At 41.5% G+C, this 65,358-nt stretch overlaps 1 protein-coding gene across 2 annotated transcripts; it reads right to left on the bottom strand.

The window, feature by feature from the left end:
* Window positions 1-7,537: 7,537 nt before the first annotated feature.
* On the bottom strand, window positions 7,538-59,728 carry LOC133404977 (neprilysin-like). Of its 2 annotated transcripts, XM_061681542.1 has the most exons (23): window positions 59,621-59,728; window positions 48,888-49,064; window positions 45,941-45,976; window positions 43,365-43,526; window positions 29,369-29,449; window positions 27,832-27,927; window positions 27,648-27,766; window positions 27,455-27,523; window positions 26,576-26,710; window positions 23,514-23,615; window positions 23,272-23,408; window positions 23,090-23,183; window positions 22,836-22,964; window positions 21,200-21,298; window positions 21,060-21,137; window positions 20,816-20,919; window positions 19,969-20,027; window positions 18,359-18,478; window positions 16,714-16,847; window positions 16,349-16,414; window positions 9,896-9,991; window positions 7,988-8,064; window positions 7,538-7,881 (listed from the first exon to the last, which is right to left on the bottom strand). In XM_061681542.1, the coding sequence occupies exons 1-23, from the start codon at window positions 59,661-59,663 to the stop codon at window positions 7,782-7,784; spliced, it is 2,313 nt and encodes a 770-aa protein (XP_061537526.1). In that variant the 5' UTR covers window positions 59,664-59,728; the 3' UTR covers window positions 7,538-7,781. The 2 variants fall into 2 exon arrangements, with proteins under 2 accessions (XP_061537526.1, XP_061537525.1); XM_061681541.1 differs by having other exon boundaries at window positions 23,272-23,615.
* Window positions 59,729-65,358: the final 5,630 nt, after the last annotated feature.

The raw sequence follows: 65,358 nt of genomic DNA, 5'->3' as shown, positions 1-65,358 counted from the left end.
ATGAGTTGCACTGTTGCACTGATGGTTTTTAGCATTTATTTTAAGTCTTCAAACCAATGTAAGAGCCGATAACAGGCACAAAAATAAAATATAAATTACTTTACCAGACTCTAAAGAAAGTAGAAACAGTCCCATTACAAGGTTAACATTGCGCATGAACTACACCCCGAACTGGTTGCCAGCCAATCGCAGGGCACATATAAACAACAACCATTCGCACTCCCATTCACACTTACAGGCAATTTAGAGTCTCCAATTCATGCATGTTTTTGGGATGTGGGTGGAAACCGGAGTGCCCGGAAAAAACCCACGCAGGCACGGGGAGAACATGCAAACTCCACAAAGGCGGGGCCGGGGATTGAACCAGATGCTCTAACCAGTCGCCCACTGTGCCACTAGAAATATATTTAGTGAGAATAATGGCGATGTGTTATGTGTGTGCATGTATGTGTGTGTGTATATATATGTGTGTGTATATATATGTGTGTGTATATATATATATATATATATACACACACACACACACACACCGCTACCGCTAAGAGAGCATTATTTCAACATAAAGGCAGAATTGGTAGTTGTAGGCAGCCTTTAGCGGTGAGAGCCCTCCACTGTGGATCAAGAGTGCATCAGTGTAGTTTTCATCTCACTGAGAATTAGAACCCCGCATGTATTATTAGCTGTGTGTGTGTGTGTGTGTGTGTGTGTGTGTGCATGTGCGTGGGTGATAAATGCATATAATCGAGCGACTATTGAACCACTCAGTGACTCCCCCCGCCCCCACATGGTTGTACGCACACGCACGTATACACAATTAGTGTCACAAATAATGAGTGGTTTACAGGCTGAGGTGCGGTAATGTTATAGCTTGCGTGTCTTTGTGCGGGCGTGTGTGTGTGCAATGACAGCAAGATTGTGTGGGTAGTGTGAAACTTCAGTGGGTGTCAGTGTTTCTACAGACACACGAGAGAGAGGTCACAATCAGCTGATAAACATGTTTTTGACGTTGACTTGCGTAATGTATGTGTGTAGTAATGTAATTGACACTTTGCACTGTGTACAACACAGTGGTACTTTTTCAATACTCGCACCCCTGGGAGGTGCAACGAAAAGTGTGGGTGTTGAAACCGTTCACTGGAAAAAGTGTGGGTGCCCTGTGTATGTGTGACAAAACGTTTGGCGGTTGAAACCCTTCACCTAAAAAAGTGTTCGAACAACCACATCTGTTATGGGTGTGATGAAAAGTGAGGATGTTGAAACATTCACCTAGAAAAAATTGTGGGTGACAAAAACACCCACATCCCTTATGGGTGCAACAAAAAGTGTGGGTGCTCAAAACATTTCACCGGGCAAAGCGCTGGTGTTGAAACCATTTACTGGGAAAAATGTGAGTGTTCTGTGTAAATCCAACAAAGAAAGTGTGAGTGTTGAACCCTTTTACCGGACAAAGTATGGGTGTTGGAACACCGGAATCCCCTGCGGATGCAACAAAAAAATGTGAGTGAAACCTTTCAGCAAAAAAAAATAAAATAAAATAAACTGCACAGCCTGAGAATGTGATGAAAAATGTGGGAGCTGAAACATTTCTCTGGAAAAAACTGAGTGTTTAAACACCCGCATCCACTGTGGGTGTGACGAAAAGTGTGAGTGTTGAAAACATAAAACACTTGCATCCCCCTGCAGTTGGCTTGCAACCAGTTCAGGGTGTATCCCGCCTCCTGCTGCCGATGATAGCTGGGATAGGCTCCAGCACTCCCGCGACCCTTGTGGGGAGAAGCGGCTCAGAAAATGGATGGATGCATGGACTTGCATCCCCACCTGTGTGATGAAAACTGTGGCTATTGAAACCATTCACAGGGAAAAGTGTGGGTGTTGAAACCTTTCACCAGAAAGTCTTGGGATAACTACATCTGCCATAGGTGTGCAGATGTTGAAAACTTTACTAAGATGTGTAACAAAGGTCTGGGTGTTGAGCCTTTTTAACAGGAACAGTGGAGGTGTTAAAAACTTTCACCAGAGAAAGTGATGGGATAGACACATCCTGCGCGAGTGTGATGAAAAGTATGATTGTACTCGTGATGCCTTTCAAAGAGAAAAGTATGGGTCTTTCAACAACCGCAACCTTTGCGGGTGCAATGAAAAGTGTGGGTATTGAAACCTTTCACTGGGAAAAATTAGGGTATTAAATGCAACAAAAAATGCTGGTGTCACACTTATAACTAGGTATCGCAGGTGTGCCCATTAAAGTTAGCTGTGTGTGTATATTCAGCTTCTCTTTAGGCAGTGACCAAAATGAAACATCTGCTGCATATCACTCTAAGCAGTTGCAGTTACTGCAGTTGAAGAATATTCGTCATTTTCATGCCCTTTGAGTTATTTCCTTGTGAAAGGAGGCCAACTTCAGATGTTTGCACACCCACTCACACTATACACACAGTAGTAATAGCACTCGCCTTCACTCATTGAAATATTTTATTTTGAAAGGGGACAAAATTGCTCTTCAAGATGATTATTATATTACTAAAAAAAAAGAAAAATACAGGCAACTGAGGTATATTTGTCTTTTTACAGGTGAAATGAAGCTGAGAGAAAGAAAGCCTGAGTGAATGATTGACACAACTATGTGCACGGATAACAGAAAAACATTGAAATGTTTGGAATGATCTCTTTGAAAAATGCAAAGGACTTTTTTATTGCAGCCTGCAGTTCCATTTGAATAAGAGAAGTCCCAAAAGAGCACAACATTTCACAAATAGACATGCACCTAAACAGTCTCTTTAAATGCCAACAGACACACAGATTCCATTAGGAAAGCCATCACATATGGGATTAGATTCCCCCCCCCCCCCCCCCCCCAATGTATAAAATAATGTTTTATTCTTATGTGCCTTTAAACCTTAAATTGGTATCAGTGTGGCAATATTTCCATGACTACTACGGAGGTTCGTAGGTACCCCTGCACAGACACAATACAAGAGTTGGAGCAAATATTTTCCCTTAACAAAGATTATAATGCTCTATTTCGACGGTCAGCTTGTATAGGATCCTCTTATGATAATGTGCAGGTGTACCTAATGTTGTGACCAGCGAGAGAAAAACTTCCTCAAATGAAGTCTTTTAAACCCAAGTGCTCCCGAGGCAACAACACCCTCAAAACAAGCACAAAGTTCATGAAAGAACATTATATCAGTCGTTTTTTTTCAACTTGAAAAATAGCACGTGTTACAACACTGTTAAAGACCTCTTCTTTGCTCACAGCTTAATAATAATAATAATATTATACCATGTCCATATGATGAAAGAGGTATTGAGCCTCTGGGATATGAATTTCCTCGCACTGTTCTGCACTCACAAATCCACTCTCTCAGTTGCAGCAAACATCAAAACCTGAATTTTTTTTTATGACGCCACTAATTTAATAACCCTAACCACTAATCCCTATCCTAACTATCTAACTCAAACCCTAATTCACCCACTAACCACTGTTGCGAATGCCTAACACTGAACCACCTAACTTCAACCACCAACTCTAACTGCCGAACCACAATCCCAAACCCTAGCCCTAAACGCAAACCCTAACCACAAATGTCCTGAACCATAACCTGTCCCCTAACCACTCACCCGAAACCCCTAAGTCTTAATGACTAGCATGCCCCTTAACAAATAACCCTTAACCTTATACCAACCTAACCTAAATCCAGGAACCATATCTTACACCCTGACCTCTAACACTAACTCTACCCAACTTTAAGCCCTAGCCTCTAACCCAGTGCTTCCCAAACTTCTATTGAGTCAAGGCACCCATTTTGCATGAGAATCTCACAGCAGACCACTAAATGTAAATATCACAAAACGTATGAATACTGAAATAATGATGTTCTCGTCTCGAGTTACATAAAATGTATGTACTTCGTGTGAAATTTGGGCCTGTTTAATTGAACACAAAGCTGATATACACGCAGGAAGCCATGACTTATTCATTTGTATGAATGGTAAGACGCGTTTATTGTACCTTTCTTTGCATTTCATTGTTCTGCCTGTCACTAGATGTTGCTGGCATAGATAGATGAACAAATATATGTTAGTAATTAATAAGTAATAATAATAATAGTTTCATAATACTTTTTGGACCCCTATCCATCCATTTTCTTTACCGCTTATCCTCACTAGGGTCGCGGGTTGCTGGAGCCTATCCCAGCTATCTTCGGGCGGGAGGCGGGGTACACCCTGAACCGGTCGCCAGCCAATTGCAGGGCACATAGAAACAAACAACCATTGGCACTCACATTCACAGCTGTGGAGAATTTAGAGTCTCCAATCAACCTACCACGCATGTTTTTGGGATGTGGGAGGAAACCGGAGGGCCCGGAGAAAACCGTCCACCGTGCCGGCCTTTTCGGACACATTAAGTAAAATTGGATAATTTCCCACGGCACTTATGATATTCTCTCGCCTCATACCACGCATTCTGGTTGGGAATCACTGCTCTAACCAACTAACCCAAGGCCCTTAACTACCCTCTAACGTCAAACCTAACTGCCCTAACCATAATCCATAACCATGACCTACACCAGGGGTGGCCAACTAGTCAGAGACTAAGAGCCACTTTTTTTTCTGTGTTACTGCAAAGAGCCACATCATACACATGGGTACACATGAACATCATCTTTTAATCATGTATGCACGCATACACAGACCTCTGCTCAGCCAGATGTAATGAAAATAACCACACCAACATGATAATATCAGTAATTTTCAACAGTTAACATTGTGTGCACTGTCTCACACACACAAACTCTCAGTTCATTTTTGACGCATGTCATGTGACAGCTCCCGAAGAGCCGCATGAAACTAGTTAAAGAGCCGCATGAGGCTCGCGAGCCGCGGGTTGGCCACCCCTGACCTACACCATAACCACTAAACCGAAAGTGTCGCCCTAACCCACCCCCTAACCATTAACCCTAATCTCAAACTATGCTCAAAACGTAACCACCACAAACGTAACCACTAACTGCTAACCTACTGTAAGGAATTCCAAACGACGCCCAGGAGTTGCCCAGTCGGCCTCGTAAGGAAGAAATGCTTGAATTCCTTCGTCCCGGTTCTTTTAATGTTTGGTGGTGAATTTGTTTCCAAATAAGAATCCTTATACACTAAACTTGTCTTTTGAGTATTTAATACAACAGAATCAAGTGTACAGGTTTTCAAAGCTATGATCGAGTTTGAAGCATTCAGCGAGCGCTGATCTCTCTATCTTCTCTCGTGGGATCCGGAAGCCGAGTGGCTCCCCTTTTCAGATAACAGTCCATTGCTTTAGTGGCGCCTTATCAAACCAGTTCTCGCCTGCCCTCAGTCTGAATGTTATCAGTATGTCTGTGGTGCATGTGTGTGCGTGTGTGTGTGTGTGTGTGTGTATTCATAACATAGTGTGGTCAGTTTTAACAAACAAAAGCTAGTGTGTGTGTTCTAGAGTCCTGCAAGCAGCAGCATAGAAATATATTTAACAACTCCCCCTGTGGAGGTGGCCTTAAGGTCAACAACTAACAACTAACGCTATCTGCCTAAATCCAAATGGTAACCCTAACCTATCCATTAACCTTAATTGCAACTCTAACCCCTAAACCTAACCCATAACTCATGAACCATACCTTAACTCAGCTGAGAATATTTCCATTAATCCAGGTCATTGCGTTCTCAGGGTATTGAATCGATTATAATAACCAGAGTATGTATCCTCTAAATTAGAGGTCACGCTCCAACCAAGAATGGTTACAACGATATACACTGAACAAAAATATAAACTCTACACTTGTTTTTGCTCCCATTTTTCGTGAGCTGGACTCAAAGATCTAAAACTTTTTTTCTGGTCATTTCCCTCCAATATTGTTCAGAAATCTGTCTAAATCTGTGTTAGTGAGCATTTCTCCTTTGTCAAAATAATCCATCACACTTTACAGGTGTGGCATATCAAGATACTGATTAGACAGCAGGATTATTGCACAGTTCTGCCTTAGGCTGGCCACAATAAAAGGCCACTCTGAAATGTACAGTTTTGCTTTATTGTGGGGGTCTGTGGGGTCTGAAAACCAGTCAGTGTCTGGTGTGACCACCATTTGCCTTACCTGTGAGGTGGGATGGATTATCTCGACAAAGGAGAAATGCTTACTAACACAGATTTAGACAGATTTGTAAACAATATTTGAGGGAAGTGGCCTTTTGTGTATGCAGAAAAAGTTTTAGATCTTGGAGTCCAGCTCACGAAAAATGGGAGCAAAAACAAGTGTTCCGTTTATATTGCGGCTCGGTGAGCGACTGGTTAGCACATCTGCCTCGCAGTTCTGGGGACCCGGGTTCAAATCCTGGCCCCGCCTGTGTGGAGTTTGCTTGTTCTCCCCCTGCCTAGGTGGGTTTTCTCTGGCCACTCCGGTTTCCTCCCACAGCCTAAAAACATGCGTAGTAGGTTGATTGAAGACTCTAAATTGCCCTGAATGTGAGTGTGAATGGTCGTCTGTTTCTATGTGCCCTGCTATTGGCTGGCGACTGGTTCAGGGTGTACCCCGCCTCCTGCCCGAAGATAGCTGGGATAGGCTCCAGCAGCTCTAGTGAGGATAAGCGGTAAAGATAATGGATTGATGGATATATCGTTCAGTTACAACAAGGGTGGTTGAGGCACCTGAAAGCTCTAACCTGAGTGTTGATGTGGAAACCCAAATATCCAATGTATTTTATCAATAGTGGCTTTGTATCCCAAAAGATTAAAATCACTTGGCTGGGCCATGCCTCTAATTTTATTAGTATAAATACTTGGTTTTTCTGCACAACACTCAGGCTCGAGCTCTTCTATCAAGCCTTGGTACATGAACTGATGAAGCCTGCTTGGACGAGAAACGAAACCAGAACAGTCCAGTTGAGCATACCTCAACTCAACCCTAACTTAACCCCATTCCTAAACCCCTTAGCCAAACCTAACCAAAGTCTAACCCTAACATTTCGGAGAAACATTCTCGGTATGTTTGGTACATAACTGCAGAATTGACAGTAAAGCCTGTTGACTCTTGACTATAATCTACCTTAACCCCTGATCATACCCTAACTGTGGCACCACAGGTTATGTAAGGCATTGCGATTTGCGTGACATAGAGCAGGCAGCCATTGACGTGAAAAAGCCACCAATGGAACGGCCTAAACAAAGTGTGTCGATTATTTCAGTGACCGTCGACGTACTGTACGTGTTTGACATACAGTAAAGTACTGTACTGGTATTAAATGTCGGACACCTACTCACTGATCAAACAATGAGAGCACTGTAAAAAGTGTAATTGTAGGTTATGTATTTACTGCTCTATTCGGCAAAATATAATCATATTTTCTGTAATAATTGATCTAACCTACAGTATGTATTAACAGAGAGAGTACATGAGATGAAAGCTGATGACAGTCCTACATAACAGCAAAGTGGTTCAGCCCTCTTTTATGAGTGTGAGTGGGCGTTGGGTGTATTTATAAGACAGTGAGTTGGAGTACATTAACCCCTGTGCAGTACAGAAAACAAACAAAAGAAAAAAAAAACAATAAGACAAAGACTGATTGTTGGTTGTAAGTAGTAGTAAGGGCAGGAGTGATGCTCACATCCGTCTATTTGTGGAGCTTTATAGCCAGCGCTGTTCATCGCCGAGGAACTCATGGCAGGCCTACTCCGTCAGGATGGGTGGGCTCCCACTTCCTATATGAGGTCCTAGGACCGATGAGGATGTCCACACAGGCCCACAGAGCTTTGCGGATCACCACACGCGGCACACATTGTCCGAGACCATGTAGCTGCTTCTATTGCAGCCATACACTTTGGCAAACTCTGGGAAGTTCTGAAGGGAGCCCAGCACCCTGAGACACACACACACACACACACACACAAATAAATGTTTATGGGTTGTGTTGTTGGTTGTGTGACTTAACCTTCTACTCTGCCCAATGACATGATTGAAAGTACCTGAATTTTCCTGGACTGTGTTGATCGACTTGGATGGAATTCAAAGCATCTTCTGGTCGTCGTGTTCCACACCACACCTGATACAGACAGATACAATAAGAATACAGTGGTGCCTTGAGATATGAGTGACCTGGCTCAAGAGGTTTTCGGGATACGAGCTGTCGATCGGCTGATTTTTTTCGGTTTGACTTGCAAAGGTAAACTTGTGATACGAGCGCTGTACGGTGTATGTATTTCAAGCAACCACATAGCCAAAGCTACCTGAATTCTAACATACGAGGGGAAACGCCATAGGCACATGGGTTAACAATTAGCATCTATGTGGCGGTGTTGTTACTGTTTCAGCAACAGATATCTGAAAACAAATGGTGCTGCAATATATGTAGAAAGACCACATAACTACTCACAGGCATATATTCAACCCCTGCGAAGAACGACTTATATTACTACTGTACTGAGTAACCGAGAAAGGAGTTGAGCCTCCAGTACAGTGTATCCCTATGTCTATCTTATACTGCCCCCAGGTAGCCAAGGTGCGCACAGCAGAACGGGAAGCACAATTGAAGGAGAAAGTGTGACAAAAAACTATTATTTTTAACTGAACTCAATTATCTCATTACTGTATGTTTTTATAAAGTATAATACTCTAGAGTGCTATTTTTCTCATTAAAAAACACATTTTAAAATGTTTGGTTGTTTTTTTGGGGGGAGGCTGGAACAGATTAATGGCATATCCATTCATTTGAATAGGGAAAGATGACTTGAGTTTTTGAGTTTTTTGAGTTACGAGCATGGTCAATGATCAAACTGAACTTGTATCTCAAGACACCACTGTACGTCTCTAGGATGGGCTTTTGACAGAATTTACATAAATATACTGTACAATTTTTATATTTTAAATTTTTATTTTTCATGTAATATTTCAAAGGTCCCATATTTTGGCTATTTATACCTTAATAGAGTGACTCTCCAACATGGACTTAGTGTCAATTTCATTGCAAAAACACTTTGTTTTTTGTCATACAAGTGTCCAGAAAAGGTTCCTCTGACAGCAACTTCTGTTTGACCAAGTTTTGTCCATATTTGGCTAAGACCGCCCCCTTTCCACTTATTGGTTGTCTCCATGTAGAAGACCAACTTGTGAGAGCACATGTTTGTTATGTTGAGAACTCTGGCTCGGGAGCGGTAGGGAAAGTGGAGCTCTTCGCTAGTGACATAGATATGCTTGAGAAATTTGAATGGCCTGATTTCAGGCCTCTTGGCAGAAAAACGTCTGGAACTCAGGAATGCGTGGGCAATTTTAATTCATATTTCACGTTTACTGTGGCATCATAGAGCCAATATTACATCCCAAACACTAGAAAAACTTGGTTTGGTAAAATATTGCACCTCTAAATTTACATTATATTTTATATGGAAGAGGACAGAAATGCTATGTAACAAATCTTGTTTTAATTCATATTTTTAAATTATACACTTCATTCTAGATGACAGAACATACTAAATATTACAGCAAATGTTTTTTTTTTAACGTGCAATCATCATATCTACTTGACCTGATCTGGTTAGGATGGGGATTTAACCAAATTTTGTGTTGGTGGATGAGTGGTTAGCACATCCACTTCATATTTCTGAAGTTGGGTTTCAAATCCAGGCTGCGACCTTCCTGTGTGGTATTTGCATGCTCTCACTGATTAAATTTGGGGCTCAATCTTAATTTTTTTCTTTTTTTTCCCCCATTTCATTTTCATTTTTTTCATTTGTTTTGTATTTATTTTATATTTTAAATACACAAGTTGTTGTTTTTTAGACTGCAAACTAAACAATTCCACACCATGGACAATTCTCAACATTCATGATGTTCTATTATCTATCTAATCATCCACCAAATAATCCATTGCCCACTACCTGAGCAAAGTTGAGGAAGAAGAGTTGATCGTGGTTAAGGTTGAGTCCTGGCAGCAGTGCCTCCTCACCATGTTTCTTCACATAGTTCTTATAGGCCTGCACACAACACACAAGACATGTACTGCATCTAATACTACGCTAAACAGTACACATACCGCATTCCCTCATGTCACGGACATCCCTCCAATGAGCGGCCGAAATAGTCGGCAGGTGCGTCATCCACGTAAGACAAATTCTGTAAACAACTCCTTTACATCCATCCATCAGAGAAAAAATTGAATTCGAGATAATCCCAGTTTAACGCTGGGGATACGTTTCAGACCAACCTGCAATAGTTGAAAATCTCCGATAAAGAGCCACATTTTTTAAAAGGTTTTACCCCTTCCCCACACTTTGAACACATTTAAACATATTGAAATACACAAAAAATTGCACTCATAAAATGTATAGAAAATACTGTAGGTACTGTAGTATCTGTGTGTTAGATATGGGCCTTTAAGAGGCAGGGCTGGAGAGGTTAGCTGGTTGGCTCAGCCTATGGCGATTCTGGGTGTGAGTGTCTGGGCATGAGCTATGGTCGACAGCATCTCCTGCATGAGTGTGCTCATTGTGTTTTACCATTCTATCATCATCATTCAATAAATGGCTGAAAAGTGCATCGGTGACTGTGGCTCTCCTTTCCCACATGCGAGGGCATTACAGTAACTAAGCATATAGCAAAACCTCATAAAAAACGCAATGAAGTGCAGGTTTTCGCAATGCCGCAGGGATTTTCTAGACATACAGATAGACACGTCCACAATAAAAAACTGCGATGTAGTGGTGGCGTGAACAATGAACCGCGATATAGCAAGTTTGACTAAAACCAAACCATAGTAAAACTGAAACAATATTTCAGATACGGAATATTGCAAATTCAGTTAATCTGTTCAACACACCCCAAAATATAAATTAAAAAAATCATTTGATAGAGAATAACTATGCTTTGGGGCGGCACGATGGACGACTGGTTAGAGCGTCAGCCTCACAGTTCTGAGGACCCGGGTTCAATCCCCGGCCCCGACTGTGTGGAGTTTGCATGTTCTCCCCGTGCCTGCGTGGGTTTTCTCCGGGCACTCCGGTTTCCTCCCACATCCCAAAAAACATGCACAAATTGGAGACTCTAAATTGCCCGTAGGTGTGCATGTGAGTGCGAATGGTTGTCTGTTTGTATGTGCCCTGCGATTGGCTGGCAACCAGTTCAGGGTGTACCCCGCCTCCTGCTCGATGACAGCTGGGATAGGCTCCAGCACGCCCGCGACCCTAGTGAGGAGAAGCGGCTCAGAAAATGGATGGAACTATGCTTTGACATACAGAAAACAAAGTGAAATATAAATGATATATGAATGAATACATCAATAAAACATGTTTACATTTTATTGAAGACTCCAAATGGCATATGAAAGACTGCGCCGAGGGGAGAAGGAGGAGAGTTTATTGTTTGGAAGTGTAAGCTGCCATTTTTGTACTTTCCTAAGAGTTCTTCCTAGAATTTTATGGTCTTCCTTATCAACGGGCCGCCAATGCAGGGATCTCGTTTGATGTGCGTCCCGGGTCGTAGATGCACGTCACTGATGCGAGGACGCGGAAGTGAAGCGTTTGATTGAGGAGCGGGAAGACAGCCGTTGCAAAATGCGACGCCGAATAGAGAAGAGAGAGAGCAAAAAGACAAATGGCGAAGGTGTGGTAGCATTTCAGAGTGAAATGCAAGCCGAGCACCCCGTTCATTGTAACATGGGCCTTTCTCTCCGCTGAGTATGACGCCGCGTCGCGGGACCCGAGAGACCGAGGTAATGTTAACATAGTCCAAATTGGTGATGATCTGTAAGTGGCAAAACTTTGAGTCAAGTTGGTAAAAAATGTGGCAAATGTGGCACGAGAGGAATAAGAGTAAAATGGAGGAGGGTTTTGGTGAAGGGAGATGAAGGAAATATTTTTCTCTCGAGAATTCTTCATTTGAGTTTGAACAAACTACTACAATTCCAAAATTTGTAGTAGTCCAAAGATTTGTCTTCTTCATGTTCAGTTGGTCTGGGCTCATAAATGCACAGCCAGGAACCTAATGTATTAATAAGTCACAAAATGCTAAAATGCTAGCTGTGAAGATGCACAAAGGGTGTAATGCTTTAAAAAATAAATAATGCCTTATCTTTTATGCACAATGTGAATTGAAGAAGTAAAAACTGTTTGTTATATAAAAGAGGAAATCAATTAGTCGTACGCAGTGATGTCGGTAACGCGTTACTTTGTAACCAAAATGCTGCCATTTTGAGTAACGAGCAAAGTAACGCGTTACCTTTCCCGAGAAAGTAGTCAGACTACAGTTACTTCTTCATAACAACAATAGTTATTTTTTAGTCATCTATATTTCTCGCCAAGATCGGTCTAGCAGGTCAAAAATAATACTCTGATCACGTAGGCCGCTCATTATTCAATAATCACAACAAAGTAATTGGGAAGTGGTGGTTTATAATACAATGCACACTGTTTTTGTTATTCTATTTAGTCGAAAATACATTGGATTGTTGTTACTTTTTTATTTACACATTAAGAATACAGTTTTACTGGCGTGTTAAGTGCGCAATGCATTGTGGGTTAATTATTCATACCGAAGAGCGCTGTAATAAATCGTCATACAATAAGGATTGACTCACTGAAGGACTTAGAATACTTAGCTTAAATATTATTTACAATAAAAAGTGAGCACTTTCAACTTCATTGTAGTCCAGACTGTGAGCTGGTTTAACATGCTGCATGGCTGACGTCACGTAAGTAAGTGCTCCTCTCCACGTCAATCACCTAGTTAAACTAGTTAAACAGTTGCGTAATCTTGTCAGCTTTTTTCTCTCTTCGTATCAAAATTACGATGGTGGGAGAAATGGTGTGTGTGTGTGTTGCTGAAGTGCTTCAGCGAATCATTATCGACTAAAAGTACGAGTCCTGTCTTGTTGCGAGCCAATCAGAAGAAAACTAGGGCGGGTTATCATTTCATAAATACAATGGACACGTGACTTTTTTTCCAGACTAAATGTTCATTGTTGTGGTATCACCCGGCGCGCCACTCACGACGCAGCGAGCCGCTGGCGGAACAGTTTTGACTCCGTAGATCCAAACAACTGGGACATTTAAAGGGGGAGTTAACTATTTATTACGTTCGCTAGCCGGTGAGCTAACTAGCTACTGTGCTTACGGAGCTAAACAGCTCACTCTGGCTCGCTCGATTTTTGCAACATCGTTTAAAACAGAGGCCACTAACATGCACTTCCGCGTCCGGTCCCAGAAGCAGGCCCAAATGGACCCACAACATAGCCAGAAAAGAAAGGACATGATTCAAGACATACGGGGGGGCTTCTATTATAAGCAGCCAACATATTTCAGGCTTTACGGTAGTGATGACATGTACCGACCAATCACATGCAAGTTCCGCCATTTTTCAGCCAAACAAATCTGCATCACAGGCGGTAATCACTGAAATCACTGACTGTGCACAGACCAGGCAGAGACAAGGAGAAAGAAAGAGAGTTAAGTTGAGTTAAAGACAAAGAAAGATCAGAAAACAACCGATAAAGGAAGAGAACACCTGGAACAAATGTTGCTGAAAATGGAACAGGCAGAGTCATTTTTGTTTGTGTGGGAAGTTCCCACTGGGAGCTCTTATTAAAAGTGCATATAATATTTGAAACGCCATTATGAACCAAAACAAAGGTTTTGAACAAACATAACACTGAGGACAGACACTAATTGTTGAAGCTTTGTAGGTGGAATTCTTTCCCATTCTTGCTTGATGTACAGCTTCAACTGTTCAGCAGTCCGGAGTCTCCGTTGTCGTATTTTACGCTTCATAAGGCGCCACACATTTTCAATGGGAGACATGTCTGGACCGCACGCAAGCCAGTCTCGTACCTGCACTCTTTTACTACGAAACCACGCTGTTGTAACACGTGCAGAATGTGGTTTGGCATTGTCTTGCTGAAATAAGCATCGGTGTCCATGAAAAAGACGTTGCTTGGACGGCAGCATATGTTTCTCCAAAACCTGTATGTACCTTTCAGCATTAATGGTGCCTTCACATATGTGTACGTTACCCATGCCATTGGCACTAACACACCCCATACCATCACTATGCTGGCTTTTGAACTTTGTGTCCATAACAGTCCGGATGGTTCTTTTCCTCTTTGGCCCGGAGGACACGACGTTCACAATTTCCACAAACAATTTGTAATGTGGACTCGTCGGACCACAGAACACTTTTCCACTTTGCATCAGTCCATCTAAGATGAGCTCGGGCCCAGAGAAGCCGGCGGCGTTTCTGGGTGTTGTTGATAAATGACTTTTGCTTTGCATAGTAGAGTTTCAAGTTGCACTTACGGATGTAGCGCCGAACTGTATTTACTGACATTGGTTTTCTGAAGTGTTCCTGAGCCCATGTGGTGATATCCTTTACACAATGATGTCGGTTTTTGATGCCGTGCCGCCTGAGGGATCGAAGGTCATGGGCATTCAATGTTGGTTTTCGGCCTTGCCGCTTACCGCAGTGATTTCTCCAGATTCTCTGAAACTTTCGATGATATTATTGACCGTAAATTATGAAATCCCTAAATTCGTTGCAATTGTACATTGAGGAACATTGTCCTTAAACTGTTCGACTATTTTCTCACACACTTGTTCACAAAGAGGTGAACCTCGCCCCATCTTTGCTTGTGAATGACTGAACAATTCAGGAAAGCTCCTTTTATACTCAATCCTGGCACCCACCTGTTCCCAATTAGCCTGTTCAGCTGTGGAATGTTCAAACAAGGTGTTTGATGAGCATTCCTCAACTTTTTTGCCACCTGTCCCATCTTTTTTGGAACGTGTTGCAGCCATAAAATTCAAAGTTAATGATTATTTGCTAAAAACAATAAAGTTTATCAGTTTGAACATTAAATTTCTTGTATTTGTCGTGTATTCAATTAAATATAGGTTGAACATGATTTGCAAATCATTGTATTCTGTTTATTTATGTTTAACACAACGTCCCAACTTCATTGGAATTGGGGTTGTACATTTATCTAAAAAATTTGCTATCGTGGCAGGCCTAGACACATAAACACATATCACCTCCTAATTGACTGGACACCTCCTCCGGTTATTATTTGCGAGAATATGCAAATGTGTGAATCTGACTCTGGGCTCTGGACAACATAGTAGTTCAAACTATCAATTGTCAGTCAGTAAATTGACTGACGTCTCCAGTTAATATCGGGAAGAAGACATCAGCAGTTTCGGACAATACCCAAATGTTTTCCTCATTGTTTTCAGGCTCATTACCTGATAGGCCTGCCGAACTCCTCCGTTATATTGAGAGAGAGCAATTGAGAGAGAGCAAGAGTAATGGATAACACAAAATTATTGTACAAACAGTATGAAAGATTAAACAGTAAAGAGAACTGCAATAAAAATCTCCAATATAGCGGGACCGTGAACCACGATGTAGCAGAGGATTACTGTATCTGTATTCCGTGATGATAAGTTGCAGGGACTCATTGTTCCAGGGCTGGGACTCATTGTTTCCATGACATGTGCATCCCGGGACTCGCATAGTGTCAAGTGTAAAATGATCTATGACTGGGAACTTTCTTTGGCCCCAAGGTGGCTTCCTGAACATCCATCCAACTGTTTTCTGAACCGCTTATCCTCACTAGGGTGTGCTGGGATGCTGGAGCATATCACCCTGAACTGGTCCCCAGCCAAACGTAGGGCACATATAAACAAACAACCAATCACACTCACATTCAGACCTATGGACAATTTAGAGTTCTCAATTAACCTAGCATGCATGTTTTTGGAATGTGGGAACCGGATTATCTGAAGAAAACCCATGCAGGCACGTGGAGAACATGCAAACTCCACACAGAAGTCCTGAGCCCGGTTTTGAACCCAATACCTCAGAACTAAGTGACGGATGTGGTAACCAGTCGATCACTGTACCGCCAGCGAATGAACAGACACATTCAATAAATAAGCACAAATAAACTTTGAGGTATTGAGTGGCCGGATCACGTGGGCAGGAGGATTTGCATAGGGACCATTTTCAACGTATGAAAAGTGACCAGCTGTACGAAAACTGTGAGAAATTCGGGAAAAAAATCAGCATAAACAAAATTGTACGAAAAAAGAGGTTCCACTGTATTCCAAAAAGGCATTTGAACAACTAAAGGCCTCCTAATTGACTGGACACCTCCTCCGGTTATTATTTGCGAGAATATGCAAATGTGTGAATCTGACTCTGGGCTCTGGACAACATAGTAGTTCAAACTATCAATTGTCAGTCAGTAAATTGACTGACGTCTCCAGTTATTATCGGGAAGAAGACATCAGCAGTTGTTTCGAACAATACCCAAATGTTTTCCTCATTGTTTTCACGCTCATTACCTGATAGGCCTGCCGAACTCCTCCGTTATCAGCAATGTTCTCCCCAAGGGTGTTGTTACCTTTTAGCTAGAGGAAGGACAACAGAGAGATGGCAGTGTCAAAAGAGTGGAGTCTTTCCTTATTTCGGCACACACTGTAAACAGCTTTCACTCTTTGGGATGGAAGAAATGGTTTAAAAAAAGAAAGACTGCCTGGGGAGAATAAAAAAGTACCGCGGGGGAGTGAGCAATCTGTCAACAGGAAAATATGAAAGAGTTGTGAGGCAGTTGAGGAGATGAGCTGCAGAAGTGCGGAGAAACATGAAATGTGAAATGGAATGTCTGCTGGAAGTAAAAGGGAGAAGCTAAGGCTTTGGGGTGGTTTACATTAAGTCCGTTGGCCAGGTCCCAAGAGAAGTTGGCATACTGATCGACAATGCACGCAGACAGCTCCAAGAACCTTTGAGCCGAGTCCTCCGTCCACCAGTCCTTCAGGTCGCCATTTTTATCATATTTACGACCTAGAAAAACAGAGCAAATACATCACGTTGAAAATAAATTGAAAAATGTCAAGAGCTGACTGAAATCAAAAGAGTCCGCATTAACGCATGTCAAAATGCTTGATGGTCTCTTGTCATTTTCATAATGAGAATTATATAATTTACTATGATACTACAGCGGGTCCTTGGTTTACGGCAGTCCTGACAAAAAAGGTTTGGAGATTATGAACGCAATGATCTATTGTGCGCAGCGGTGTAAGAATACATTGCCACGCACCACAAGACCGCGCCCTCAATTACCTTAGTATTTACTGTTGTTTCTTTAATTTTTTATACTTAGAGCCCAGTGTTTGTCATCCAAATATTTACTGACGTAACTACTGTGTTAGCATTTCAACTTACATCCAAATTCAGGTTCCGTCACCGGCATAGCTACGGAACTCCATCATAACAATGGATCTCTGTCATTGATCGAGGACCCCCTGAAAATTCATTTTTGTATTCATTGGATTCATTTTCCTTTAATGATTTGAATTGTGCCGGCACGGTGACCGACTGGTTAGCACATCTGCCTCACAGTTCTGGGGACCGGGATTCAAATCCCGGCCCCGCCTGTGTGGAGTTTGCATGTTCTCCCCGTACCTGCGTGGGTTTTCTCCGGGCACTCCGGTTTCCTCCCACATCCCAAAATCATGCGTGGTAGGTTGATTGAGGACTCTAAATTGCCCGTAGGTGTGAATGTGAGTGAGAATGGTTGTTTGTGCCCTGCGATTGGCTGGCGACCGGTTCAGGGTGTACCCCGCCTCCTGCCCGAAGATAACTGGGATAGGCTCCAGCAGCCGTGACCCTAGTGAGGATAAGCGGGAAAGAAAATTGATGGATGGACGGATTTGAATTTGAAAAAGTGTAAGGGCAGATGTAGTTTTACTACGACTCACATAGCCAAAACCTCTATCTAGTCATTTACTATAGGATTTGTCATCATTTGGCATTGCGGGTCTGGGTCTGACGCTGGAATTTGGTTATAACTTCTTCTTTTTTTTTTTTAAATATGTTTGCTTAGCTCCTAAAATTAAGAATAATTGGCTGTCCATTTCAGAAATTCCACCATCAATCCCGAGGGTGAATTGTTGGCCATCATGAAACAAAATCAAATCAAAATACTTTACTGGAGTGATGGAGAAATGTGTCAATAAATTGATAGCGATACGCAGGGCTATCTGTCATGATACACTACTCACACTGAGTAAGGGCTATTTAGCTTTCAGGTGAAATTTCAGGATGAACCTAAAACGCACTATAACCTTTCCAGGTGAACTTCAATTGACATTCGACTGATACATCTCCAAGGATGGCCACTTGTATGCCTTACTGACACTCTTTCAGTCACATTTGATCTCAGACTAGTAATGTATGTTATCGATGCACACCACAGATAATAACTAGCGTTTTGGTTAACGCATCAATAGCAAATTTGTCTTCCACTTCCAGCAACAGTAATAAAGCAAGGTAGAAAAAAAAAAACAATCTACCGATGTTGTCAAAGCCGTGCATGACCTCGTGGCCGATGACCATGCCGATTCCTCCGTAGTTGAGAGATTTGGCCTGGCCTTTACTGAAGAACGGCGGCTGTAGGATACCAGCGGGGAATACTAATGCCAGAGACAATCACAGAGAGACTTGAAGACCCAGTACAAACAATAACATGGACAATGTGAATCAAGGTACAGTGGAAATAAAAAGTGTACACACCCCCTGATCAAATGCCAGGTTTCTGTGATGTAAAAAAATGAAACCTCGATAGATAATTTCATTGAAAAAAATATATATTTCAAGATGGGAAGTAAAAATAAACAACTGCGATAACGTGGTTGCACAAGTGTATGTATAACTGGGGAAGTGGCTGTTTAGAATTAAGAACTCATGTTCAAACTAATGTTAAATGGGAGTCAACACCCACCTGCCACCATTTTACCCCAAATAAAGTTCAGATGTTTTATTTTGCTTTCCTGACACTTCGGGAGTCACACCTTCCCGGCGCAAGCCGTGGTCTGCAGAGATCTTCCACTGCATCGGCGGGATCGCTTTCTACAAGTGTATCAGTCAGGGGAAAGGTAGAAAATAATTTCCAAAGCATTAATTATACCATTGGACAAAGTGAAGATAGTCATCAAGTCAAGAGAAAATTTGGCGCAACAGTGACGTTACAAAGAACTGGATGTCCCTCCAAAATTGAAAAAAATTGATGGAAAGACAAGAAGAAAACTGGTCAAAGAGGCTGCCAAGATACCGACAGCAACATTGAATGAGTTGCAGGAATTTCTGGCAAGTGCTATTGTTTAGTACAACAATCTCCCATCTGTCTTCATGTGTCTGGGTGACTACATGGAAGCCTCATCTAAATCTATCTTAAAACACACACAGAAACAAACAACAAGAACAACAAGAAAAATCCAAGACTGGCTACCTTTTGCAAAAAAACATATTGGAAATCTCCCAAACACATGTGGGAAAATGTGTTATGGTCTGATGAAACCAAGGTTGAACTTTTTTTTTTTTATGTTTGGCAGAAACACAACACAACACTGCTCATCACTACAAGAACACCAAACCTACAGTGAAGCATGGTGGTGGCAGGATCATGCTTTGGGCCTGTTTTTCTTCAACTGGAACTGGGGCCTTAGTCAATGTGAAGGGAATTCTGAACATTTGCAAGTCAGTGTTAGCACAAAGCCTTTAGGTTTGTGCAAGAAAGCTTTTGCAATGTCAGGAAAGGTCTCCTAGAACGACTGAAATTCATTTGGCGTTAGCTAGAGGTACTTTAAATGGTGGTATCTTTGTGTTGACTCCCATTTGAGTTTGAACGTGATTGGTTAATTCTGAACACAAATCTCCATGACATGAGGGTGTGCAACCACATTATCTCAGTTGTTTATTTTTACATCCTCTCCCTAAAAGATTAAGAAAAAAAAGCAATTGTGTTGTACAGGTTATAGGTCACATTGATTGTGGAAAAAGATTTGTAAGTATTTATCAGTCACATTTTTTCACATTTGGTGACAAAATCTATTTTACAGGAGTATGCAGACTTTTCATAGCCACAATACTGTATGTGTCAAAGTGACATAGCACGTGAGAATACTTATGATGTTTTTTCTCCATGAGTAGAAGGCGTTAATGATTGCTGCTCCTGACACCCACCTGGAGATGAAAATAGATAAAGAACAGTCTCAAGTTTAATGACACATAGAAAAGCAGTCTGTTTTACATTTCCTTTCATTCTTTGTATGTACATAGTTACAATAAATAATAATATTCCCTCCATCCATTCTCTTAACCGCGTATTCACACTAGGGTCACGGGGTGTGCCGGCGCCTATCTCAGCCGACTTCGGACGAGAGGCGGGATACACCCTGAACTGGTCGCCACCCAATCGGAGGGCACATATAAACAAACAACCATTCGCACTCACATTCACACCTACAGACAATTTAGAGTCTTCAATCAACCTACCAGGCATGTTTTTAAAATGTGGGAGGAAACCAGAGTACCAGGAGAAAACCCGCGCAGGCACAGGGAGAACATGCAAACTTCACAGAGACCTCAGAACTGTGAGGCAGATGTGCTAAGCAGTCGTCCAACTGTGCCGCCCAATAATAATAATAATAATAATAATAATAATAATAATTCATAATAATAATAATAACAAGAAGACGACGACGACGTATGTCTTAGAACATGTCGCAGACTGTCACTAACCCACGCTAACACAGTAGCCAAGCGAGAATTACAGTACACCTTTGTATGAAAAACACATCTAGATATTGAAATTACCTTTCGGTCGTTATTTTTCACAGTCTAAATTTATCACCATTTTGAAATCCATGTCCCCCAAAAATGGTCTGTTGCAGTAGAAGTAGTAGCCGTAGTCTAGTTTTATGTGTAAGTATGGAGCACTGCATTGCATAACAGAAATAATTGAGTCTTACTCATCTTTGTTGACGTCCACTCTGAGTTTCTGCAGGATTTTCTTGTTGTTGAAGGCCGCAGTGTGCACAATATTTTCAAAGAATTCCTCTGCGGTGTAGTTCAGCTAACATGTACACACAAGCCAGAGCACAGCTATCATCAGCCACTTGTAAAAAGCCCACGCTTCACAAGATGGATGCGCAGCCACAATAAAGCCATTGTGTAACACGTTACAGCAATCTGACAAATTTGGCGGACACGCACATCTTTGTACTCGTCGTTGAGGTATTTGTCATCCATGATGTTGTCAGCGTAGCCGATTTGTTCCCGTATAGCTCTAACCTGAGGACAGGAAATAATTTTTTATAGTCATTCTTATGTTAAAAAAGAGCTCTTTCCGATACCTTTTCCTCTGCTGCTTTTTTGGTGACTGCATCCATCCATGTCAGTTCCTTGAGGTTACTGATAAAGACATCTCGGATCTCTGTAATCATCTCTTCCATCTTGGGCCACAACACACACAAATCAAATGGAAATCACTGATTTATTAACATGTTTATTTCAAAGCTACATGATAAATGTTCCCACTCGGGCCACATTTTGTAAGACGTTGAGCAACAAAGTCATAACAATCTCCCCGATTTAAGCCGCATACATAATTACACCATTGGGGCAGCAGAGTGGAGCCAAGTTTGTGATTCAAATAAAAAACATGGGAATCTGCATGAAAAGGCCATAAAATACGGTCATTTTTACAATTGGCACTGAAAGGCGACAGCTAGAGCAATGTGAAACTGACTGAAAGCGTGTCGTAGTGGTCCAGGCCATCACACAGCAAACAGCACCCACATTGTAAATCTTCATCTCACTCTGAGCTTTTTGGTTGGTGTGTGCTTGAGGCATTTGTCAAAAATGACAGTCACCATTACATCTCTATGTCATCTTGTACACCATATCCTAGTCATGCACGTGGATCTCAGGCTGTGTGTGTGCGTGCGCAATTTCTTGAATTGTACGGCCATATGTTAGTAAATTGACTGCAGTTTTGGCACACAATGGCCGACAAAGATTTATTTCCCAAGTGATTCACGGTGACGTAAAACTCACAATACAGTAGTGTTAAGTGTAATTTAAGAGCTCTGCTACTTTACGATATCAACAACACTGAAACATTCTATTATATTGTATGGGCCATAAATTCCCCTATACATATATATTTGGCTATGAATTCCCCATAAATGTTTTAACATGTTCTTTGTTTGTTGTTGTTTCAGATAACCTTGAAAGCCTAACTTGAAACCTTAGCTAAGGATTGAAACCCTAATCTTAAACCTTAACCCAGTCTTGAAACACTAGCTTGAAACGCTAATTTGAAACCCTAATACTGGTTTGAAACTGTAATTTGAAATCCTAACCTAGGTTTGAAACCCTACTTTGAAATTCTGTTCTTGGCTTGAAAAGCTCATTTAAAACCTGAACATCAGGTTGAAACCCTAATTTTTAATTCTAGCCTGACCCTAACTTGAAAACCTATCCCAGGCTTGAAACCCTAATCCTGGTTTGAAACCCCAATTTGAAGTCTTAACCTTTGCTTAAAAGTCCCATGCCATCATTTAAAAAAATATATATTTTATGTCCTATTATCATGTTTGCAAGGCAATATGGGTTAAAAAGGCTCAGGATGCCCTTTTTCAAGCTATTCTATTCAGTCTTTTACATCTGGCAGTTGAGACGGTCGGATTTGTCATTAATATTTGACGTGAATCAGCTTCGTACTGGTGGGACCACTGACCTTCTCAATTTAAATATGGAAAATAGCTTCACTCTGATTGGCCTTTGGCAATATCTCGGTGGCCAAGCATTCATAGCAACCTTGCGTCTGGATCATTCAATGTGTGGTCTTACTATTGAATTCACCAAGCGTTGGATTGGTCGCCACGAATAGGGAACGTGAGCGGAAATGACATTTGATGACACAAAGTCAAATGCCCATCCCCTGTCGAGATTACAAGTGAACTCAAACAAATTAAAAGCACAAACCATCTTTTTGCTGTTGTCGGAGAACGCCTCCTGCACATACAGTCGCCCTACGGCATTATACATGGCACCATTGACAAACCCCGCACACTGACGCCACACTGGTTCCTCCGCCGTCGCGCCATTCATCGCCTTAAGAGAAATACAACACAATACAACGCTTTGACATGCAAAACCAACCACTTAGCAGATTAAGTTACGTATGTAGATCAACCACGGATCACTTGGATATTTCTATTGACATCCTTGTGTCATACCTTTTTGAAGGCTTTGGCTGTGTCCCTGTATGCCTTGCTCAGGTGCACCACCATCTGCGAAGCAAAACGCCACATCAAGTAGTTCTGCACATCCCTGTGAGGAGAAGGATGGCATTCAAAGAACGCTACCATCAATCAGTAACCACGAATATGCGTGACAGTGTTTATTACAAATTACACACCTCTTTGTATATCTGGCCAACAGTTGGTTGAGCCTTCTGAAATAGTTGGGGTTTAGGTTTATGACCTCCTCTGTTTCCATGACAGTGATGTTGACTGTATTCATTATCTGGGCGGTGAAATAACTCCAGTTGAACAGCTTCAGGACAAATCCGCCAGTCCGAACAGGGAGAGAGGAATACATTAGCGGGAGGATGGAAAGGCGTAACAGACAATGCATTACCAGTCTGGATAAACAGTTTACCCTCGTATCAACTTCAAGGGTGAAATTAGCGTTGAGATCGGCAAGTTCCATCTTGTTGTAACGCAACTCTCGATCGCTAGAGACACTTGGGGGATCGTTAGCCTTAGAGAAGAAAAGAAAGAGGTTAAAAGTCAGCTCATTCCTCCATGTATCCCCCTTGGTCTCTTTGAACCATGAGCTTATCTGCAGTGCCAGGAACAACAAACATCTCCGGCATCCTTGAGTTCTGTAAATGTCAGCGCTGCAGAGGAGTTGTGATGGCTTTGTGAATCTCAACGGTGTAGTAGTAGAAGGCAGGTGAAGTATGTGTGACAGTGTTGATGCAAAAAAAAAAAAAAAAAAAAACTATGTGAAAGGATCAGAGGATCAGGTAAGTCAACAGCTTGCCATTCACTCTATGGACAGGGATTCAGGAAGCACCTTTGGGTCGCAATAAACAAGGTCAAGATCATTGTTGCATAGGGTTGAGAAATTATGTTAGACCATCCATCCATTTTCTGAGCCGCTTCTCCTCACTAGGGTCGCGGGCGTGCTGGAGCCTATCCCAGCTAGGCAGGAGGCGGGGTACACCCCGAACTGGTTGCCAGCCAATCGCAGGGCACATACAAACAAACAACCACCCACGCAGGCACGGGGAGAACATGCAAACTCCACACAGGCGGGACTGGGGATTGAACCCCGGTCCTCAGAACTGTGAGGCTGACGCTCTAACCAGTCGTCCACCGTGCCCCTTATGTTAGCCAAAGGTGTCAAATGTTTTAATTCTCATGCCACATTGTAGTTATACTGGTGAAACCACATAAAAGTATAATCCCTAAGGATTGTACAGGATACCAAAAATCATTGCTCAATTTGTACCTTGGTTTTATGTTCATGGTTCACTTCACATTGGTACAGTAAAGAAACAAAATGCAAAATGAAGTGCTTATCTTTTGTGTGAATACAGACAGATTTATGACAATTAAACAGGCTTATAAGGTTGTTTAAATGCTGCTAGAAATTGCATTGCTTTTTTAAAAAATACCAAAAACAAAACAAAAAAAACATGCGTAGCCATGTTTGTTTGTTTACAGACTATGAGTGTGTGTGTGAGAGTATATTAAGTCATACTATGTGTCCCAAAATTAACTAAACAGCTCCCTTTTTCTATTTCCTTTAGGGTATCATTCGGACATACTTGAGGGCATCAGCATTCAGAGGTGGGTAGAGTACCCAAATTTTGTACTAGGGTAAGATTACTGTTACATCTAAATAATATAACTCAAGTAAAAGTAAAAAGTAGTCATCCAAATATTTACTTCATTGAGTAAGAGTAAGAAAGTAGTCAATGAAAAAAACTACTCAAGTGAAGAGTAACTTATGAGTAACTTCTGATTTTTAAATTTTTTTTTTAAATCAGAGCATGAACATATAAACTAATATATAAAAAATATATATATATATATATATATATATATATATATATATGGGAGTCGACACACACCTGCCACCATTTCAATCTTTAACTGCTCAAAAACCAACAACACATACATTGGGCCCAACAGAAACATTATTTGCTTTATTCACTTAAATGACTTCATGAAGAAGCTGTTTGCTGAGCAGACTGAGTGATTGTAGTGCGTGTGTGTGCGCGACACCATAGGGATAGTGCTTATGTTGCCATATCCACTGTCAAAACAACAATAGAAACATCTGCAACTTACCACAAGCTGGTTTCTCAAGATAAAAGTGGGCTGATATATGGGCAGTCACAATTTAAGAAAGTTTGGGCAGTCACAATTTAAGAAATGCATGACAAAGCTGTTGTTTTTTGGTCTTTAAACACACTTGCGCGGCTGTTTTATTTATTTATTTATTTTCTCAAAATGATTCCTTTTGATTGGCTTGTGACTGCCTTGTGTCGTCTGATTGGTGAATTGGAGTCAAATGACATTAGTGAGGCGGCACGGCCTCACTAATCGATCCTTCTTCACATAAATACTCAAGTGAAATAAAAAGTATGGTGCATTTAAAGTACTCTGACAAGTATAGTTTGTGGAAAATGTTACTTGAGTAAATGTAACGGAGTAAATGTAGCGCGTGACTACCCACCTCTGTCAGCCTTTAAACAGCTTTGGCTTTGCAGCTTTTGTAAGCACATCATTCTCTGGCCCATTGCTCCCCAATTGACATTGGGGCAGCTTTGCAAAATTGCTGCCTGGCAATAAGTTTTTCTGTCCCCTACTGCATTTCAGTACCAGTTTGACAAGCTTTACAGCTGTCACACTGCTCCAACATGTAATATTATTTACATGGCAAGTTTCTCAAACCAGGATCTGTTCTTGACAAACCATGTAGCGGAAGGCCCACCACCACCACTCATTAAAAAAACAAACGTCTAGAGCAGGCATTTGCACAAAGCCAGGCAAAGTCTATCTGGAGGGCTGCAATAGAACGAAAAGACTTCGAAAGATTATGCTGCTCAAAAACCTGAAGGTGGTACCGGTAAAGCTTTGTCAGTCTCCAAAGCAGCCACTAAATTGAGATTTTGTTGACGCTGAGTTCTGGGTTTGTCAAGTACAGATCCTGTTTCGAGAAACTTGCCCTGGGAAGCGTAAATCGTACTACGTGTTGGAGCAGTGTGATGGCTTTGAAGCTCCTGAAACTGCCGCTGAACTGCAGTTGGTGACCCAAAAATTTCTTGGCAATGGCCATTTTTCAATGCTGCTCCAATGTCAACTTTAAAAACTGCAAAGCCTAAGCTGTCAAATGCTGATTTCCTCACATTTGTCCCAATAATACCTGAGTCAAAATTGAAAAAAGGAAGCGTATAGTGACATTTAGGGCAAGCGTCTGATGGGGCAATTGTCGCCCCTGCCTTTGATTATTATGATTTTTATGACGGATAACTGGTTTTCAAAAGAAGTAAAGGAAAAATGGTGTCACTGTTTCCCAGGCCACATAGAATGACGCGGAGGGTCCGCAGGCCTCGAGTTTCTCACCTGTTATGTATTTTGCTTGAACATTATCACAGACAGGACCCGCTGCCAGAAGCGTGAGTAACGAGCGGTGGGCGTACTTACCTCGGCAATGCCCTTCTCAAGCTCCATAATCCGAGTCACTTCCTCTCTGACCAGCGTCTCATTGAAGGAAAGACCTCGGTCTGTGCGGATCAGCTTCACCAGGTCAATCACGAACAGCTCGTAGAGCCGGCATGCCTGACGAGTGATCACATTCATGACAAGCAGGAGTGAATGAGAGCTCTTATTGATTAACCTTCAACTGGCATGGACCAGACGACTATCGCGCTGCGTGAGTTACGCGCAGCCAAAACACACGGCCAGATGCAAGCTGTGAGCGTGGCCAACTGCTTCTGTCTGAGTAGCGATCAGAAAGGTTTGAAAAGAAAAAAGGTTACCACAAGTCAAACAGAGCAAAGCGTGTTGGTGCTAATCACACACTTATGATCTGGATTGAGTCCCAACCAAATGTAATCAACAGCCCCTGGTGTAATTGACGTAATGGTAGTTTTGTCTTTGAGACAGAATTAACTGAAGCCAGGCCTTGTTGTCTCAACAGCCATTGTGGTTTCACACATCCAGATAATTACTTGGGTCGTCAGTGCCAGAGTCATCCCTACATACAGGCAATTTACGTCACGCTTACGCATCTGATACAAAGTCAAAATCTGGCATATTTGTGGGTTGGCGTCAGAACCCCCATCCTGCATTGGTACCTGACAATCAGCACCACAAACTTGCTGCTGGGTGTCAGAGCATATCTGGCAACGATGCTCATGCTGATTCCGATTCAACTAAAATGCTCATCCTGTTTCCAGTGAGTCATGAAAGCCAGACTCAGTGGACAAATGAGACTGTGGAGGTGTATTTGTCATGCATCAGTGGACACCATATTTATAAAAAAAAAAAAAAAAAAAAAAAAAAAGAAACAAAAAAACCCACCTCCTCGTAGGATCCATTACAAGCATAGTAACTTTTGGACCAGAGGTCCAGGCTGTGCTGTTGCTCAAACTGCCAAAAAGAAAACATGTTCATTTGTTTAAGAAGTTAAAGCAATCAGATCTCAGATTTGATATTGATGTGCGGAATGGAAGCGAGCCTATAGCCAGTATTTGCGTGAATTATTCACACGTACATGAATGATGTGTGATTTGGAGTCTCGTTCATCGACATCAACGTACATGGAGACCAGGAGTGGATTTTGGTATTTCACGGTCAACTTGGCTATAACATCTTCCGCTCGCCACCTTTTACCTGCGGAAGGAGACTCCGTAAGAACATGCGGATGGCACAAGCCAAGAACACATGGAGTACTTTACCATAGTCGGTGTCCCAGTTGTCCACAGCCATGGGCCACTCAAACACATCAGGCAGCGTCATGAGCAAAGGAGCACCCCCTTTTTGCTCAGTTAAACCTGTGGAAAGATCACTTAAATCAGTCAAGAGAGTCTCCTTCAGTATACTGTGCTATAGTGCAGTTTACCTACCGTGAACCCGCAGTATCAATGACTGTTTTTTGGGGGGGTGTGGGGACATAACCTACTTGTCTATTGTGGAAATACCAGATCTACCTCAGAAATCTGTGGTTTATAGTAATAGTTTTTTATTGGTTTGTACAGTATGGTTATTTACTGTAATGCTCTAACAGGTGGGACAGGAGAGCCACACTTTTCAGCCGTTATTTGGACGGCTGGAGAACAGTAAAAAACATAAACACAATGAGCACAGTCACACAAGAAACTGCTGTTGCCCTTGTTACACCCAGACTTGATGATGTCACACGCCACCCCACCTCTTAAAGGCACAGATATAATGGGTTCAAAAGTGTGTTTAAATCCATTTAAATGTGTTCAAAGCTTGTGGGATGGGTAAAGTTATGACCAAAATAATTTTTTATACGGTTTCTCCATTGCAGATTTTTACTTATGGCGGGTGGGGTCTGTAATGTAACCCCCATGAAGAATGGAGGTTTACTGTAAACCTAAAAGAAAGGGCTGAACAATACTCTCTGAACAACACTACTCCAAATTCACCTGTTTGCGGACATTTCATAACCTATCCTCTGTTATCCCGTGAAGCACTCACCTATTTTCATTTTTTGTTTTGTGCTTAAGCCCTGTCTAATGCTTTGGCACCTTCTCGTGGCATCATCTATGTTGACGTGAGAGGAGGAGCTTCATTTATACAGGCCGTAGCCCTGTCAAAAGAAGAGTGGTACTGTAACTGACGACCTCCTAAACCATGTTTAGGAGGTCGTCAGTTACTCACAGATTTTCGCTATTGGCGGCAAGGCTACTACTGTACTTTGCATTGAAACTGGGGACATCAATTTACGATGAAGTTCCAGTCCTACGGCAGCAATGTAACCCAAAATTTGTACGCATATTGGAACGCGCTATCAGTAACCTACGCTAAAATAGTAGTTATGTCATATTTGAAGTTGAAGTTGATTTTATTTGGAAAACAAGGGACAAGGGTATATTGAGCAAACATTGTAAAAATGTAAATCAACAAGATTATAGCCATTGGATGATTTACATCTTTAGCCCCTTACATATACTTATATTTACATTACATGTTTGTATGAAAAGCACTTCTAGGTCATACATATAAATAGCAGTTTGTTGTTTAGGATGCCTCCCGGACACCTCCCTGGTGAGGTGTTCCGGGCACGTCCCACCGGGAGGAGAGCCCGGGGACGCCCCAGGACACGCTCGGGATCCCCTCGGAAGAGCTGGAGGAAGTGGCTGTGGCTGTGGAGAGGGAAGTCTGGGCTTCCCTGCTGAAGCTACTGCCCCCGCCACCCGACCTCGGATAAGCAGAAGACAATCGATGGATGGATGGATGCTTACTCACTCTCATTGGTGCAGGACTTGTAGAGGGTCTTAGCCTTGCTGAGAGCGTTTGCTTCGCCCTCCACTTTTTTTTCAAGAACACCTATTAAATAAATTAAAACAAACAAAAAGAAACAGTCAGGCAAAGCAGCACATATATACGAAACAATGTGTGACAATCTGGAAAATGTTTGAACGTTTGTAATGCAAAATAAAACCTGAGCTATTTTGAGCTACCCTGCAGGTAAAAAACTGATAAAATATCCATCCATCCATCCATGTTCTATACAGTGCAAAAAGTGGTCTTTAAAAAAAACAAGGGAAAAAAAGTAATGAGATTTGGCATATTCAGTGTTCCCTCGGCACTTCGCGCGTCACGTTTTGCGGCTTCAGTGCGTTGCGGGTTTTTCCAAAATAAAAATAAAAATATAATAATAATAAATAAATAAATAATACAGCCATATCGGCAGCCATATTGCGGAAATAAGCGTTGTTTCATGTTGATGCGCGCGCTTTGTACATGCCTGTACATCCCTATACTGTACGGGCACTCATACAAGGCGTGTGATTGGTTCCCGGCACGACATCGACCAATGAGAGCACGAGTGGATTTATCCCGTGAGCTGATTGGCTGCGCATCATCGCAACCTCACCCAGCATCTTCCCTTGTTGTGTCTTGCCAGTCTCGTCCACGTTGTGTTCGCAATAACTTTTTTTGTTTAAGCGATAACTTTTTTTTGCTTAGTTAAGCACTTACAATGCCGCCGAAGCGCTGTACCCCTGCGAAAGCTTCCTCCGGGGTGCCCAAGAGGAAGAAGAAGATGGTGACCATCAGCGAAAAAGTTAAACTTTTAGATTTGATCCAAGAGGGCAGACGTTATGCATCTGTGGTATGCCATTATGGCGTGAATTAATCTACAGTGCGGTTGAAGCAAAAGAAAAAAAAAAGACAACAACTGCCCATCACCATGTTTTTCTCCAAGGTAAAAACCCCAGCTACACCGTCAGCGCCTCCAGCAGAAGAGTCTCTGAGTCAAGTGAGAGCCTCTCCTCCGCCACCAACGTCAGTCTCTTCGCCTCTCTCAGAAGGCAAAGCTGAATTTGAAACAGTGCATATGTCTCAAATTTTTGCTCTCAAGTCAAAGCAAAAAAACTGTCCGAAAGATGGCTCGTATCTCGGGGGGAAAAAACAGTCGGGGCACTGTACTTAACTGTTAGTAAGATTTCCAACTAAGTTCTGTTGCGCTGAGGCCACAGTTCTCTGAAATAAGATGTCAACTTTTGAAGAACAATACATGAGAGGATAGCTTGTCGATGACGCAGCCAAGTGACAGGACAGAACAGAACATTAATCACGTCACAGTGAGGCTGCCTTGCAAGTGCGCAAGAAAGTCGATGAGGAAAAACTGTATCCACACATTGTCTCTTAAAGTACATGATTTATCCACTCCACACTCATATATATATATATATATATATATATATATATATATATATATATATATATATATCATATCATCATATCATATATCGTAGACATCCAATCAAAAGGTTCCTTTTGCTTTACGTCTGCAAGCCTACGGTGGACGTCCCTTACTCATTCCATTTTCATTTGCACTTTTTATGTGATGATTAAATGTTAATGAAGAGGGACCTTCACAGGGAGCTCGCAGCTAAAGGGCACACATCGTGTGTGTAATTGGATTAGCGAGTGTCTTGGCGCAAGTGTTTAAGTACAGCAAGGCTGTACTGTAACTCATGCACACACAAACACACATCTGCATCTCATCCTTATGTGCGTGCTTTTATCTGAGAATGGATTTTATGTTTGTTTTAGGCATCCCGTCTGCTTGAAGCAAAGCATTTCAGCATGGATCACTATTAGGATTAACCTTGGTCTTTAGTTCAACTTAAACCTGAGTTTTGCTGCCCTTTTATCACGACAAAGTAACTACGGCACGCAGAAACAGTAAATAAAGTTGAAAATGACATGGGGACGCACTCCTTGAAGGGGACATGCGACACCCTGCTGTCATGTCAAAGTCAAAAAGGTAAGCAGAGCTGCATTGAGTTTTGTTGGATGCACACACAGTGGTACCCTGAGATATGACTTGACTCACAAGTTTTTGGAGTTCCGAGCCGTCGCTCGGACAATTTTTAGCTTTGACTTGCGAGCACAAATTTGAGATAGGAGCACTCTATGGGGGCAGTTGCTCAACTCATTTTAAATCAAGTAGCAGTTTGGGTGATAGTGAACAATTCTTAAAAAAGATGCTCCAAGCTGTTCCATGCCACTCACAGTTGAGGTTTGCTGTCAAACTAAACATAAAAAGAGAATTAGGCATGTATTTAAAACAACCACATAACCTTGTCTTATAGGCTGCTAGATTAGTGCTAAAACACAATGGGAAACACCATAGCCACAAGAGCTAACCGTTAGCATCTATGTAGCAGTGTTATAACCCTTTAAGCAACAAATATTTGAACACAAACAGCGCAGCAACACATATAGACTGCCAATATAACAATACTCCCAGGCATATATTCTTTATTATCTGTGAAGAAAGACTAATGATATTACTGGTGTTCTAAGAAGCCGAGACTGTCTCCATGTACAGTCTATCCGTTATGTCTGTCTAATACTGCCCCCAGGTGGCCAAGGCGCACACACTAGAATGAGCAGTGCAATGTGCATTGAATTGAAGGCGAACGTGTGACCAATAAAAAAAAACCACTTTTATTTCTTTTCAAATATGTAATGCCATTACAGTACGTTTTTCTAAAGTACAATATTAAAGAGTGCTATTTTATTGGAGGCTGGAACAGTTTAATGCTATTTCCATTCATTTCAATAGGGACAGATGATTTGAGATACAAGCGCGGTGAAGGGATGAATTAATCTAATTTCTCAAGGCACTAGGGTATATAATTCTTGATCCTTGGGGTATTTTGTCAAAAGCATGACAGTCACAGGCAAGCTATTAACACACCTGGTAGCTGTTTTGAATTGTAGAGGGGAAAATGCAGTTGCTGTTCTTCCTGACTTAAAATGTCTGTAATAGGTCAGCACAACAGCTCATCAAAGTGCATCAGTTACATCACAGCATGAATAGTTTATGTCGCAGGCAATCATCATTGAACCCTACATTCCCATCATCCGTAAAATTACGACCTTGTGTTTTGCAACTGTCAGAAGATACTGTATGCAGAGTCGGGAAAAATGGCTGCCGGGGTGTCAAGGTGACAGCGTGTCTGAAGCCTTTAAGTGTGGATTTGCTCCAACTCGCCTCTCGTTGTTTTGTATTCACAGCAAAGAGGAAAACATTGATTTTGGAGCGTTCGCAGGGTTATAAAATGTCCTGTATTGTAGCCAGTACATTGTTGGCTGAAAGGCTGCGAGCACAGGGGAAGGTTACATATGGCCACCTAAAAATGCCGCTAAATCAATATTTTTCAGCATCAACATGACATTATTTGCAAGCTTTAGCGGGCCTCATTCAATAAAGCGGCGGGCCGCATACAGCCATAAGCCCTTGAGCTTGACATTGAAAAAATTAATGATGACGTTCACTTTGACACCTCACTCTGAAGTACGGGACACGTAGTATGCATTTTTTTTCACAATTTGAAACCGTTTCCAGACTTCTGAATACGTCTGCTGTAGTTGGAAGTAACAAACCCCAAGTACTTTATTGTTGGACTTTAAATAGATTTTTCATGTTTCTGTAATTTACTTGAATACTCTTCACTTTTACTTATTTCCTTGCTTTGTCAAAATAGACGTTACTTTTTCAACGTCCATGGATGATGACATGATTTTAAAAATATGTAAATAGAGAGTCTCTGTGGTTGAGGTCTTGATTGACTGATTGATTTATTTAGATCTTGGGGAATCATTGGGCCCTATTTTCGTTACAGGTGTAAATCCAGCACGACAGGTGGCGCAAATGTGCGCTGTGTTTACAGCCGACTTAATTTGCCACCAATTAAAGTGGCTACTCTCCTTCCCTTTAAATGTGGCACAATGACCATCACAGCGATCCATGCGTGAGTAGAGCATTGTCACTGCTCTTGGCAGACAACGTGCGCGGGTACCCTTATTAAATGCAGAACGAACTGGTGATAACCGATGGCGACTTAAATACAGTATAGACTCTGACCTGCCTGTGCCCCAATCATATTCACCAAAATCGCATTCGACCAACTCTGGCAAGATTTAGACGTGGTCTAAGCAGATGTAAGTTTAGATCGACTTTCTGCCACCAAATTGTCATTCCGCCAGGCGCATCTCCATGGACACACCCTTGCTGCACCGGAACACCCAGCTTGGTCCAGGCTGGTCTGCCAAATTGACAAACACACCTACGAGCCTTGCACTTGCGGTAAAGTCAAAATCTGGATTTGCACCCCACCACAGATGCGCTGTCTAAAAAATAGAGCTCATAACATGGGTTGGCAGTGGATGTTACAGTATTTGCCCCATTTGCATGTAGTACACGTGCTTCTGATACTTTTTTTGTCAAACTAAAAATATCTATAAGCCATTTATTTTTCAGGGTAATGATTTAAGACGAGTTAGAAATGATATAGGTAAGTGTTTTGGGAATATAGTTGGCGGTATATTTACTGTTTAAACTTACTAAAAGGCAGTTCTAAACATTTTTAGGGGTCCCTTTGCAAGCAATTAAAAAGTAAATTTTCCACAATGTGTCTCCTTAAAGGCTGCACAATGCCACTGTGGCGTGAAGCGAAGATGAAAAGGACTGAGTTTTTCAGCTGACAAATTAGAATCTGTCCCTCCATCACACCGCCTGTTACATTTTCCACTTCCGTACTTAATGGCCACACACTGCTAGTTTAACAGTCACGGTCAATCCTTGCCTTTAACATACGGGGGAATGACAATGCGAGCATTTACAAGCAAAACGCTTTGCTGTTGTGCAGCCTCCAGCTCTGAACTGTCCAGGTGTTCCTCGAAGGAAACCCCACAGCGAGGAAGAGGAATCTGACCAGCAGGAAACAATGTACAGAAAGACTTCTGCAGGTAAATGTTAATGTGTATCCCATTCATAAACTTTTAGAAATTACTTGATTGTTAGTTCTACAGTAATGGACATTCTAAACTATTTGTATATTATCAATAAATAAATTAAAAAATAAACTACCAAACAATAATTGTAGGCTCACTATTTAGCAAGTCAAACTCTTCAGACACTTGAAAGTTATATGTTCTAAAATAGTTTGCTTAAGTGTCTATTACTTATAGTGGCAATAATCTTTTATACAAGATGCTGCAATAAGGGTGTGCTAATAAAATGTTCATTGTTAATCATGGCGTGATAAACTATAAATCATTAAGAAATTATTTATTAACTACTTGTACTTACCAACATTTTCAACAACAAATGTAGGCTCACTATTTGGCAAGCTCAAACTACTTTGACACTGTGGTTATCGAGTCTACAATTAAAGCTTACTTGATTATGTGTTAGAGTAACTAAATTATAATCTATTATTAATCATGCCATTATCTATTTTAAATCAATAATAAACATTCATGAATAATTCATTCAAAAATAATGTATGTAGGCTCACCATTTGCCAAGCACAAACTATTTTACTACTACTTAAGTGGTCTATTCTCTGAGCTAATAAATGTTTATTGTTAATAATGATATGTTATCAACTATGAAACAATGATGAAGCATTTTACTTTATTTTGAATTCTAGAGATATATTTTTCAACAATGAATCAAGTCTCGACGGCATGGTGGGCGACTAGTTAGTACATCCTCACACTCCTGAGGTGCCGGGTTAAAATCCTGCCTCCCTGTATGGAGTTTGCATGTTCTCCCCGTCCCTGCGTGGGTTTTCTCCGGGTTTTCTCCGGGTGCTCTCGTTTCCTCCCACATTTCAAAAACATGCATGGTGGGTTACTCGAAAACTAAATTATCCGTAGGTGTGAATGTACCCGGCCTCTCGCCCTAAGTCAGCGGGTTAGGCCAGCACACCCACGAACCTAGTGAGGATAAGCGTTCAGGGAATAGATTGATGGATGGATGGTCTCACGAGTTGGCAAGCTCAAACTACACTGACACTTTATGGTAATTTATTATCTTCTAAAATAAATGCATCCCTATGGCAATAAGAGTTATGATAAAATGTTTATTCTTAATAATGATATATCTTTTTCAACAGTATACGTAGTCACACTATTTGGCAAGATCAAATTATATTGGCACTTTATCTTGATTATATCCTACAATAAAGGCAAAAATGAATTATGAGTTTTTAATGATTAACCTATAAATAATGATGCTGTAAACTATTTATAAAGCAATAATACTACTTATAATACTTATAATACAATAATACTAATAATACTACTATATTACTTCCAACTGCTTGTGTGTGACACTTTACAGTTAGCCATTCTGTCAAATGTCCACTTCTACAGCCACTGTGGCAAAAAAAGTGTAAGGCATCAATCATTAATAAGCTACGACCATTACATGAGCAAAGCAGTGATGCAAGGTCTGCTCACTATTTGGCAAGTAAAAGGGTTCACGCTCATAATTGCTGATTTACTTATCAACAACGGATTTTTAAATCATTTGGAAGGCGTTCATCAGGGAATCCTGCATTTGTTGATGGACATGGTAGAATTTGACATAAAAACAGCATCTTAGCCAACTTCCACACACAAAATTAAACGCAAACATGTGTGTATAAATCATGTCTGGTTAAGCTGACAGCGTGACGGAATGATGCTTGTGATGTGGCTTTAAGATGCTGATGAGCTCCATGTACAGTAGAAATACAATACATTTCCTTTCCTCCCAGCGGTATTATTTGTTTGCAGGCTCAATGCAAATATGAAAAAACTTAAGACAGGCCACGTGTGTGAATACACAACACACAAAGATTGCTAGAATGAGACCAGTGTTGAGCAATGTTTATTTTCGCTTCCTCCCCTCTATGTGTGTGATTTTATGGGTGTTAAGGCAGCCATGCGGAGAAGGGCAACAGATTGTTTGTTTGCTATGAAAAAATAAGAGAAGCAATGTACACCATTTGTACACATTTACTACACAGACTGCCCAGACTGTCATAAGACTTGCGGACACATGTCTTACACTCAGGTGACGAGAGGGGTGGAGCTGTCAACCCGGGGGACGTTTAGTCCCAGTGGACCACGTTCTGTACCTCCATTGTAGAGGCTGTAGCTGTAATGTTGTCAGTGCCTGTCGTGGCGGCAATCCCCAAACCCGTTGGTAGACACCAGCGGTAAGGGATACCATCGAGCTGTAGAAGGAGTCCTATCAGGCCTTTTGGCCTGTGGGACTCAGGAGACAGCTGATGGGTACCGGCTGACCAAGCGGAATGGAGCTTAGGTGGTCGCTGAGGCAAAAACTCGGGCGCTGGAGGGGTTCGGTGAGGCCATGGAGAACGATTTCCAGACAGCTTCAGGGAAGTTCTGTTTCATCATCCGGCATCTCAAAAGAGGGAAGCAGTGCACTGTCAACACTGTGTATAGTGGGGACGGTGCGCTGGTGACCTCAATTCGGGAAATTATGAGTCAGTTGGCCGAATACTTCGAACACCTCAATTGCACCGGCATGCTTCCCATGAGGAAACAGAGTCTGGGGACTCTGAGGTGGGTTCTTCTATCTCTGGGGTTGAGGTCACCGAGGTGGTTAAAAAGCTCCTTGGTGGCAGGGCCGCAGGGGTTGATGAGATCGGCCCTGATGTCCTAAAGGCTCTGGATGTTGTGGGGCTGTCCTGGTTGAGACGCCTCTGCAACATCACGTGGACATTGGGGACAGTGCCTCTGAACTGGCAGACGGGGGTGGTGGTCCCCCTTTTTAAAAAGGGGGATCACATTCCTCCGCCTCCCTGGTAAGGTCTATTCAGGGGTTCTGGAGAGGAGGGTCTTTCAGAAAGTCGAGTCTCAGATTCAAGAGTGTGGTTTTCGTCCTAGCCGTGGAACAGTGGACCAGCTCTACACCCTCAGCAGGATCCTTGATGGTGAATTGGAGTTCTCCTAACCAGTGTACATGTGTTTTGTGGACTTGGAGAATGCATTCAACCATGTCCCTCGGGGAGACCTGTTTGGTGTGTTCTGGGTGTATGGGATACCGGACTCCCGATTATGTTCATTTCTTTTATGGACAGAAGTTCTAGGCGCAGGTGGGGTGTTGAGGGGGCCCGGTTTGATGACATCAGTATCATGTTGCTCCTCACGTTGCTGTATCACGTCCTCAGTCGGAAAAGGGTGGAGTGCCCTCAGAGAGGAGATCCTGCCCCAAGTGGAGGAGTTAAAAGTATCTCAGGGTCTAGTTCATGATTGAGGGACGAATGGAGCAGGAGATCGACAGGCGGATCAGTGAAGCATCTGCAGTGATGCGGACTCTGTATCTGTCTGTCGTGGTGGAAGGAGCTGAGAAGGAGAAGGCGCTGAGCAAAGGCAAAGTTCTCGATTTATCGGTCGATCTACATTCCTAGACTCACCTTTTTAGTGCTCACCTGTTGTAGAGCTTTCCCAGGTTGCAAAAAATTCAATTTCCATTTTAACACAAAAAATAAACAAAAAATAAAATGGCAGAAAAAGCTAAGCACAGTTTTGGATTTAATCACTTTGATGCTCAATGAAATGAAGTCTCGCAAGAGTTGCTAGAAGTCTTGGACAGCAGATTGCCATCTTTCAGGGAACTTTAGAGTTGTATTTTTCCAGAAAATTCAGTTCGACTTCAGAGGTTCCACAGAAATCTTCACTGAAAAATAGACAGAATTCCGTCTGTTGAAGTTATTAACCACCAATCGCCCCCCACGCCCCACACACACACACACACACACACACTCATCCACACACATATCCAAATACTACCAGAGAGAATTTTAGTACGGATGTTTATTCTTAGATCTAATCATCCAATCTGTAAAATACCGCACACATTTGGGTTTTTGATAATCTGCCTCCCTAAAGGCCATCCAGATTGCACGGATAAAGTGCAGTGAGACATGTTTTGCCTTTTCCTTCCGCCTTAAGCAGGCTATAAACTGTGATAGTCTTAAATTCCTCCATTCCCAGTTCATTGCCTGCGATGGAAAGCCAAACTAACAAATTAAGCGCTCACGCTGTATGATTGTCAAAACCAAACAAGACGAAGACAAGGGACTCTATTTTCATAGAAGAATCTGCAGCGGGTGCGCAAATGCTGGTGTATACTGGTTTTCGTGCAAGCACAAGGCTCGCTGCACATGTTTGCCAATTTGGCAAATCGGTCTGCAACAAGCTGGGCTTTATAAATAATATTTTAACAATCTTAACTGTCATAAGTGTATAAATAGGATAAACAAGATATAACAAAGTCTAAAAACCATTAATTGTCTTCTCAACTTTGATGATGAGTAACAGACGAGGGTCAAAATAAATTAAGAAATGTATCTTCAGATTGAGAACGCCAATGCTATAAACAATGCAAAAACAACAAAGCAACACACTTAATTGTGAGTGCCTTGAAACTCTGTCTTGGGGATTTTAAAACTCTACACAGCCCTGTTCAAATGCTAGATTTTTGTGATATACAAAATGAGAACAAGATAAATTATTTCAAAACTTTTCCCACCATTAATACAACCTAAAACACTTTGATTTTTCTTAAAATCTTTCTAAGAGGGAAAGTAAAAACAAACAATGGAGATAATGTGGTCACACAAGTGTGCACACCCTCTTACAAGTGGGATATGGCTGGGTTCAGAATTAACCATTCGTGAATCACATTCAAATTTACGCATGTTGAATGGAAGTCAGCACACATGTGCCACGATTTAAAGTGCCTTGAATTAACTTCAGAACCAGGCATCACTGTGGCTATGCTGTCATTTTGGTGATGAGTAGTGTTGTGTTTACTTTGCGCCAAACATACATTTTGGCATTACAGCCCAAAACTACAACTTTGGTTTCATTGGACCGTAAAATTTTTTTTAAATATGGTCTGAATATAAAAAAATGTGTGAAATAAAATGTGTAAATGCTAATGCTAACAACAACACTAATCACAAAAGAACACACTTAATAATGTGTGTCTTGTCTTGAAATTTCAGACACGTCTCATCGTAAGTCTGATTGGGAGCTGGCAATCACTCCTTTTATTAATATGAATGGAAAGAGAAATAATCAATTCCAAAGACAAGCCATCATAAAACCGTTCTTTACAGGTAATGTCTTAAGTAATGCTTTAATATTACTTACTGTCATACAAGGGTAAAAACGAACCAAGTTAACTGATAATAAGTGACGACATTCCACCTGTGGATTTGGAACGCTCCCACTAAAAACAAAGGTAACCACAAAGGACCACATTTCTGTTGATTGTATGATTTTTGATCTGTGTCCAAATTTCGGAGCAGCGAGAAAGGAATCGGATTGGCAGTGCTCTTCCAGCTTCTGTGGGAAAAATGTAGTCCCTCAGGCAGTTGGCTCCACACCGACTGCAAATTGACAGCAGTGACCTCGATACTGCTGGAACGACCATCTCATTTACAAGTACTGCAAGTCATAAGGTGAGAAAGAATGTAACACGAGCCCGTTTGTATCCGTTGCGCTGCAAAAGGCACGCGCTGATCCAGCCTGTGGTGGAGCCCTACGAGCTCACTCAGCCAAACTCTGCCGGCATCTGTGACAGCTCCGGAGTTTCACATCCTGAATTAACATCCACTTTAGTTACAGAATGACTTCTCATCCACTTTTCCTTATTTATGTTAGAATGCCATCTGGGACTTAGCTTGGAGGCTGAAGGTATGACACCAGCGGCAGACCATTTTGGAACCGGTTGGTAAAGGCTGGACTTACACTGCAGGTCCAAGTGTCACATTGCAATTTAATGCTGACGTCTGATTTTCTATATCCAAGTGCAATTCACATCACATAGACTACTCACAAGAAGTTAGGGATATGCAGCTTTCAGGTTTAATTTCAGGATGAACTTAAAATGTTCCGCAACATTTGCAGATGATTTGAGCTTTAGACTTGTCCAACTGTTTAATGCATCAGTCCTTTTTGCACCATTTGTTGTTCTCTAACAAGGAACAGAACGACAACATTCACAACAGGTGTTTGATCCATGAATGGACCAATAAATGTCCTTGTTCATTGAGAATTGGCATTTAAGTAGTCCTCTTCATCATTCTGTTCCTACACCTACACCTAACAATTGATCAAAAGTACCTTGTGAAGTTTCAAACTGGATGTTCTCAGAAGGAATTGGTCACTGAGCTTAGTGGTCACAGAGTGGCATAAGCAGAGTACAACAGAGAGTCTTGAAGAGTCACAGAAAGGCATAAAAGTGGATGTCCTTGGAAATTGATCAATTCATGTATTAATCACCTGTTGTTAATTTTGCCATTCAACTCGTTGTTAGAAAACAGAAACTTTTGCAGAAAGTATTGAAACATTGAAAAGTTTGATGTGCATTCACAAATTTAGAGATAGTCAAATTATGTTTATCTGCCAAGCTTATAGTGCATATTAAGTTAATCCTCAAATTTCCCCCAAAAGCCAAATATCCCTTTTTTTTTGTGAGCAGCGCCGTTTACACTGACATTACACATGAAACAACCCGCATGAGCAGACACCCAAATCGCACTAACTCGACAAGCAGTTGCAACACAAAAGTAAACAATAATATATAATTACAAAACATGAACGCTACATAACATTTCGTTTGTCTGAGCTGATGCTTTCCCCCCATTGATTTAAATTAATCACCACATTATTCCACTGGCCGTCATAGGCAATTATTTACTTAATGATGGACACACATCTAATGTAGCATATTCAGACCATATTTTAGATTGTTTTTGCTACTCTCACATTGGCAGTTATCTAATCCATAGTGGATTTGTATCCACTTTTGGAAGGGGGCTGATTCAGATCTGAAGATATCCATACATTGTACATTGTTTTTCTACTTACGCTGCCATGACACATATTCCAATTGTCACTTGAGGGCAAAAATCGGACTTATGTCACTTGAGCCATGCAGTGAAAATCCCGCCGAAAGAAATAGTCGTCCCTCACTTCCTGGCAAACAACCAAGGAAGCTGGAGTAAAAAATAAACAAAAAGAAAAAAAAGAGAGAGGGTGATAGCCAAGATTCGAACCCCAAAACTCAGGACTGAGAGGCAAATAGGGGGTAATGACTAGTACGCCATGCTGGCCATAATTCATTTTTACACAACACATTCTAAACAGTCTCTCAGGTGCCACAACATGCACAGAATAGGTTGGATTCTTTGTTCTGGTCATGCTTGGCAGAGTTCATAGGGTTGACAACTTGACAACAAATTGGTGGGAATAGGAAGGAGACGGATTTTTTTTTTTTTTTTTAATATTATAATCTCCAGTTGAGCAACCAATTCACAATGTATATTAATTTTTCCGTAGAATCGCGACTCAGCATTAAATGTAGAATAAACATTGTACTAGGAATGTTAATTTGACTGTGCTTTCTTGTGATCAACAGTGGGTAAAATGAATATCAATTAATTGATGAATTTAGCAGGATGCTGGGCAGCACGTCTGCATGACAGTTCTGAAGTTCGGGGTACATGGGTTTTCTCCCAAATTCCAAAAACCTGCATGTTTGGTTCATTAAATCAGTGGTTTATAGCCTGGGTTCGATGGAACCCTAGATGTTCGGTGGAGGACAAGACACAGTATGTGCTTGCGTGTGCACTTTTTCAGACTGTGCTTAGCAGGGCCCAGCACGCCGTCAACGAAGTCGCCGAGCGATGCTCAAGGCGGGCGTTTGCCATGCTCACTGCGCTGTGGCATTGGATGGAGCATCAAACAGGAGAGGGACTTCAGAGCGCTAACAACAATACGCAGACATGAATAGAAAAAATACTCGATATGCCAGCGTGATGTAGTAGTGCGGCTAATACGTGGCGGCCAAATTGATGGGGGCAATTTTCCTATCAATGGCAATGCATGTACTATGTATTGAAAATAAACTAATTTTCATTAGGGTCACACTTTTTCTCAATGTCAAAGCATGTGCTAATAATACAGAACATTTGAAAGAGACAAAAAATATTTTTACCTGTGAAAGTTTTATTCCCAGTTCCCTTGTTCTGATTCGACAGTGTTGTGAGAACCGTATGCAGCAAAACATGCAGGCATCACTGTTATTTTGGTTTTCGTGCCATCCACAAACATGGAATGTGCTGACACTTTGGCCCGATTGGCTTAGCGTCGCCGTAGGCACGCAGCTCATAGGGGCGTGTTGTCTTCACCTATTCACCTATCTATGACAGCAACCGACCGACAAGTGGGAAAAGCATCCACGCTACTTCGTGGTAGGCCACTAAAGCAACCACTTCTAAATATGGCCAAGCTTGCACCGGACGTAACTTAGCAGAAAATCCTTTTCCAGAATTGTAGACATAAAAACAAAGAAAATAAATTGTTGTGAAAACGATATGAGAGTGGCACTGGCTGAGGTGAAAGGCAACAGCAAACTTCACATTCATTAACAGTAAATTTTCACTGAATTGAATTAAATTTTTGTGTGTGAAATTGATGTTTTGTTGGTTTTGTTCTCTAAGCATAGTGATTCTGTGTGGAACTCATTTTGTGCACTAGTCAACTATATACCCATTTCAAATTTGAAATAATTTTCCAATTACGAAGGTTTCCATGAATGCGCGTATGAAACTTGCAGCTTTCAGTACCTCCAACAATGTTAAGATGTGAGGGTGAATGCCTGTTTGTATGCATGTGCCCTTTGTGTCTGAGGTACACCCTGCCTCCTGTTGAAAGTCAGCTGCGTTGGGCTCCAGCTAACCCCTAATGAGGACAAGCACTATAGAAAATGGATGGATGGATAATCGATAAATAAACATTGTTTTCCTCTGTTCTCCAACACGGAGAACTGAGAAGCAGAGCACGTGCGTATAATGATTTGTATTGTGGCCTTTATGAAAATGTGTGCGTGTGTGTGCGAGACGCTGACCTTTAAGGACGACCGTCAGCTCGTCTCGCAGGACAGCAAAGGTACTATATCTCGGGCTGGTCTCTGGGATAATGTTCTTTTTGAGCCACCCTCCGCAGGCGTATTGGTAGAAGTTGTCACAAGGATCCACGCTGGCGTCCATGTTTTCAATCAGGCGAGCCGCTGCATGCAGGACAGGGAGAAAATGTGTGAATCAGTCAGTCATGAAAATGAGAGAAAAGACTCTGCCTGGAAGAACATACTCTCAACAGCCACAGCACAATCTCATGACAGCTGCCTTTCCAATGGCCATAATGTGGTATTGCTATAATAAAGAGAAAAAAAATGTACTATTGGTTCTAAAAGAGGTGGGGGACTCCAGTCACACAACTTGACTTGAGTCAGACTTAAGTCACCAATTATATGACTTGGGACTTGGCTTGGCGAAGAATCTACTTGACTTTGTTTTGACTTGACTTGACTGAGACTTGAAACAGGGCCAGACTTACTATTGGGCAAACACAGGCAAATGCCTGGGGCGCTGAGATTTTCCATGGGCCCAAAATCTCATGAAAAGATGAATCAAGTTTTCTTTCATCTGAGGCAAATATTAATGTTTTAGTCTTAACTTGCATTCTTAAAATCACATCAAAATGCTGAACCTATCGTGATCATTGATTTCTGCTGCCCCTGCTTCCCTTATGTAAAGGACTAGTCCATCTTCTTATGCGCATGTGCAGACTTGCAGCAAACAAATTTGATTGTAAGTGGAGCGGAGAAGGTGAGAGGAAAACAAAAAAATTACATCAAAACTACAAAATGTTTGAATCTTTTTCAAGATGGTACCGAATACGTGTAACCGACAACAACAAGAGTCAGATGCTCTTGCCAGTAGCAGTAGCACTGCTGTCAGTGTCAGCCGAGGAGGATGTAGTAGAGATAAAGTCGAGAGTAACTGGAGTGACTCTTTTCATCATTAATATTCACTGAGTATTCGAGATCTAAATGGTAATATGTGTGAATAAATGTTACTGAGCAAGACTGTTTGACTTGACTTAAACCAAGTAATTACTTGACACGATTTGCTTGAACTTTACTGGGTAAATATCCATCCATCCGTTTTCTGAGCCGCTTCTCCTCACTAGGGTCGCGGGCGTGCTGGAGCCCCTCCCAGCTGTCATCGGGCAGGAGGCGGGGTACAACCTGAAATGGTTGCCAGTCAATCGCAGGGCACATACAAACAAAAAAACATTCGCACTCGCAGTCACAGTCACACCTACGGGCAATTTAGAGTCTCCAATTAATGCGTGTTTTTGGGATGTGGGAGGAAACCCGAGTGCCCGGAGAAAACCCACGCAGGCACGGGGAGAACATGCAAACTCCACACAGGCGGGCCCGGGGATTGAACCCTAGTCCTCAGAACTGAGAGGCAGACGCTCTAACCAGTTGTCCACCGTGCCGCTGTACTGTATACAGACCAATAAAAAGAGAATCAAAGTTTGAGGAAAAGCTGCTCCAAAGGAACTCACAGGAAGAATTGAGACTTCTGTTTCTTTCAAAGGTGCTAACAAAATCATCCTTATTGTAGCATCACGTCTTGCAAATAAACAGTAATACTAGTGCTGACACGAATGCTAACACAAAAGGTTTTTATAGACCACTAAAGTAATGACTAAAAACACATTCTCCTTATTAAAAGACAGCACCACTAACATTATTCAACATTTTAATGCTTATTTGGGGGTGAAAAATAGTTCTAATTCAGCATCCTGCATTTTTAATTACTACATGTTATGACTTTAACCACATCAACTATCCCTTCCACCAAATTATCATTAATCTAATGAGCGTCACCTATTAAGGTCTTTTGGAAACCAGATGCATGTGGATCTTCACAAATTGTGCCCATACTGAGGATTAAACATTTACTAATAAACGTGAGGCACTTGAATGTATTTGAAGAGTTAGTGCAAAATAAATACCATTCAGCAGGGTAAATACGGTGGATTTGTTTTCTCTTCTGGAACCTTTCAAGCCTTTGCCTCTTTTGGCAAGAGTCGTGTGTGGGCAAAGCAAAAAAGGAGACAAGAGGAAGGAGCCATCCTCCTCATCATCTAACTGGCTGCCTGATATTTGTCTTGAGGGTTAGACCAGAAGACTCAGTGATGTGGACCACCGGCCTTTCTTTTTACCGCCTGGGACACAAACACAATGTTTCACGCTCTGCTGGTACAGTGAATAACGTACATATACACAAGTCCGCTTGGAAACAAACTACCCTTTTTGCCCGTTAGAGACAAATAAACTAATAAAACACACACACATGGTGAAGATCATTTTGTTGTTGGCTTCTTTGGATGTGGATTGATTTAGTCGGGAGTTCCCTCTTGACAGGAATGTCCATCAAACGTTACAGAAGTAGGACATTGATCCATAGAAACACATCCGGAATTTGAAGCAGCAGTCATGTATTTGTCACTATAAAGTTGTTGATTTCAGATGAGAAGACATCTGCCGTGTTTTTGTTTCCCTCCTCATGTATGATATTTAAAGGATAAAAGTCCAAAAATGAGCAAAAATTAAGACAAACTACTTACCCGACCAAGTGCAGTCAGCCGTAGTGCAGATTTTGTCTGCAGGGAAACACGAAGCAAATCATTGTGAATATTTGCTGTCATGTTGTCAAAATATGAATTCACATTTTTCTCCCACACAGACTGTAATTTCACACACTGTCATGACCTCGAAACGTGCACATTTTTCTCCCACACAGACTGTAATTTCACACACTGTCATGACAAGACATCTTTTGCGCAACATGGAAGATTATGCACAGTATATGGATCCACATGAACACTTTGACATACACTACATAGAAATACGTGAAATCAAACATTTCACTCCTTGGCAATAATTGGACTATTTTTCCTTTTTTAATTTAAGAGGAAACTTGAATTGCTGCCATTTTATATCTTTGTAATGAGTTATATTTCAAAAGAAATTTATTTTTAGACATTTCTTATTCATTATTATGACATTTTTTATGCATTTGTTTACTTTGTGTTTTGAGTTTAAATATTGCTAAAAAAATCCTTTAAATTAATTTTATTGTCATTACTGATTTTTATGTAAATGTCTCATACCATCACAATCCATTTTTCCCCACTGTTTTATGCATAACATATGTCAAAATGACATAGGCCTGTGCCATGGTTTCATTTTAACAATGTAGGAGAAAAGGAAATGATCGTCACTGTTTGTGGGCACCCGGAATGTTTTTGATAACTCTATCTGCTATCAATACAGAGACCACACGAACAATGGAGAATGGTGAGCGAGAACGTGAGTGTATCTGGTCAGCGGTCAATAGTACTTTTGTGAACCAAGCTAGCAATAGCATCAGCCACACATGATACACACTCACTCGATGATTTTCTCTCTCTCTCTCTCTCTCGCTCTCCCTCTCCCTCTCTCGCTCTCTCTCTCTCTCTCTCTCTCTCTCTCTCTCTCTCTCACACACACACACACACACACACACACTCTCGATTAAGAAATATAGCTGATGATAGACACCAAGATAATATGTGTACCAATACTAACAATCTGCTTTCAATATTAAAATTAAGAAGAACCGCGATCCACATATAGATTTACAAATGCAAAATTAATATTAATGAAAAATCCAGTCGTTTTATCTGCAAGGTGTTTTAGACCTAATGGAATAGCTTGAATAAGGGCATCCTGGCCATTTTCAATACATATTATCTAAATAAAAATAGGTATGGCATGGGACTTCCAGCCATCCATTTTCCGTACCGCTTATCCTCACTAGGGTCACGGGTGTGCTGGAGCCTATCCCAACTATCTTTGGGTGAGAGGCGCGGTACACCCTGAACTGGTCGCCAGCAAATCGAATGGCACAGAGAAACAAACAGCCATCGCACTCACAGTCACACCTACGGGCAATTTCAGAGTCTTAAATTAACCTACCATGCATGTCTTTGAAAAGTGAGAGGAAACCACAGTACCCAGAGTACACATGCAAACTTCAAACAGGTGTGGCCGGATTTGAACCTGGGTCCTCAGAATTGTGAGGCAGATGTGCTAACCTCTCAATCCACCGTGCTGCCATTATTATTATTATTATTGATTTTTGAATGTACTGTACATACACTATGTGTATTTGTATATTATTTAATGTATTTTTAATTTACCAAAAATTGCTACCATTTTCTTTTCTTTTCATGAGTTGTTTTTTAACTCATAACTTGTATTATTAGTTAATATTATGTATTTTTTGGTAATTGATGCTTCGCATGCAGCATAGTAAGTCCTTAACTATCCCTTTTTGCTATATCACACAAAAAAGGCATAAGTCATACAACTAGACTGATATTACGCTCGTTATAGTCTCAGTACAACAGCAGGTTATAGTTTGTTTTAACATTTTAATCACTGGGATATACAAATTACGGAATTCCACAACCTCAGCATGAATTGTTCCATCTGCAGTCGCTTTGGCTGTGTTTTTAGTCACTGCTGATGACGCATTGTAAGGAACTGATTTCAGTCATTATCGCAGCACCGTTCTTGATGTCACCAAGCGTGTGTACATTGTGATGATTGCACCCTAAGTTAGAGAGAGTATTATTCATTTTAATATATAACCAATTAAAGTTTAAATGGTAGTAACAAGAAACACAGTAGACTAGTGGTTAGTATGTCTGCCTGGTTTGGGTCTGAATCCGGCCTTCCTGTGTGCAGTTTGCATGTTGGCTTCATTGAAGCCTAGGTATCAATGTGAGTGTGAATGGTTGTTTATCTATATGTGCCCTGCGATTGACTGGCGACCAGTCCAGGGTGGACCCTGCCTTACACCCAAAGTCCGCTGGCATAGGCAGACTGTGCAAAGGATCACCTGTATGCTCAATGAAAAGTTGACTAAAACACATAAAGTGGACCCTCCACTGCAATAATTTAAAATATGAAAGGAACTAGTACTATTTAATATATTACATTTTGGAGGTTGTTTTAATGCCCCAAAAATACTAGTAAAGTTAATACTAGTTAGTTAGCTATAGTCCTTTGACCAAATCTTACGTTACCAAATATGGGCCTCATTATACAGTATGTCTAGATACTAGAGTTATTGAAAAATGTGGCAAAAGGCGCTTCACTGATCTGAAGCAGTTTCTGTTGGTGTGCTCTACTGAGGAAATGCCATGGAGACGTAGTCATTCAAAGTCAAGTCTGACATAATAAGACTTAATCCAGTGTGACTGTGAAATAAGTGGATTTCTGCGTTCTGCACCAGTGCTAGTACTTTTGTTCTGTGGTTTAACAGCGGCCTTTGCTCGGCCTCTGCTCAGCTGAACGTGTCGCCCTTTCGTCAGTGTGCTTCTTCAAGCATCGTGTAGAAGGGAAAGTTCGTGCACACATAGTTTGGAGTGAAGCCCACCTTTAAATGCTCTCAAAAAAGCCCAAGACCTCTGGTGTTTTCTAATGCGAGCCTAGCGGGAGGTTTGGGAGTCGAGGAACACTAACCTGTCTGCAGAGTGGCAAAGAGGATGATGAGGGTCACGACGATGATGACGAGCAAGGAGACAACAGCGATGAGACCGACCTCCAGAGAGGTCCAGTGTTTTTTTTTAGCAGACTTGGGGGCGTTGTTGTCAGTCATGGTCAGAACTTCTCCTTCTGCTGCCAGCTGTATGGAATCACCTGAAGAAAATACCCACACACCATCAATTGACTTGGACGGACGGACGGATAGACCAACCGACTAACAGACAGGACCAACCAACCCAGCGACCCACCAACCAACTGACTGACCAACCCACCACTGACCAACCAACCCAGCGACCGACCTGGCAGCCAACCAACCTAGCAACCGATAGAGAGACAGACGGGCAGATGGATGGACAGAGAGACAGACACCGACCAACTCAGCGACGACCTGAACCACGGACCAACCTTCCCACCAACAGACAGATAAAGTCCTACCGACCAACAGTTCACCGAACAACCGAACCACTGACCAACTCACCAACTGACCCCTCGACCGACCCACCAACTGACCAACCCACCCAACAACCCTTCCACCAAAAGACAGACACAGACCAACCGACCGATGCTATTTTCTAGGAGTGTCCCGATCCGATTTTTGAGATCGGAAATTGGTCCGATGTCGGCAAAAAAAAAAACACACAAAAAAAAAACAAGGATCGGATCGGACTGGATCTAAAATGTAAAATTTTACCACTCCAAGCTACATGCAGTCAAAGCGCTTCTATTCAGCAGCGCCTGGACAACATGCAGAGCCTACGGGATCACAATAACAGGTTGCTTAGATGCTAACATAGCAGCAAGGAGTAATAGTGAATGTTGCTTATTTAAAGTTGTTTATTGACATTCCAGTTGAAGTTCACTGTAAAACTAAACAGACATAACAAAAGAATTACACCGATTGAATGTTCAAATACAGTACATCACAGACCTAGATTTTTTTCGTTTTTATTCACAAAAATCCCAAGCTCAAAGCCAACACACAATGAATGAAAAACACCATTGACGAGCTAACGAAATTTGGCATCGAACTCGCAGCACTTATAACTCTCAAAATAAGTACACAAACGTACAAACATGTACAAACAAGCAATATAGCAATACTCTCTGACATATATTCTTCAAACTCTATAAATGTCACTAGCTAGATAGATAGCTAGATACAGGAGATTTTACATTTTGACAACAGACAACAGAAACACGTAAACATTTTCTCTACATTTGGGTATACAGTACTTGTCAATCCATCATCCAATCACAGTAAAAGATAAGAGAAGGTTTTTGAAAAGGCCTTTAAAACATTTTCTTTTCAAGTTGGCACAGTTTAACTTTTGGCCACTCGTGGCACAAAGAACGAAGAAAGTGGTGGAAAAAGAAAAGGATTCCTCCTGCCGCTCACTAAACACCTTTATTTTCCTCTATGGGCTAAAGTGAGAACTTTGCATCGTTCATGTAACAAGCAGGAAAGTATTACTGAAGACAATTAATCCGTAATCCCCCCCACCCCCGCGCACACTCACGCAATCCCTGCTGTCGCGCACGCGCACACACACACACATGCACACGCCCACAAACACACACACACACAAACTGGTGTCATGAGCAGCCCGTGCACACTGTGAGTCTTTCCATGTGTTGACTGAGATGAGAGCGCCACACAACCAGAGGACAAAGCCTCATGGCTTCCTTTGAACAAATAGAAAGACTCACACACACGCATTCACACACAGTCTCGCATTTCTACAAATGTGCGTATACACACACACACACACACACACGCAGACTACTACTGTGTAACTCCATAACCCCATGCATCAAACACAGGAGCTGAATTTGAAATCCTATTTCGTATGTATCAGTGACTACACTACAGACTGATGTAAAGTCACTATTGTCATCTATGCAGATAATTGGTCATTATGAGGGGGAGAACCTTTTAACGGGACATTCCATTTTTTAGGGTCTAAAGAAAACCCTTGGAGTAATTTGGTACCAGGCACTATGACTAAAATGCAGTTTAAGGCATGCATGTTAATCTAGGCTTTTTGATCTTTCAGTTTGAAAAAAAATATTTTGAGGGCCATACTATTATGTTTATTATTACAAGTTACAAGGGGTGCTCGTTTTTACAATAGTCCCGACCGGGTTTCAAGGATACGAACGGTACGCAATGAACTAATTTGCAGAGGAAGAGAAGGTATACTTAGTTTCTGCCATGCTTACTGGTTTTCATTTGATTGTTTCATATTTATAGCCCCAGAGCGTTTTTCATACAAATATTTACTATACTGTCTTAGTATTTCAATTTACAAACAAATAGTCACGGAACTCCTTTGTTTACCAAGGACCTCACTGTACTTGCAGCTTTTTAGTACCAGGAACCAGAGGCGGTTCTAGGGGGTTCAGTGGTGGCCAGTGCACCCCCTAGCACTGGTCAACCCCCCCCCCCCCCCCCCCCCCCATTTTGGACTCAAAATTTTTGGGACAGCAATCACACCCCCAGGCTGCACGGATGTAACGAAATGACCATTAAAAATGTGTATTACAAAATAAAAACAAAAACGTTTGTTATAGGGCGGTTTCGGATGGGTTAAGGTTAGCATTAGGGTAGGGTTAGTGGATTCGGATTAATGATGCCACACTTAAAGTCACATAGTTTTTTTTTCCCTTCTGGAAGCAGTAAGGCGTGTTCTACCAGGATACAGCAGCCAATCATAGTGCCGCGGCGTGTGTCCTGCAGCCTGTAATATTGGAGCAGGGTGTGTCCTACCAGGAACGCATGTGGGATTCCTAATAACGCGTCAATGGTGTTTTGGATTAAGCGGACGTTCCTAAAATAAAGCTGCATGGTTTTAAATACGAAACATCCAATTCTGTTTGTTTTATTTTTAGCTTGGCAGTAAACTTCAACTAGGAGTGGGATTAAACAGCTTGAAACCTCTTTTTTGATCATTCCAAACACACCCGAGTGGAGGCTTTTCACTCAAAGCTTGTCGTCCTTTTTCAGCAACGCTGGTGTTGAATAAAAGAGAGACAAACAAGGAAATTAATTCAAACATCCTGTGCAATCTGCCCGGCTGTGGAGGAGGAGTCAGAGGATGAGGAGGTCGGATCTTTTTGACTTTATTTTCTCGTCTGGAGGCAAAACACATAACGGTGACCGCCAGGCGTCCCGCAGCTGCAGTGAAACAGTGTGTGTGTACATGTCAGCGTCAGCGTGCATTGTTCCGCCTCTCCATCCTGATTCATTGCGTGCCAAGAAATGAAATGCAGATGCAATGAAGTTTATACAAACAGAACAGTGAAGACCCGGTGAGGGAATGTGCAGAAAGAAAGACAACTATGGAGGTGGTGTACAAACCAAGTGGGACACTGACAGGCAGTAAATCATGTTTAAAGGCGACTGCCTCACACTGAGCTGAGGCATGTATGGTATGGGTCTTACGGGCCAATCAGGGCATGTCACTCATCCAACATCACCCAAACTCGCCAATGTGTTTTTACATAGGAATTGCATACATTGGAACCTCCAAAGTGGAAAACAATCTAATCAACTGTGAAGCCGGTAGAAGCCTTCCAAATTTAAAAAGATTCTTCCCTATACTAAATCATGTAATGTGAAGTAATTTGTTCCAGTATCAAACCAGTGCAGTCAAAAAAACATTGTAAACATTTACATTTTAACATTCATAACTAAATATGAAAAGTTCATGTTCAAGGTAACCAGTGTATTGTAAAACAAAGTAAAACGAAATAAAGTAAAACTGCTCACCATAAGTAGACAGCTTATGCCTGCCGCGCACCAAACGATGCGGCCGATCCCAACTGAGGTGTCGCACCATGTGCGGGGTCAAGCAACTAGTTTTCATGAGTGACCATTGTCGGCCACTAGTTTTACTGCGATCCAAATTTGAATTGCAGGTTAAGGGCATGTCAAAGTCGCAGATGTAAAAGCCGTTTCAAAATTATACCAAAAAATACAACTATATATAATCATAATCATATAATATCGCTTTACATATATATATATATATATATATATATATATATATATATATATATATATAATAGTTTCTCTGTAATCTATATATAGTTTAGCAGTAATACTCAACTATCAACTATAGTGTTTACCTGTGGCGAGCAAGCAAAGCGTGGAGAGTCTCTGTTACCGAAATGCACGGCGTACAGTAGTTACTGAATGGAGCGACTGATTGCAGCTATCAGCCTCTCAAAAATATCCACACGTTCTCCTTTCACCCCATGTTTTTGTGGTTTAATAATAAAATAATACACTACAGAATATAGGCGGCACTACTGGCCGACTGGTTAGAGCGTCTGCCTCACAATTCTGAGGACCGGGGTTCAATCCCCGCCCCGCCTGTGTGGAGTTTGCATGTTCTCCCCATGCCTGCGTGGGTTTTCTCCGGGCACTCCGGTTTCCTCCCACATCCCAAAAACATGTGTGGTAGGTTAATTGACAACTCTAAATTGCCCCGAGGTGCGAATGTGAGTGCAAATGGTTGTTTCTTTGTATGTGCCCTACGATTGGCTGGCAACCAGTTCAGGGTGTACCCCGCCTCCTGCCCGATGATAGCTGGAATAGGCTCCAGCACGACGGCGACCCTAGTGGGGAGAAGGAGCTCAGAAAATGGATGGATGGACTACAGAATATTGTATGTGGAGCCCCAAGCCCCAATACATGATCGTAGTTTTGCGGTTGCAGCACGTCAGCCGATGTGGGTGCTCAATCGCTTGGTATGCGGGTGTGAGTCGCCAACTGTAATTTTTTCGCGATTGTCCACTTCAATCACATTCAGTGACGTAGCTCGGTGTGTGGCGGCCCTTAAATGTAACTGTTAAAATGTGCCGTTTGTTTGTCCACTTAACTGATGTTCACTTACAGACATGTGGATACATGTTAACATCTGCTGTGTAAAATCAATTTGTATATGTGATTGACAATTCATTCATGTGGTGGCATCACAAAAAAACAGTAAAACAAAACACAGACCATCCTTTACATGCTCACGTGATTTGCTGACATCTCACTTGACGATACTGTAAACTGACAAGTTCTGTCTGGCCCACAAATATTACAGACTACAAAAGTAGGAATACTGAAGTAGTAGAATCTGGGGCTGCCAAGATAATGGTGGAAATACTACCCTCTTTTCTACAGGCCAGTGTGTCATTTGAAGTCGTTATTGGGTGACTGCTACGGGGCAAGCGTCAACAAACTCCCGTCAAACATTAGTCACATCATTTGTAAGACTTTGTTTTTTACACAGACCCCAGCAGGATATCTTATATATACTGTAATTGTAAGGTGAATTATGTTAACTTTAAGAGCATAAATATGAAAGAAAACCTGCACTAAAAATGTCATTGGTCTTATGTACAGTTAAAAGTAAATTGTCCAGTTTAAAACATGACAGAGATGCAGGGTAGCAAATGTAACTTACCAGGATATTCAACAGTTGGGGGGGGTGAGAAAACAACCATACTAGTCTTGGACTGAGCCACAATCGGGTAAAATTAATCATGTAATCATGTTAATGAGACATGGAGGTTGAAAACAACCAATCAATGAGGAGGAAAGCAAAACAAAGTGAGTCGACGGAGGACTGATCAGCAAGGTTTACGGCAATGTGTGTTTTATCACGCTGGTGGTTTTATTTAAGGAGACCCCAAACGTTCCACGCTCCCTCTGTTTCTCTTTCTATGGCCGTCTCTCCCAAAATATCCAAAACATAATCACTCCCCGTGTCTCGTGGGACCTCGGCAACCCCTTCAAAATTAAAGCCATCATTCATCACGACACCTAAAAAACACCCATACGCCCCTCCCAACATACACACACACTCACACACCCATAACACAGACAGAGCGTTTTACAGGCTAAATCATTGCAAGCCATGAACATGTCATGCACTTAATTGAGGAGTTCTAATAAGCACAGGAATGTGCCCTAGTTTAACTTTAAATAACACCTTTTATGGCACATGTGGCTTTTAGCGCCTGCTGACTAATATGAATCACGTTCGCCAAGGAACGGTAATGGGAACATTTTGGGAAGTTTGGCCACATGATCTCTGTCGCATTAGCGGAGTGGAATATACAGTATATGGTAGATTCCAAGAAAGCCATGGTGCAATTTAGGGCAAGTTAATGGTGGGAGGTCAGAAAGAGGCGAGATTGCGGACATGTGGCAGAGAATACATCTTGTGACCAAAAGGGCAACCACGGGTTCAATTCCCTGGAAGAGCTCTCCAGCAAATGGCTCCTCGCATTTACGGTTGAGGTGAGCAAGACACTTAACCGTCAAGCTGAGGTATGTGATTGTGTAATGGGTTACGTGCAGAGGTCATATAGCAATAAAAGAAATGTCGTAAAGAATTTTTGTACAAGAACAACCAGTAAAAATGTGATTTATTATCTTTTTAATAGTTTCACATACACAATGACATTGTCAAAATAATCTCCGTTCACCCTGACCTGCCAAAACAAACGAAAATGCTGTAAGATGCATGCAAGGACAGTAGATGGCAATGGCATCCTTTGAATATCCTTTGTCGACACAAATGTGATACGTGAATAAGGGCTTCAGCACAACTGCCACTACAGGACCGTGTTCCGCCATTACAGTTTTGATTGTGAAGTACTCATCCCAGACTGTCTATGGCATTTTTATTTGTGAAACTAAACTGTCTTTGCGATGTGGTCGTTTTAAAAATGTGTAATTTATCTTTTGTTTGATGTTTATTTTGACAGTGAGCTTCAACTGGGAATGGCAAGCGTCTTTTTTGAAGATTTTGAAGCAGCCCACGACCCTAGTGAGGATAAGCGGTAAAGAAAATGAATGGATAGAATATTTAAATTTGAATGTGGACAGCAACACTGCCGTCTCGTGGATGGAGGGAGGACGTTCCCACACGTTTGATTTTTTTTTCAACTTGAAACTGTTACGTTTGTCTCAAAAAGAAATGTGTGAGCCTGCTGATCCACAAATGCACCTCCAACAATTCACAACCCAAATTTAATATTTACAAATGATAAATCCTGATAAATGTAAACACAACATTAAAAAAAAAACACTTATAAATCGCTAATATATTTGTGGATTTGAAAAACACACTTGTGAATTGCGGCTATACAACGGCAATTCCAATGAAATTGAGACCTTGAGTTAAACATAAATAAAAACAGAATACCGTATTTTCACGACCATAAGACACACCGTATTAAAAGGCGCAGTCTCAGTTAGGGGGTCTAGTTCTGTATTTAACACAGAACTAAGGCGCACCGTATTATTGAGCGCAGGCATGGTAAAACATACGCTAGCTTAAAACATACGGTAGCATGCATGCGCGCTAAAACAATGTTTATAAAAAGGCAGCGGGAGCAAAACTGAGTTCGGTTGTACTTTATTGAAGTATTTAACAATGTATTCACGTTATTTTTTGATCAATCCTCATCCACAAATCCATCGAAGTCCTCATGTTCTGTATCTGAAATGAACAGCTGGGCAAGTTCTCAATCAAACACGCCAGGTTCGAGTCAGTCTCGTCGCCGTGCGGCTCCTCAGAAATGATGCCGGCTTTTACCAAGCAGACACGTTAGCCCAAGCATCCACAATCCATTCACAAATTGTGGCGTAACTCGCCCGGCGCGGCCTCCTAGTCTTAGTAAAGCTGGGTTCGCCATCTGTCATACATGGCTCCCACGCCGCTCGCAACTTCATTTTGAACGCCCTGTTTACACCGATCTCCAGCGGAGTTCCTTCCTCAAGCCTCCCGGAATGATGGCAAGCGCCGAGTTATTGCACTCAGTCGAATGGTGACTGTAGAGACGCTTTTCCCGGCTGTTCTTTGTTCATTAATCTATTGCTCGAGTTGGTCTTCCAACTCGGGCCACCTCGCCTTGTTTTCGCGTTTTGTTTTTCTTTTTTTTCCACGGAAACTCAGCTTCGTCTTCTTGACTTGGCGAAGCTCGTTTTCCTGCTTCCTCTACTTGCGAACCATGGATTCGTTGATCTTGAATTCTCTCGCGAATGCTCGATTCCCATGTTCCTCCGCGTAACTAATAGCTTGCAGTTTAAACTGTGCTTCGTAAACGTGTCTCTTCGTAGGTGACATTTTCGGGGGTCCTTAGCCAAACCGATGTTGTTTTGCACAATGCACATACCGGCGCTATATACCTACTGGGGGCGTGCCTTTAGCGTCCTCATTCACGCGCACACTTCCCCCTTTACATTCGCATGCCGTCCTCAGCCACGTCTGCTTTTCCTCTGAATAAGTAGTGTGTCGACAGGAAATGCTCCCAGTCAGTCAAGCGGAGCGCTCATCACACAACAACATTTATAGATTTTGGAACTCGGTGCATAGATAAGGCACGCTGCATTATAAGGCGCCCCATCCATTGTGGAGAAAATTTAAGACTTTTAAGTGCGCTTTATGGCCATGAAAATAGGGTACAATGATTTGCAAATCATCTTCAACCTATATTTAATTGAACACACTACAAATACAAGATATTTCATGTTCAAACTGATAAACTTTATTGTTTTGAGCAAATAATCATTAACGTTGAATTTTATGGCTGCAACACGTTCCAAAAAAGCTGGGACAGGTGGCAAAAAAGACTGATAAAATTGAGGAATGCTCATCAAACACCTGTTTGGAACACCCCACAGGTGAACAGGCTAATTGGGAACAGGTGGGTGCCAGGATTGGGTAGAAAAGGAGCTTCCCTGAATTGCTCAGTCATTCACAAGCAAAGATGGGGCGAAGGTCACCTCTTTGTGAACAAGTGCGTGAGAAAATAGTCGAACAGTTTCAGGACAATGTTCCTCAATGTACAATTGCATGGAATTTAGGGATTTCCCCATTTACGTTCCATAATATCATCAGAATCCGAATCAGAATCATCTTTATTTGCCAAGTATGTCCAAAACACACAAGGAATTTCCTCAATCAGTGTGCAAATGGAGCAGATGCTACTCTGGCATGAGTGGCCAGTATATGCAAATAGTGCAGCATGGCGAGAAGCATGGCAAAAGGTTCAGAGAATCTGGAGAAATCAAAAGCCGAAAACCAACATTGAATGCCCGTGACCTTCGATCCCTCAGGCGACACTGCATCAAAAACCGACATCAATGTGTAAAGGATATCACCACATGGGCTCAGGAACACTTCAGAAAACCAATGTCAGTAAATACAGTTCGGCACGACATCCGTAAGTGCAACTTGAAACTCTACTACCTACAAAGCTTCAACAATTAGTGTCCTCAGTTCACAGACGTTTATTGAATGTTGTTAAAAAGAAAGGGTGATGTAACACAGTGGTAAACATGACCCTGTCCCAGCTTTTTTGGAACGTGTTGCAGCCATAAAATTCTAAGTTAATGATTATTTACTAAAAACAACAAAGTTGATCAGTTTGAACATTAAATATCTTGCCACCCTATATAACATTTTAATATATCCTCGCACCTTCTCACACTTTCAATCTTGCGCACCCCATGAGGGCACTGAAATGTTAACTTTATGAGGAAAAAGACACTACGTGAAAGAAAACCTACATAAATGTTCCCATTACACTTTTAATCTTGGCTACACCCCCGAGAGTGTGCATGGACCTCAGTTTGGGAATGCCCACTGCCCCATTCTATAAGTAATTTCCACTAGAACAGCAGCTCTGCCGCAGCATAAAACTTTAACTATGTCCTCGCACCTTACAGTATCTCATTTGAAACTAAACTAAATTTTACATTTCCACAATGCGTTAAGCAATAAAGATGAAATACAGTATATCTAATTGTTTAAGTGTGCGTGCGCAACACTTTGGTCATCCATGCTCTAGGACAGGCATGGGCAAACCTTTGTGCTCAAGGGCCAAATTGGAGTTTTAAAACAGGCCAGGTCATTGAGAGAAAAGTAAAATGTAAAATATCCATGGCTTTGGGTGGAATCCTCGCATCTCCAAAACCATCACATTTCAGGAAACAAAAACAACAGTATGTTTGATGAGCCATTAACATTACATCGTACAACGTATAAGAGAGTAGTTTAGATTGGTCAATAAATTGTAAAAATAACAGAAACCCCTGGAGATCAATAGTATCAATTTCTGACAAAATATGAAATTGACCAAATTTGGACATAGGTTTTAGAATAAAAATAAAATAAATGTAACATGTACAGGGGGACGGGGGGTCATTTTACTAATATTTAATTGTATTATTTATAATAAATCAACTAAGCACTTATTTAATTCAATCAGATACATTTGAATTAACCAATGATGATGGGGGGGGGGGGGGGGTAAATTATTCGACAAATATTTCAGTACACTTCATAATATAAATGCTTGGTGGGCTACTATTGTACAAACAATTCCCTCTAGAAAAGCAGATCTTTATAAATCTTTCAATATGCCTCCGCACCCTTTTTGACAGAATATCTCATTTGAAAAATATAACTGTATACTAAATTTGACATTTCCCCAAAGCTTGACATAACAAAGGTGAAAAGTTTATTCATGCAGTCAAATTAAAAAGAACACGCAAAGTGGAGTGGTTCTACACGACTCGGCTGCAGCACACATGGTCACAACTCCTGTTGCACGTCGTCAATTCATTTTTTTTGCATGAATCAACTGGTGCACACGCCGCCTCGTGTCACACAATAGACGTTAACGGTGGCACAACTTACCGGACGTGTCGGGGAATTTGGCGACGATGCTATAAACTGGCATCCCATCCGCTCGTTAAACATCCATCATATCCACTCAGGAGGAGGCGGCGAAAAAGTGCAGGTTGGCTCGTCTCGGTCTGGGAAGCTCCACCGGGCGCAAAATCCCGCCTCTCTCGCCTTCCCTCGCAGCTACTGCGCACACGCACGCACACGCACGCACACGCGCGCACGTGAGCATGCACACGCGCGCCCGGAAACTCCACTATCTGCTCCCGACAAACATGTCACGCATCCGGACAGGAGAACGGGATGGATGCATGGAAATGATCCATCGGACTCCTGCGCATGCGGTGCAAGTGGTCAGGTGTGAGGGTGTGCACATGGCGCCTGCTCCACTTGGAAGCCCCCCACCACAGAGCCGATGAAGCGCTCAAAGGCTGGGAAGTACGGTGGCCCAGACGAATTGACAAAATGACAAAATGTACAATAAGTGGAACTTTTATAAGCGCACTAAAAATAAAAAGAAATCTCACCAGACCTGTCACAAGTCCACAGTCTCTTAAGGGGAGCAATTATTATCAGCCTACGTATATATTTTGGATTATCCTATATTTGTGGAGAATTGACACATGTAATCATCGCATTAAATTAAACCAATAGCAAATGTGACCAGCTATAGCTTACAAAACCAGTCCTCATCATTTATGCAATGACTTATAGAAACACCCGTGACCCCAATGACGATAAGCTGCAGAGAAGTAGTGAACCCCAAATTCAGCCTGGGAATTAGAGATGGAGAGACCGAAATGTTTTTGGTTGTTCCTGCCACGTGGCGAGACCCCCAAACACAAACCCCAATTCCAATGATGCTGTGTAATGTTTATAAAAACAGAATACAATGATTTGAAAATCATTTTCAACCTATATTCAATTGAATACAACCCAAAGACAAGATCAAACTGATCAACTTTATTGTTTTGTTTTGGGTTGTTGTTTTTTTTTTTTTTTTTTTTTTTTTCCTCGAATATTCACTTATTTAGAATTTGATGCCTGCAACACGTTCCCAAAAAGCTGGGACACGGGAACAAAAGACTGGGAAAGTTGAGGAAGGCTAAAAAAACAAAAAAAAAACAAAAAAACACCTGTTTGGAAGGTTCCACAGGTGAACAGGTTACGTGACATGATTGGATATAAAAGGAGCATCCCCGAAAGGCTCAGATGTTCACAAGCACGGATGGGGTGAGGCTCACCTCTGTTGTGGTAGAATCTAAAGAGTCTAATGAAGTTGTCGACCATCGAGGATGTCATGGTGACTCCTGAGTCTCCTGCCTTATTAAAAGTGGTACAAACATTTTACCATTGCACTGCCACTGAATCCAAAAAAAAGATGTAGCCCATAGGTGACATTCACACTGCAATCAACCAAACCAACTACTTCTAATTTCTGTAGCGATATATTGAATACTTTTTTTTTTAATTTTTTTTTTAAAGTTTAACAACACAAAATGGTGATTTAGTAGCTCAGGGAACAAAGTCCAGGAAGCTTGATGTAACCTCCTGCCTTAGCAGAATCTTTTCTCCACTGAAAAGATCGGCTATCTTTGCACATTTGGCTGCACTTTGCTACAACATTTTTTTATTTTCTTTCATCTTATCTTTTTTGAACTATCCATTTCCTTCTTAACTGCCGTCTTTCTTCTCGACATGGTTTTCCTCACCTTGCTGACATGTAAAACTGAGCTGAGCCTAAGTGCGGAGTGGGTGCGATGCACTCACGGCTAGTTTGCTGCTTAAATTGTTGGGTCGTACACCAGTGAAAGTCCGAGCATAAAAGCATTAACAAGCGTAGCAGGCCGCAGATACAGTGTCTTGTATCTGACACTGACTCGGGCCAAGTCACTTGGCCAGTCGTGTGTACACTGCAACTCCGTGCCATTCTTCTTGTGGCTTTGTTGACATTATACAGGCTACTAACTATAGTATGTGTCGACCTGTATGGGTTGAATAGTAGACTGTACTTAATGTTTTGTTTATAGATGGCGTTGTGTATTGGCTAATGCATAGAAATTAGGGCCTACTTAAAAACAAGGCAAAAAAAATAATATACAGCATATTAGATGTAACGCCAGAAGATGATGATTGACCTATAAATTAAAAAAAAATCTAATGCATATCAAAGAAGGTGACGTAAACTAGCATAAGTAAGTTACCCACGTTACTCCCCCTAATGCTAAATGCTAATCTTATCAAAATGCTAATGCTTATCTCGAGTTACATAAACAAACACTTAACCTGCCAGTCATGATGACGCTATCTTTAGCAGGTAGACACCAAAGCTGAAGGTTCATTACGAATCCAGATATCATCCATTTCTACCCCTCTAGACTTTGGCAGGCTTTCAAATTTTCTCCCAAAGTAGGACGGAAAGTAAATGAGGTCGTTTCATGTGTCTGGATACTGTAGCTCTGGAACTTTGTCCTCCGTTATGGCTGACTCAGTAGACGTAAAAAGCACGCCAGGTGCATTATACGGGTCGGTTATGTTTCGTTTTGGGTGGTATCATTCAATATCTGTGATTAAAATGTGCCATTCATCTTAGCTGCTACTTCTTTTGCCAGCATGGCAGTGTAACCGACACTGGTCATGTGACGTCCGGAGCTCTACAGACAAGTAGGGGACGTCGCTTAGACCAATGAGGCCGTGATAGGCTGTTGCAGTGTAGATTTTCATCAACCAAACAAAATTGTTTCTTTATTTTTTTAATGTCTTAGTGATAAAGAAAGAAATACGAAATACTAAGCTTGGGCTTAGTATTTCTTAAAACAAAAATAGCCACGATGATAAAATTGAATAAAAATGACTGTACATTCAAAAAATTTCGATTAGTTTTTAGAGTTCTGTGCCTCAAGCATTTTATGGGTTGGGCCAGCCCCCCGAAGGCCCGCCCATAGCGACAGGTGTGTGTGCCTCACCATTCTGAGATCGGGGTCTTCAGGCCTTCCTGTGTGGACTTTGTATGATCTTCCTGTGCTTATTTTGAGTATTCTCCGAGACAGCGGCCTTCCTCCCACAGTCCAAACACATGCTTGTTAGGTTCCCTAAAGACTAAATTGGCCATAGGTGTCATTGTGAGGGTAAATGGCTGTTTGTCTGTCTGTGCCCTGTGATTGACTGGGCACCCGTCCACGGTGCACCCCCGCCTCTTGCCCAAAGTCAATTGGGACTGGATCCTTTCACAGTTTGTAAATTAACATTTTACACTGTAATTCAGGGAATTTTCAAAAATAATGAACACGAATATATGGGAATTTACTGCCAATTGACAGTGAGTAGACCGTCTGCCTCACAGTTGTGAGGTTGTGGGTTCAAATCTCAATGCAGTTTGCATGTTCCTCCCATGCTTGCTTGGGTTTCTCTGGGTAGTGCAGCTTCCTCACACATTCCAAATACATGCATGTTAGGTTCAATGAAGACTCCAAATCAGGGGTCGGCAACATGGCGCCCATGGTCACCAGGCCACCCCCAAGAACATGAGCAACCTGCAGACCTGTTCTAAAAATAGCTCATCAGTGATAAGACATTGTAATTTCCTAGGAATGTTGTCGAAGTGATCATTTGAAAATGTTAACATTTGGGGAGATTTTTTTAAATGTTGCATATTGATATTTTTCTGTTTTTTCTACCTGGTTAAATCATTGTTGATAATTGTTTTGACAAGTCATTAATGATCAGTGTATTCACATCAATGAATACCATTACTGATAATTATTAACAGAAACATGTAACTAACATATATTTAAGGGTAAATTGAGAAAAATCTGTTACTTCAGAAGTTTGTGTTTCCTCTCACATACAAAAATGTTTGGTGACCCCTGCGCTATATTGTCCCGGTGTCAACACAGGTGATCCTGGTCGTTGTCATTTACCTGAATGCCAATGACGGTGAGCAACTATCACACACGCTCGAAAATGCTTAAACATGGGCTTCAGTATGCAGCTTTAAATGCTGATTATTTTCTATGTATATGTGCTAGTTTTAATAGCAACAAAGTGTAGCCAGTATCACGTTCCAATTCAGAGTAGTTGAGTACAATTAAACATGTCTCATAATGCATCTGTTACTGCTTTTTAACTGGATTTTGTGGCTGAGGTGGTTGAGCCTCATGAATATTACCTAGCAACAGGTGAGCAAAAAAAATAATTATTTCAACTTACAGAAGCTTGCTGCTGCCTTAGCTCAGATTTCATTAGCTTTATACAAATAATTTGTGTTGTTTCTGCATTGTATTATTATATGTAATTTATTTATTATTATTATTATTAATTTGTTGTTTTACAGATGGTAAAAAAGAGTGTTGTAGGTTTCCAGGGGCTTTTTACAGTCACAGACACATCAGAATAAAAGCTGTGAGCACTTGTTTTGCTGCTGTTATTTTCCTGTTGATCAAACATTTTACATGAATCAACATTTTGAATTGACTGCACTTATAACCACTTGTAAGTCTCTCATAGTAATACTTGGGAATTTAGCTATGTCTTTAGTGTTTTTGTGTTGTCTTTTTGTGATGCCACCACATAAGGGTACCAGTGTGTTTTGCAACATTGGAAAGGGTCTGGCTGCTCAGCACAAATTATATTCACAATATTTAAATTTAATAGTCAGATATTTCTTTCATTACTCTCCTTTGTGTTCAAAAGGTCTTTGAAGGGTAAATACAGGGTGTCCCATCAGTACCAATACATTTACTTTTTCATCTCAGGTATCATTCGAACAGACATGAGGCCATTAGTATTCAAGTTTTTTTAAACTCGCTGATCGGTGATCGGTGATCGGCCCAAAGAAATCCTGATCGTGTAAAGCCTAGTTTTAATTAACTTATATTTCTATACAGAATATAGTGTTACTTTAAATATTGCCTTCACTATTGATGGTTTCATGATGGCGACAGTTTGAGACTTGAATGACTAAATGAACTTTACATTACTTATCGACTATACCCTTTTTAAAAAAAAAAAGAAAAAATGAAAAGTATACTGCATCCCATTTGCTCTGTTTACAAGTTTAGCCCCAAGTGGCCTTTGGCTTCCAGTCTTTTTAACCAAGGTCACCCAGGGGACAATGGAGTAATTAACTGAAAATCATTACCGACTTGGCCTTTTTTTTAACCAAAAAAAAAAAAAAAGAGGACGTTAATAAATGAGGTCACGTTGTGGCTGTCAATTCATAGTCACACGTTGCATGACAAACAGTTATGTTGTAACTCAGGTAAAATTGCATATTATTCCGGACATGGGCGTTTTGCATTGTCAATCATCCCTCAGGAAAATGTAATGCTTACACAAGCCTCGTCTTGTGTCACCCCATCACTGCCATCTATATTTCATTGCTTCTATGATGGAAACTACACACCCAAACACACACACACACACACACACACACACACACACACACACACAGAGAATTCCAATCTGTGTGCAAAAAGCATTTGATAAAGTCTGGGAACCACAACTGATAGCTTCAATGTAGTTGGGCGTCAACACGTGAAATATGTTCACATGTGACTGCTGTGCAAAGGCTATGATCAAATTCTTCATCATCACCCTGTGGCGTGTCGTAAATTCAAAATTGCCCCCCCTTCACAGTTGAATTTTTGAGCCCTGTTCGCTCACGTTTTATCGCCTTGTAATTGCTCAGGGTGGCCAAAAAAGTATCTAAAAGAAAACATTCCTTTCTTTTGTAGCGTGAAATTTATGAT

The sequence above is a fragment of the Phycodurus eques genome, chromosome 7, assembly GCF_024500275.1.
Source record: "Phycodurus eques isolate BA_2022a chromosome 7, UOR_Pequ_1.1, whole genome shotgun sequence".
NCBI classification, from domain to species: Eukaryota; Metazoa; Chordata; class Actinopteri; order Syngnathiformes; family Syngnathidae; genus Phycodurus; species Phycodurus eques.
The sequence above is the reverse complement of the archived record's forward strand: the minus strand, read 5'-3'. Positions and strand labels throughout refer to the sequence as shown.

What these genes read in the sequence shown, in the direction of transcription:
- LOC133404977 (XM_061681541.1), bottom strand. Translation starts at nt 59,663, where the DNA reads ATGCCAGTTTATAGCATCGTCGCCAAATTCCCCGACACGTCCG. An exon ending in GTAATGGATCCTACGAGGAG is followed by an intron (nt 26,711 to 27,454) that starts GTGGGTTTTTTT and finishes ATCACTCGTCAG; the next exon opens with GCATGCCGGCTCTACGAGCT. An exon ending in TCAACGACGAGTACAAAGAT is followed by an intron (nt 20,920 to 21,059) that starts GTGCGTGTCCGC and finishes TGTACATGTTAG; the next exon opens with CTGAACTACACCGCAGAGGA.